The sequence below is a fragment of the Lycium ferocissimum genome, chromosome 11 (genome assembly GCF_029784015.1).
Source record: "Lycium ferocissimum isolate CSIRO_LF1 chromosome 11, AGI_CSIRO_Lferr_CH_V1, whole genome shotgun sequence".
NCBI classification, from domain to species: domain Eukaryota; kingdom Viridiplantae; phylum Streptophyta; class Magnoliopsida; order Solanales; family Solanaceae; genus Lycium; species Lycium ferocissimum.
In genome coordinates, this window is record NC_081352.1 from 49,349,582 (window position 1) to 49,414,909 (window position 65,328).

General features: G+C 34.8%; 4 protein-coding genes across 9 annotated transcripts; 2 read left to right on the top strand and 2 right to left on the bottom strand.

Moving 5' to 3' along the window:
- Positions 1-1,812: 1,812 nt before the first annotated feature.
- On the bottom strand, positions 1,813-7,669 carry LOC132036720 (pentatricopeptide repeat-containing protein At1g05600). 2 transcript variants are annotated; one of them, XM_059427099.1, is made up of 3 exons: positions 7,537-7,669; positions 5,038-6,626; positions 1,813-2,058 (listed from the first exon to the last, which is right to left on the bottom strand). In XM_059427099.1, exon 2 carries the CDS (start codon positions 6,599-6,601, stop codon positions 5,078-5,080), a length of 1,524 nt encoding a protein of 507 aa, XP_059283082.1. In that variant the 5' UTR covers positions 6,602-6,626; positions 7,537-7,669; the 3' UTR covers positions 1,813-2,058; positions 5,038-5,077. The 2 variants fall into 2 exon arrangements, with proteins under 2 accessions (XP_059283082.1, XP_059283081.1); XM_059427098.1 differs by lacking the exon at positions 1,813-2,058 and having other exon boundaries at positions 4,919-6,626.
- Positions 7,670-12,151: 4,482 nt separating this feature from the next.
- Positions 12,152-34,142, top strand: LOC132036264 (uncharacterized). 2 transcript variants are annotated; one of them, XM_059426560.1, is made up of 12 exons: positions 12,155-12,866; positions 12,902-12,973; positions 13,780-13,840; positions 14,928-15,091; positions 15,193-15,284; positions 15,431-15,502; positions 16,123-16,229; positions 16,545-16,600; positions 18,486-18,645; positions 30,902-30,982; positions 31,940-32,239; positions 32,996-34,142. In XM_059426560.1, exons 1-12 carry the CDS (start codon positions 12,801-12,803, stop codon positions 33,871-33,873), a joined length of 2,109 nt encoding a protein of 702 aa, XP_059282543.1. In that variant the 5' UTR covers positions 12,155-12,800; the 3' UTR covers positions 33,874-34,142. The 2 variants fall into 2 exon arrangements, with proteins under 2 accessions (XP_059282544.1, XP_059282543.1); XM_059426561.1 differs by lacking the exon at positions 30,902-30,982 and having other exon boundaries at positions 12,152-12,866.
- Positions 34,143-34,469: 327 nt separating this feature from the next.
- LOC132036478 (zinc finger BED domain-containing protein RICESLEEPER 1-like) lies at positions 34,470-39,282 on the bottom strand. The gene is made up of 2 exons (XM_059426833.1): positions 37,324-39,282; positions 34,470-34,912 (listed from the first exon to the last, which is right to left on the bottom strand). Exons 1-2 carry the CDS (start codon positions 39,064-39,066, stop codon positions 34,886-34,888), a joined length of 1,770 nt encoding a protein of 589 aa, XP_059282816.1. The 5' UTR covers positions 39,067-39,282; the 3' UTR covers positions 34,470-34,885.
- A 4,934-nt stretch (positions 39,283-44,216) lies between these two features.
- Positions 44,217-58,278, top strand: LOC132036268 (acetyl-CoA acetyltransferase 2). 4 transcript variants are annotated; one of them, XM_059426567.1, is made up of 15 exons: positions 44,217-44,224; positions 52,176-52,239; positions 53,220-53,318; positions 53,424-53,597; positions 53,712-53,817; positions 54,331-54,469; positions 54,904-54,981; positions 55,090-55,155; positions 55,561-55,646; positions 56,297-56,396; positions 56,545-56,655; positions 56,735-56,776; positions 57,031-57,117; positions 57,283-57,388; positions 58,092-58,278. In XM_059426567.1, the coding sequence occupies exons 2-14, from the start codon at positions 52,203-52,205 to the stop codon at positions 57,370-57,372; spliced, it is 1,215 nt and encodes a 404-aa protein (XP_059282550.1). In that variant the 5' UTR covers positions 44,217-44,224; positions 52,176-52,202; the 3' UTR covers positions 57,373-57,388; positions 58,092-58,278. The 4 variants fall into 4 exon arrangements, with proteins under 4 accessions (XP_059282550.1, XP_059282548.1, XP_059282547.1 ...); XM_059426565.1 differs by lacking the exon at positions 44,217-44,224 and adding an exon at positions 51,191-51,324 and having other exon boundaries at positions 52,178-52,239; positions 57,283-57,385; positions 58,091-58,278; XM_059426564.1 differs by lacking the exon at positions 44,217-44,224 and adding an exon at positions 51,192-51,324 and having other exon boundaries at positions 52,178-52,239.
- Positions 58,279-65,328: the final 7,050 nt, after the last annotated feature.

Sequence of the window (65,328 nt, forward strand, 5' to 3'; positions counted from 1 at the left end):
GTATGTGGATGTCGTATTTGGTGTGAAACTGTGTCTAATACTCTCTCACTTCTTAGATGCTAAGGCTTAGTGTGAGTCTCCTCCTAGGGTATAGAGGTCATTCTGTTTACTAACCTTTACCAGTGTGTTCCCTATTTTCTTATTCTTAACGATAGATTCTTGTTTAGAATTCAAGTTAACGTTCATTATTTTCACAAGTTTGCTAATCGATATGAGATTTTTCTTTAAATCAAGTACAACAAAGACATCCCTTAAGTGCAATTTCCCATCAATGTTTTTGTCCCCTCATGTGTAATCTTGAGTTTATCACCATTTCTTACCATTACCAAATCATGTCCTTTAAAGGGTGAAGGATTGGTAAGTATACCTGCGAATCCTACCACGTGATGGCTAGTCCCCGAATAAATGTGAAGTTTGTTGTCAGGTTGGTTACTCGGAGAAACTACATCTAAAGCTTGGGGTGCTTCTTGTTATGCCTGATACGAATAATCACATCTATAAATACATGAGAGGGTAATATGGTTGTTTCTTCCACATATCTGACAAGGGTTAGAATGGTGTTGCTCTTTTTGTTGATTTGCGCGTGAACCACCGAAATATTATCTTGATTCAATGAGTTTGGAGGTCTAGCACCTCTTCCTTTTGAATGTCCTCTTCCTTTAGAGAATTCTCACTCCCTCTTTAGGATCTTTGAGCAACAAATTTTATTGTGGCGTCCAATTTGTTCATCATCCTTTCTCATCTGAAAGCCTCTGTGAGGGGTAATAAATTGATTAAAAGTAGGATAAAGTGGTTTAACATTACTATTCTAAGAATCTTGCACTTGCTCCCGACTCCTCTAGCAAAGTCTATAACTTTGTTGTCTTCATCTAAGGACTTGTGTATAGTGTGAGGCAATCACAAATTTCTTTGAACTCCTTTAAGCATTCATCCACAATTTTCGAGGCTAATTTAATATATACTTTGAAGTTTGTGTTTCAATTGAAACTTGTTTTCTTTGTTTGCAGGTAGTTGTCTTCAAGGCATTGCCACTCTTGTTTGGCTAGGATCCAATGATGAAGTACATTAATTCCTTTGTCATTGTTCTAGAGAATCTAATTCTGACAAGGACATAATTTCCTTCCACCCTATGAATTTTGGATCAGGGTGTTCTTCCACTTTCTCATTTTCATGAGTGATTGATATTGGTTCAGAATCAATAAATTGATTGATTTTTAAAGTTTGCATTAACGGCAGAACTTGTGTCCTCCATACAAGATAGTTGAAGGCGTTGAGTTTCATAGCGAAGTTGTCTTCAAGGCATTGCCACACTTGTTTGGCTATGGAGGATCCAATGATCAAGAACATTAATTCCTTTGTCATTGTTCTAGAGAATCAACTTCTAACAAGGACATAATTTCCTTCCACTCTATGAATTTTGGATCAGGGTGTTCTTCCACTTTCTCATTTTCATGAGTGATTGATATTGGTTCAGAATCAATAAATTGATTGATTTTTAAAGTTTGCATTAACGGCAGAACTTGTATCCTCCATACAAGATAGTTGAAGGCGTTGAGTTTGATGGGGAAAATTGTTATCAATTGGTGGAGAGAAGAGGGAGAAAATGAGAGACTCGAGAAAAAGGCCACTGGAGCTTGAAAACAAAATTGTCGGATACCATAAAGATATCAATAAACGGTTTTAAATAAATTCAAGACCTAATGCTCGATACCATAAAGATATCAGTGTTTGGTAGAAGGATAAACGTTTTATCATGGACAAAAAACGGGATATCCCAAACTTATACTTCTTTCCAAGACCTAAGAGTTAAAGTCTCACTTCATACTTGTCATGTACAACAAAATAGTGTACTTTTACACACACACACAACAATAGAAACCTATACAAACACATAACTATTATTAATGATAACTCTTTGTTTTTGCTCTCATCTGAAACTATTCAACATTTATTATCTTCTACGCCATTTATACCTCTAACAAAACATGTTACCTTCCTCAGTTCATTCCAACCCCAAGTCTGTTACTTCCCATCCCATTGATCAATCTGGTAGATATTCTGCAAACAAATATAATCCAAGTGAAGATAATAAACCATTTCATTGGTTCCCCTTAGAACATTGGAGACTCTAAAATTGCGAAATCACTAGAATCGGAATGATAGGTTGTAAAACTAGAATGTTCCTAATAGCTACTTTGAGCTGTGTATTTTTAATTTATTTTTTTGTTCTTCTTTGGTTGTAGGTTGTTTTGAGTTGTGCTAGATTTGAGATCTTCTCTTTTCTTGATGGTAAGATATTGTGCTTAGTTTGAAGATGCTTTTGGTGGGATAGATTTTGAACAATGTTTCCTGCATTTTGTAGCTAGAACAACTTAACACGACAGGATCCCTAAAAAGGAAGTAATGTCAATCCGGTTAAATATTCAGAACATATTAATGTTTCATAATATAGAGGAACAAACTTTGTAAGGAATTCAGAAGATTCGGTAATATTAACTAACTTTATGTCTCAACTATAGTCAACGTAAATTCAGATTAAAACGAGAAACTGATTTTTAATTACATAATGGAGATGCCTTTCTACTTAAAGCAATAGAACGTTCTATAATGTCCGAGGTTAGGGAAAAGTTTAGCATACTTAAACAATCAAACCATTTAAAGTGTTGGCAGTGCATATGGTTGTCCTAAAGCTTTGAAAAATAAAAAATAAAAAGAGAACTATCAGTAGCATCAATTTGCAGCTACCAAAATATTCAAAAATCTGCAGTTACCTTTCCAGTAAAGAATATAACACTTTCACTAGTCAACAGTCAAGTTATTTTTTCTATAATAAATGAAAATCCCTTGCCTTTTTGTTACACTATGTCATATTGCTATTAGACTTCACTTGCACTTGCTTTGTTTTCTGCACAAATTTTAAGAACAACGTATCCAAAATTCACTTTGAAGAACAACTTCAGTTGATTTAAAAGTATCAGAATATAGATTCTAGACCGCCATTCTTAGTTCTATTTAATGATATCATGGAGAAGTTTTTTTTTCCCCCCTTACTTCTTAAGAGGGTTCCAAGTTTTTAGCAGGAAAATGAAACCAGAGTTTATCTTTCATAATTTTTAAATCAGCACTCCAAGGAAAGTAAAACATGTGGATCTGTGTTGCTCTTTTTCTAGATTGGATTAATACACGAAGTAAGACATGAATACGGCAAAAAAAAATGTCCATAGAATTAAGCCTACGTTCAGGAGGACTAAATAAGCCAGGCAACTATTGGTCCTTCATTTATTTGCTAAAACTATCGCTTATTCTAACTAATCCAATGTCAATCAAGGCTCATTATATCTCCTCTCAGCCATGCACTTCAACAACAACAAACCCAGTGTACGCAGACCATACCCCTACCTTGGGAGGTAGAGAGGATGCTTCCAAAAGACCCTCGGCTCAAGAGAAAGCATGACCAAAAAGGGCCATACACTTCCATAACACAATATTAATTTAATATTTTCTGATGCCACTGCTCACAGTAACCTTGTCCTACAGCAGAGGAGTGCATCTCTGGTACAAGGACTCCATACTTGAGCTCCCTCTTAAGGGCCAAGGACTCTTTTTAGTTTCTTTTGGACACACCTGACACCTCACACACACAGAGTAGTTCAGAAAGATCATGATATATTTGTTTTCTAGATCTCATTTCACTGTTTCTGAATCTTAAGAACTATTACTTAATCTTTCTCTTAAATCTCTGTTATAGAAAATTGCATGTGTATCCAATCGCAAAAAGAATAGAGGGAAATTGAACCAATTAAACTAGGCACAAAGCACCTAGGAAGATTATCAATAGAAATGCAAGAATGAACTTTTTCCAATTGTAGAAAGAAAAGAAGCGAAACTGATAATAGGCAATCGATCAAAAAGAAGGAAGAAGACACTTGAAGTCTCAGTCACTGTAGTTGCTAAGGTTCTATCCAACGTTAACAACCATAACATAAAAATCTCAGTAGGATCGCATTATGTAGCTGGCACTCTTGTTTGCCTTTTATTATTTACCGTCTTGTTTTCTCAATTTACACATGTATGGACATTTTTTTGTTTCAATCCGCTTTTCCTCCCTACATTTCTACCATCTTTTTTAGGTCACACACATGCTAGATATGTACATTTTCATAAGGTTCAGACAATTTCTATTAGCCATGGTACATACTACACCATCCTCTCTTTACCTCCTATTCTTATCTGTCCACTTACTTTAAGAGTATTTCCATGTTCATTACAGCCTAAATTCAACATCATAAATTGAATATACTGCCTTTGATTTTTCAAGTCTCAAAAGCTGGACAGCTTTGGATAAATATCAACTATCTTAATTCATCTGCATCTGCAGATAATTAACACCCCTCTTGTAGACATTTATAGCAATTTAGAGGTTGACATCATTTTTTTGGAACCTTCATGCTAAAACCATAAGCCAGTTCAATATCTTCTCAAGCACTATATGCACCTGGGTTCTTGCATCTAGATTTCAAAAATAGATATTCTATCCTTCATTAATCCCATAACCATCTCCTATGTTAAGAAGTGTTTGAACACATAGGATGCCCTTTTAGCAATTTCTGTTTTGTTTTTCTGCTAACCTCATTGTTAGCTAATGGAATTGGCTTCCTATTGAGCTTCTTTTCCACTTACCTCACAGAAACCTAGTAGTAAACTCTAGTTTATGTCCAGCCAGGAATAGAACATTACATTTTACATTATAGAGTAATTCCTTCAACTTATAACTTTTATTTGGTTAGTTAAAAGTACAGAAACTATGTTGTATACATAAGAAACCAGCTATATAAGCTTTGCTAGATATTTATCCCTCTTTGGTGAATGTACAGCTTGAATATGCAACGACTTGAATCTACTAAACGAAGCACGGACATTGAGGTCAACATATCATAGTTATATTACCAATTGAATCAAGGCTGATAACTAAAATTCAGAGCTAGGGAAAAGGGAAAATAGAAACGGAAGGCTTGTTAAGCAGAAAAAGCTTATTACCAGAAAAGAAAAAGGGGGAAATCCAGCAATTGTGTTGTAGTTATAGACTATGATAAGGTGTCTGTAGCTGCTCTAGTGTCTTGAAAGAAGCCTCATTCATACTATTTTCACAACAGATTGCATCTACTAATGACTGCCACACATGGATATCTGGAGTCAAGGCAAGAGAGATCATGTCTTCCAAACACATCATTGCACTGTGTATATCACCTACTTGGCAAAGACCTTGGATAAGAGAATTCAAAGTTCCAACTCTAGGCCAAAAGGAATTGATTGACATTTGCTCCATTATCTTGCTTGCTTCAATATATTTACCATCTTTACATAACCCATCTACCAAAGTTTCATAAGTCTCATAGTTTGGCACGCAACCTACTTGTCTAGACATCCTTTCCAAATACTTAACAGCAGAAGTAGATTTTCTTTCATGGCATAGGCCTTTTATAACTGCATTATACAATCTAATATTTGGAACACAGTTTTTTTGCACCATCTCACAATCAATGACCATAATTGCCTCGTCAACCTGGCCATCCCTGAACAAAGCAGCTACCTTTGCTTCATAAATCGCCGCTGACGGGTTGAAGCCTCTGTCATGCATTTCCTTGAGCACTTTGTCACCTTCATCAATCTTGCCTTCGGCATAAAAGTCAACAGCCATTGCTCTGTAGCTATCTGAACTGGGAATCATGCCTTTTATCAGAGCTTCATTAATCAAAACTTTCATAGCTTCTGTATCTGCACCATTCTGGCAATGAATAAGGTCAATCTGCTTGTAGCATCTTTTAGGAGCTTTAAGTCCTTTTCTCAATACCTTACCAAGAATTTGTATGGCCTCCTCCCCTTCTTCATTATCACACAATGCTTCCAATAGAGTTCGATATACAACAACATCTTCACCACTTCCCTTCTGAGATATCCTCCAGAACATTGAGTACAGCAGATGAGTAGCCTCATTGAGCTGCTTTTCCTCACACAGGCCCCTCATCAAGATCTTATAACTCTCTTTGTTTGGATAGCAATTCTGGTAACTCATCTCTTGGAAAATATGCAATGCAAGATCTGAACGTTTCAATCTACAAAGAACATTCATCAACAAATTCAAGAAATGAGGCCGAGACTTCACTTCCCATCCACAAGAGTACTCAAGGAATAGCTGATAAACATATTCTAGCTTAGATTCTTTGACCAATATCTCCAAAAGAGTATTCAAAGATCTTGTCCATTCTATACAATTGAACTCCGGAAGAGACTTAAAAAGAAAAATGGCTTCGTTTGTTAATCCAGCTTGTGCATAGCTTCTAATGGCGTTCACAAATATTGTGTCATGACACTCACACGAGTCCTCTTTCATCTGATTAATTATTCTCTTCATCTCAGTTGTTCTACCTGATCTGCCTAAAATATTAATCATAGTTCCATAGACAGGACCATTGTGACGGTAAGTTGGATACTTGCATTTTGCTTCTTCAAAAATTTGAAGCGCTTTTAGTGGGTTCTTCTGGCTCTGTATTATTTGTGAGAGCTGCTTCGGCGTTAGAATCCTTGGCCATCTTATGCCCATAAGCACCAGCAAACTTGATATGATTCTGAAACAATATATCAGAGATATTATTAGCCATATATAAAGGACGGCAATTTCATATTCCGAGAACTCCATCAAGAACTGACATTATGGTGTGTAGTAAATTCTTGAACTTAATTCATGTGTCAACTTACTTCATTCATAATTCCTCACCCATCATTCGAACTTAAAATGAACTGGACAGTCGTGCAGGGAATTAATTATTTAGTGAAATGGCTACACAATACTTAGGGTGTGTTTGGTATGGAGGAAAACATTTTCTGAAAAATATTTTTCAATTTTCCCATGTTTGGTTGGTCAAAATTTTTGGAAAACATTTCACAACTAAACAAGTTCCATAAGTGATATCCAAGTTCATTGTCTCTTCCCCACTAACCCAACCACCCCCAACCCCCGCCCACCCCAACCCACAATCCTCACCCCATCCCACCCATGGTGTTTTGCTAGATTACACATAAATGCTCTTGGATAATATTTTCTTGCTTAACCAAACACTAGAAAATAAGTAAGAATCCCACTTGCTTTCCAAGAAAACATTTTCCTTCATACCAAACACACCCTTAAACACAACTACCCTTTCGACACCAAAGACTCAATCACAGTCACGACAAGTTCCAGCTAGAGTGGTCCACGATCTACCAAACTACCCCACACTCGGTTACTCAGACTTCACCAACAAGCTCGTTTCCCTCTCAAGCGATGTATCGAACACGTGGTGTGCATTAAGTTCACTTCTTTTTCAACAGTTGGGTAATGGAATTACCATCCCAGAAATGGTGGGAATTATAGTTCACAGACCAAGAATCAGCAATAAGTAACAAGGAAATCAAACCCAACTCCAAAAGAATGCTTTCCTAAGCTCATGAAACTATTCAAAAACGCAAACTTAAAGAAAAGAAAGAGAGAGAGCTTACTTGATTTGCTCCTTTGCCGGCTGTATTATGGCTCTGTGTATATCAGCTTAGTCCCAACGACTTATTTAGTTGTTTTCGCAATGCCTTTTAACTGCTAATTGAGTCCTAGGATTTTCACCTTTTCATCAAGGGTCTGTTTGGAAAGCCACGCGGTAATTCGAATTGGTGTAATTACACAGTATACACAGTATTATAATTACAACGATCTATTTATTTGTCAGAATATAATTACGTTATAATAATGACGTATGTTGTTTGTTCATGAGTATAATTACAGAGGCATCGAAAAATTAGGTCGCTTTGTGGCTTCCTTGGCTTCGTTCGGCAGGTAGGGTTGGGCTGAGGTTTTTCAGGCCCCTTTAGAAGTGAGAGTTTTGGCCCAACCCCATTTGCCCATGCTTGGCCTCAAGGGGTGAGTCGAGGCGGCAGTGAGGCTAAAGTAAATAGGACAAATACTGATTTTTCTAGTTTCAAATTCTTCAAACTGAAATAGATTTGCTTTTGTTAGCTGAAAATTAGTATTGACAGGATTCAATTGGAAAGGATTGCATCAAATCACAAAGATAACTACCTCAATGTCATTATGGAGTACTAATAATAGTTGAGATTAAACTATTTGGCTGTAGTTTAACTAACTTTCTTCTATTTGGTTACGTTTTAGATTAATTTTTTCTACTCTCATCATGAGTTTAGTTATCATGAGAGAAAATTGTATAAATTTATATACTAAATCAATCATTTTAAATTAATAATTGAATAATTAGAATCAGTTCCTAATTAAAATCAAACATGTTTCAAACTAATCTTGTGAAAGTGAAAGGTCGAACCTAATCTGTATATGACAACTGAAATTTCATCATAGTTCTTAAATTTCATAGTAGTTTCATGTCAAACAATATACAAAGTTATAAACTATGGGACAGAACTAAAAAAGGCACATACTAGTTGAATGAGAAGTTTCTGCAATATCGCCGGCTAATATATTTATTATATGTATATTATTTTTATGTATCCGACTCTCCTAATATTAGATCGTAATAGTTTAAAAATTTGCTGGCTGTCACGCGACACTGCTTAAGGGCGGGTTGGGCTAGCATTGTGAAGGCCTCGGAGAAAAGGTCGGCCGTCCATAGCCTTTTAAATCTAAAGCCCTTTAGGGTTGGGTTGGGTTTTAAAAATTGCCGTTTTAATTCTAATTACGCGTTAGTTTAATTTAAAAATAAAATTTAATTATAAAAAATTAAAATTAATATTTAAAAACATGTGCCTTTATAAATGATATTAAATTAGTTATTTAATAACACATTTTTTCTTGAAAATTTTCTTAATAATAATCATATATTTGTAACTAATATTGTAAAAAAATAATTGATATCTATTTTTCAAATTAATAATATTTTAATTAATTATAAAACTTAAAAGCAGAGTTTTTTTTTGTGAGAACATCATGGATTGGATGTTTGACCCAAAAAAAAAAATATTTACAAATATAATGCCATAACATAATTCAAATGTCTGACAAAAAAAAAATCAATTGTAAGTGAAAAAACAGCATGCAATGTGAAATAAAAAGTCAATAGTACTAAAGCAAATAAATAAAAATAAAAATAATAACCTAAATTCAAAATCTAAAAGAAAAAGTTCAAAATAAAACTCTTATGTCAAATTCCAACATTACAAAGTAAGTTCCAACATAACTTAAGTAAATATAATTTATTTATTTTTAAAAAAGGGAAAATATAAGTCTATAACCTCATTCACAATGAAATTGTACTTTAATAACATCGCTCATTATAGGCTAAGTTTGTTAATGACTAATTCTTTGTAATATTAATAGGTGTAGTTTTAAAAAGTAGAATAATAACACAATTATGCTAAATGAATAAAATAATTAAAAAAATACGAGCAATTGCATGGAACTACGAGATGTTAAGGTTAGGAATGAGAAGAAAGGAAATGAAAGATAAATAATATGAAAAAATATGTTAAAAAATAAAAAATAATTAAAAAGGAAAAATAAAAAAAAGAAATTAAAATAATAGAAAAAATAAATTAATTAAAAAGTAAAAATAAAAAAAGAAATTAAAATAAAACAAATAAAGAAAAAAACTAAAATGTAACCCTGTAATTACAGGGTGTAATTATACCCAATTCTACGACCCCTTGAGAATTGGAGAGTGTAATTACACTCTTTCAATTACGCTCAATTTTCACCTAGCGTAATTATGCGGTCAAATAAAAAAGCTAACCGTGTAATTACACCCAATTATACCTAATTTCAATTACCTTGTGGTTTTCCAAACGAGGCCTAAGAAATAATGGTAAAAAAAAAATAGGGATTTTAATAGCTCGGTTGATTGGCCACTTCGAACTTTCTTTGGTGTATGTAATAAAAAAAAAAAAAAAAAAAAAGGTAAAATGGTATATCGCAACTATTACGTTTTTCGCGAGTTTTGCACCTATATATTTAAGGAGTTTTTGATTGTCAACTTTTTCATTAAATCATCTGGAACTTTACTAATGGTACCAACACAAGTGCATCCCAACACTTTCTTTCTCCTTTTGACCGCATTGAAAAGTGGCAACGCGTGAAAAAGAAGAAGGTAAAAACAAAAATATACAACGAACATAAATAAAAGAATAGGAGAAAAGAAAAAACTGAATTAGCTAGGGAAGCAATTAAAAAAGGCTTGGATTGCCTCCCAAGATGCACCGTATTCATAGTCGTGGCGCGACTATATCACTTTCCAAGAGTCCGGCAACATTATGATAGTTTTATGACGATCCACATCACCTCCCCAATAATGTTTCACCGTTTGCCTATTTACAAAAAAAAAAAAAAAATCTCTACATTCGGTGCTTTCAATTTAGTAGCTCCAGGTGCCGCCACAAGCACTATCTCAAATGGTCTAGACCACCTCGACTTCAGTTTTTCAGGAAATAACTTCAACCTAGAACCGAATAGCAACACCAATTGTATCGACTAAAAATGGCAATGTTGAATGTTCTTGTCATTCCATCTATTGGTCTTCTCTTAGTATACTAACTTGGCATTATCATATGCATTTAGCCTAAAATCATCTAGCTCGTTGAGCTGAAACAACCTTTTTTCCACGCCAACTCCATATCTATATTTTAACTTTTTGATAGCCTAGTAGGTTTTGTGTTCTAGTTCAACTGATAAGTGACATGCTTTATCATAAACTAGTTTGTACGGCGAGGTCCCAATGGGTCCCATGCGCCTATATTGTTGGGGAATCCCTCCTATTTGCGTTGGCAATTTTCTCTGAAATTGTTTCACCTCTTTGCTCGACACCTCAGCTTGCCCACTTATCGGGGGTGATAGGCAATGACAACTTATGCTTGACCCATATTTAGCTAGGAAGTTGTCAACAAGAACGTTCTTACATATTTTGGGACCCTTTGAGCCTAGATAAGTGATGAAGCTATGCATTTTTTAAATTTATGGATCAAGTTTTACATTTTACAAAAGTTGAAATCACAGTTTGGAATTTGAAATCCTAATTTTTTTAAAATTTGATATTTAAGTTGAAGTTTCGTTCACATTCATAAAAAAAAATACTGATTTCAAATCAAAACTTCAAATTTGAAGTCCAAATCCCAGGCCAAACTGATTTTGAAATAAAGTAAAGTTACACATTTGGCCGGTCGGTAAAAAAATAATTACATTCGATAGCCAAATATTGACAAAAATATATATTACTATGTGTATAATGTGTATATTTTATATATTATACATTAATTAATATCCAAAAAATATTCATATATACATAAATACGGAGTATTTTGTTGACTATTATTTTGGTGGACCGCCATTTATGTCAATTATAAAAAATTATTTGGGAAAAAGTAAATCAACTCTCATGGGAAACGGCTCAATTTTAAAACCAAAGAGGGGATATATAGACCTAAGAAGCCGCAGCTCCTTGTTCCTGTTCAAATTTTGGTTGGCCTTCTCTTCTCTGTGTACCAATTTAACTCTCTTCATTCCCTGATTATATTTGTTTGGTTTCATGTTTTTTTCTCTGTTCTTACAAAAACCTGTGCTTGATTTAATAGTGATTAATTTACACTTAAAAGTTTAATTTTATTGCTCTTGTTAAGAAAGCGTCCGGCGATATAGGGTTCTAGTTTACAACACTTTCATCTACTCTCTCTCTTCTACTTACCAGTATTAATAATATTACTATTCTACCATTACCATTTTTTCTTCAACAACAGTAGTACTACTCTTGTTTCTTTTACGTTGTTTATCCTTACTATTTCCGAGGGTCTATCGAAACCGTCTCTCTACCCCCACAAAGGTAAGTATAAGCAGAGGCGAATCTAGAATTTCTAGGACATGGGTGCACCACTAAAATGGGAGAAAAAAGAAAGTACTAAGCGGGGGTCGATCCCTGATCCTTTAGCTAAATAACTTAGCATTCAAACCAAGTGCACCATTCATCCCTTTTGGAGCATTGGTATCAGCCACCAGGTGATAATACTAGATCAATTCTAGAAAATATTTACCTAAAATAATTACTTTTCCGGAATGACCATGGGTTCATGTGCCCCATCTTTTTAACCTAAATTCGCCCTAGGAATAAGGTCTACGTACACCCTACCCTCCTCAGACCCCACTCGTGGGATCACACTGGGTATGTTGTTGTTGCTCTTGTTAAGAAAGTAGGATTTTAATTTACTGTTAGATTTGAGTGAAAGTCTTGAGAAAATTGTTGGGCTTAATCAGGTGTTGAACATCTGTTTTATGATTGGTAAGATACAACACTAGTTTAATTTTCAGGAAAATATAGTGAGTGACTGTTGGGTTGTTGATTCGGATTAGCTGTCTAAATAGAAATGGCTGATAATATTTTTCAAGTAATGGTCAAAACAAGAGCCTTTCCTCTAAATGATTAAAAGAAGGCTTGGTGATTCTTGCTATTGATGTTCTTGTATGTTCAATGCTCCTTCATGTGATAGTTCATGTCTATATGGGGCTTTGATTTCCTTGATATTATAATATGAAGCTGTTTAGATTTCTCGTGGGCGTAACGAGTTCTAGTCTATTTTTAAATTTAGAGGAAAATTAGTATTACAGTCATTGTTATTTGCCTGCCTAAGTTAAATCATTGTCCTAAAGCAAATGAAGAAATTGATCATTTTGGTAGAATGAGCAGTTCATGGAGGGTATGCACTTGGTTGATTTACATTGAGAACCAACTAAATGAACTTTTGTGGGTTACGGTTGAATCAAAAGTATGTTAAAACCAAAAATAAAATGGATGACGTCAGTCAATAAAGCCGGTCTAGGAACGGTAGAGACCGATCACCGGGCCATCTATATATACTCCTCTTCCCTGTGATTTTCACATTGCACTTTCACTCGCTTTCTTTGTGCTCTGCTCCATCGAGATATCCTTCAACTTTAGAGGTATTTCACTTGCTAATCACACTCTACGGAGTCAACGTTTCTCTGTTTCCATCTCATGTTTCTTCTTCATTTTTTTTTTCTTGTTTATTCCTGTTCCTTGGCGTAACTGGTAAAGTTGCTGCCATGTGACCAGGAGGTCACGGGTTCAAGCCGTGGAAACAGCCTCTTGCAAAAATGCAAGGTAAGGCTGCGTACAATAGACCCTTGTGGTCCGGCCCTTCCCCGAACCCCGCGCATAGCGGGAGCTTAGTGCACCGGGCTACCCTATTCCTGTTATTTGGATTTTACTCTCCAACTTTATACTAATTAGATGCAAGTTAATGCTAGAATTTTGGATTTTTTGCTTTTCTAGTTTAGATCTGTGAGCGAATCAGGTGAAACGTTTATGGATTTACAGTATTCAGTGAATCATTTGAGCATTTTCTAGATGCGATGTCTGTTTCCTCTTTTTTTCCTTGGTCATTTGTTTGATCAACGCTATTTCTAAGTCTCATTAGTATCAAGGATATAGAAAAAGGAAAAAAAATATTTCAACACCAATTTCACAATTTTTTTTTTGTTAGTCTCTGTTCACAAAATTGTTTTACATCTATGTTTTCTTTCTCATTGGAATGACTTGATGGTTCTCATTAATCTAAGAAAAATAGTGGTAGATGCGTCGTAGTTAAGGCTAGGTCTTCCATTTCTCATGCTTATACTATAATTTGATGTAATAATCTGAAATTTCGGACTAATTTGGGTCATAAAATTTTTGTGTGTTGGTGGTATTGTGATAAGAGACCCCTGATTGGTTTTCAATGAAACAGGCGTCCATTTCATACATATTCACCATGGCTCCAGCAACAGCAGATGCCATCGAGCCTAGAGGTAAAAAAGTTTGCTCTCTTAGCACCTAAGCTAGACTCTTTATTTAATGTAAGATAGCAAATCTATTTGGTGATGCTTTGACTCTTGTATGAGCCAGCACTATGATATCTGCAAAAATAATGTTCATGGTGACCTTTTGTTCAAAGCAGGGCTGTTCTTTGGTCCTAAAGCAATTCGCATGCAAAGAACAGCTCTTTTATGCTCTACCAAGAACTTAGCATTTTGTCCTTTTTTGTGTTTGATTTCTTCATTAAATTTTTTAATTAGAAAAAACTTAAAAATTATTAAATTACCTTTTTGTAGACTGCCATTAGGAAATAATCAATTGCTTTCTGTTTGGAGGAAATTGTCTTCTTTGGATAAAAGAGGAAAAATAATTTTCTTTTCTGTCTCGTTATTTTCAACATTCCCAACAAACTGAAACTATTAGCAAGTCTTCATTTTATATGGTCAGTTGGATATTTGTTCAAATGCACATTGCAATGTTAACTTGTAGTTTCAGTTACTTAAAACAAAACTTTGTTATAATGTCTAGTTGAAACCTTTAGTGTTCAATGCTCTTATTACTGTAATTTATGTAAAAGGACAGTCCAAAACTGGCAGTAATTTTTCTCCTTTTCAAGACCATATATTTTCTGCTGGAATTACCATTACAGAGGACTCAGACAGCCTGTTTAGGTCTAGATGATTTATCCTATCATTTTAAAGTAGGATAAAAGGAAGGTATGGTAGATACAATTAGCATGAATAGAAATTTTGTCTTTAGTATAAATTGGGCTAACTCATAAATCTAGAGATGTCTGTCTAAATAGTTTCTTTAGTTTAAACAGCTCACTTTGCTTCATACAAGCCAATTTCAAAAAAGTAACTATCGCTGTGTGTGTGCTCAATATTGATAAACTTAAGGACTAAAACTATTTATATCTAAAAAACTATCTTAAATCAACCCCTAAACAATTTACTTTTCCTACTATTCCTCAAATATTCGCTGCAACTGAACTGCTCCTGAGAACTGTCCTCTAGTCCGGCCCTGGCTGTCTCTTCTGTTAAACCCTTAAACCTTGTTCTAACTTCCCTACCTCTACAGTGGAGTCTCTTTTAGGGTTTATCGAACCACCAGCCGACGACACCGTGGAAGGCAACTCTCTAAGTCTCAAGTTGGTGCCATGGATAAGTTGGGATGAATGGAACTCTATTCGAGATTCCCTTTTCTCTTCTTCTCCTCCATCTGTTGCTTTTGCTCTTCAAAGGGTAACAACCAAAAGAAAATCTTTATTCTTTTTTTCCATATTTTTTTTCCTTCCAATAAAATTGAATGGAATACTTTTTTTTTTTTTTTTTTTGGATATTAGATATCGACCTGGAGGAGCAGAGGATGCCTTCCTGTCGCAGTGGATGTTACAGCTTCAATTATAGAAATTCAACAGAAAGATCCCTTTTTCAGGTGATCCTTTATTGATTTTTTTATCACCATTTTTTTGTGGATAATCAAAGGGGTATTCAATTATTTATTAATTTGCTATGTTGATTTATCCTCTATGTTTGCTTGGAACTCTTAAAATGAACCTTTTTCTTGCCAATATTTTGCAGGAAGGACCTAGGCGGAAATGCTCTGCAGTCAGAAGAAATGCTTTCTATGCTATATTGCATGGCAATTATGAGGTACATCAATAAGTTGTGATGTTATTTACACTTTATTTCTTTGTACTTGTATAAGTCAAAGACATTTATTTTATTCTTACACATAAGTTGGGATGTTATTTACACTTTATTTCTTTGTACTTGTATAAGTCAAAGACATTTATTTTATTCATACACACCAAGATGGTCTCAAAAAGTATATATACAAGATTAAGTGTACGGCTCAGCTACATTCATCTATCAAATTTGCCAAACTATCTATTGACATCATTCTCATAGTTATGAAAAATCTTCTATTCTTTCATTCTGTACAGTACAAAAAAGACACAATTTGCAATTTTTTCTACAGCCTCCTTGTTGCGGCTGATCTGCTTTAATTTTGAGCATGTGATGCTTCTCCCAATGTCCGTGGTAGCGTTATTTAATTTAAGATGAAACACAATTGGATGAACACTGAGACTGTTGGTTGAGATTCGCTTCTTTACACTTCAGTTTATTCATTTTCGACATTTCATCTTTTTCCTCTTATTTGTGAGGGTACTGTGATTTAAATGGTGAAACTTTAGGATAACAGCTGTGGGTGGGTGAGTTTGCGTTTTTAGCAAGCAAAATCAGCATGATAATGGTAACTACTTTTCCAGGCTTGTAAATGGCATTGTTGAGAAGACCCGAAAGAAGGCAGTAATCTCAATTGCTGAGGCAGCAAATGCTATTGGCATTCCACGTATGCTCATTGATGTTCGCCATGGTGAGTGTTTATGCATATTTGCAACTTTGATATGGCAGCTGTTGATTGTTTAATGTAAGTAGCTATAGATAGTATTGACCAGAGTAAATTTCTGTTACAACCTTTGTGAGCGAGTAATCAAGTAACATAGCTATCGAGATGTCGCTTTATGTTATGAATTTTCTGTAGGCTTAAAGAAACCGAGAAGCTTATACCATGTGTTGCCTAATCTTTGCATCAGTTAGCAATGTTTGTTTTGCTATGGCTTATGATTTTCTGACTGAATGCTAATGTGAAAAAGCTGATTTCTTAACATTGGTTAATTTTTCTATGTAGAGGGCTCTCATCGTGATCTTCCTTCACTGCAGTTGGTCCGTCTTGCCTCTACCAAGGTTGATGTCTCCCTTAGGCTCTATGATTTTTTTGCTTAATGTGTATATCTCTTAAATTTTACTTAAAGTTGAAGACTTGAAGCTGTGACTCCTCTTGAACTTCCATTCCTTTTTAAGATTAATGGTTGTATTCATAATGAATTTTCTGGTATGAATACTGAGATTCATTATGGTTAATAGTGGTAAAACTAGTTGGAGGAGTCACAAATTTATATTTTCTTAGCAAGAAGGCCTAGAAATGTCAGTGACAGGTGATAACAAGCATGTGGCAGATCTTCTGCTTCAACAGTAGATTTTTCTCATTCTATAGTTACCAAAAAATGATTGATTTCCGGAATCTGTAGATGTATCTAATGAGGCATCCATCCAGAAAAGAAAAAGAGATGTAGCTGTGAGGCTTATGCCACTCTTGATGGTCTCTTTTCAGCCTGAGCTTTACTAAATAAACAGACATCACAAACCTGGTAGGAATTGTGTTGCTATGGAGATCCTTTTGAATAGTGCCCATTAATTTCCATTTAATATTGTGGTTTCTATAATGATCTACGGATTATGCAGTGATGTAATTTGGACTAGGAGCTGATAGAGTGAACTATTTGGTTAAAGAGTTGGACCACTTTTTGTTAATCACTTCAGCTGAATAAACCACTTTTCAGTGGTATACTTTTTCGGTCTGTTCTAGAATGGGAAGCTTCCAGTGATGTCTTAGAGCTCTCAGTTCTTAGACATCACCTACATATAACAGAGACCTAATTTAGCCTTGTTTAGGTTGATTTTGCCAGTCAACTACATGTGAAGGAATATAAAATTGGAGGAAACTTCTTATTCATTTGAACCAAAAGAAGATGATGGAAATAGCACCCAATGGTGTGGCCTAGTGGTCAATGAAGTGGGTTGAGAACCATGAGTCTCATGTTCAAATTAAAAAAAAAAAAAAACTAGGTGATTTCTTTTCATCTATCCGGGCCTTGGTGGACAGAGCTTCGATATCTGTGCTGGTGGAAGGTAGTAGGTACCCAGTGGAATTAGTTAAGGTGCACATAAGTTAGCCCGGGCACCACAAGTACTTTAAAAAGATGAAGGATATATGATCTTGCATCAGATTTGTGGTACGCCTGTACCTAAATAGCAGCGGGCATCATGGAGTAGTGTTGGAATGCTAGAATAACTAGGTCAAAGGTAATTTTTTTTTTTTTTTTTTTTTTCTGACGAAGTAAGATAGTTTCATAGATCAAAGGTAAATCTTTCTAATCCCTCCTTGCAATTGATTGCAATGTATTAGTAAGTTAGTAACCATGCGACCTTAGGCCTGTCCATGACCCAGGCTAGGTCTTGAGCCTTCTACAATCTTTTTGGATCATTGAAAGGCCTCTAGCTAGCAATTATTAATTTTGTTTCATACAACCTTTATACATTAACATGGACCAAATTGCAGCTACATGAGTATCTATCGAACAAAAGAGAGAATAAGTAATAAACCAAAGGAAGGAAATGAAGACTAGTTATAGTACGCGATCAAATTTAGTATCAGAGTGACCAAAGGCACTAATTCATAATTTTTCTGTTCTATTTGATTGATTTAAAAATCTCATTTTAATTTTTTCTATGGGCTCATTTTTTTTTTTTTGTCCAAGCCCGGTCCATATGGTTGAACATATAGTCCAAAACATTTTTTCACAGGTGAATTTGATGGGGATTGCAGGTCCCCCAGGTCCATGAATAGGCCTAATGTTATCTGATTCACGTGCTGGTAATTAAAGAAAGGACGATGTGTATTGCTCAAAAAATGTTATTAAATGCTTAATCTTCTTGTCATGCTCATATCTGAAATGTGAAAAACAGAAGGTTTTAGTTGGATTATATTCTAAAATGATAATAATTTCAGGCGCTTGACTGGTTGAAATCATATTATTGGGAACCTCAAAAGAATGCGATCCGAAGGGATTCGACTGCCAATCTGAGGAACGAAATTAAACATAAACTGCTAGAGATGGCTTTCTGTTTGAAAGTGAAGCAGACTAACAGTTTGCATACTTCAGGAAAACGTGAGTGAATTTTCCTTACTCCTGTTGTATTGTGGTGTTTTTGCCAACTGATGTTACTCGTTAATCAATTTTCTTGCATCTGATTGCAAATCTGCTAGATTTCAATTACATTATAGTGTTCTGTTATCACCCGTAGGTATGACAAATAAATTGTGTTTGGTGCAAAAATTTCCCTGTAAGAATGCAGCATTGCAGCAATTCAAAGAATTAAGTTGCCATAACTCATGTTAACTTTAAATTATTTTTTTCTGGTCTAAAATTAACTTTAAATATATATTGTGGTATAGATGGCTGTGTTGTGGGATTTGAGCTTTGGTCCTTTTCACTTCAAAAGACTGTTGGTAGACAATGTAAGGCATCATGTTTGCTAAGAAGCTGAGATGGTTGACTCTTTTAAACAGATTGCTGAATTTTATAAACTGTTCTTAGCTATACAGGGGTGTATAATGTGAAACACCTAATTTTTGCACCGTTCTAGTTTTTCCTAAAGTTGACAAAGTTTAGCTTAATTTTAGTTTATTTGAATTGATTTCCCAATTTTGGTACATTTTAATTGCATATCTCTCATTTACAAAATATCAAAAAAAAAAAAAATCCTATTTACCAAGAGAAGTTTGTACAACTCAAGGGGAAACAAAATAGACATCAGAATAGGAGGACTACGCAACAAGCTTCAGTCCACACTACACCTACTTACTCCTATTACATCATACTACCACGTCAACTAAGGATAGAAATTCATGCTATCTAGTCATCAAAAAAAGAAATTCATGCTATCTAACTTCCTTTTCAATCTCATCCTCATAGCACCTCGACAGTGAATATCTTGGACAATTTGTTTCACCACAACTTCAATGCTCCTCTGCTTTTGCTGAAAGACTCTTGCATTTCTTTCCTGCCAGATATGATAAATGGTAACTGCTAGGCATATTCTATAAACCTCAGCTGTCGAGCTTCTTCCTCTACACTAGGTGATGGCGCAGGTCAATTCATGTTACCATTCCACGGGATGCCTTGTAGAATACTCTTCCATATAGCTGAAGAGACCTCATAGTAAAAAACAATACTTACCTCCTCTCTGTTACACAATGGACATACTATATACTATGGTCAAACCTCTCTATAATTGCCATTCGTTATAGCAGCATTTCACTATAACGGTCTGATTTTCTTCGGAACCGATTTTTTATGTTATATTTTACTTCTCTATAACAGCATTCTGCCTATAACAGCAATGACATTCATTATAGCGGTACACTCTTTGTAAAATTACTTCTCTATAACAACCACACTCAAATATTGTGTAATAATATTTTGTAAGAAATATATTATCTATAAAACAAAATATTAAAATATTTATGATAATCATCACTAATGTCATTTACATAGTAAATTTCAAGTACGAATATCTAAAGATCTTCAATTATACTATTAAGCTCTTAGACACAGCCTTCAAGGGAAAGCTATTGAATCCCCTTTTGCTGAAAGTTTGAACAAAAATCTTCGTCAGATCAAAAGTTATATTATTACTAAGAGACTGGAATTTATGAAAAAATCTACAATTTTAGAATTCTTACATCAAACTTGAAAATTTAAATTTTCAATTAATTTTAAATGCATATGTTCCTTAGATTTTAATTCTTTATCGGTATGGTATAACTAGTTATGGATTTCTTAGTAATTTATTAGTCTTTTCAATTTTTAATTAATGAAATATTAAATCAATTGGGATTTTAAAACTAACAAGTATTTTTGGTTTCGTTTATACTAGCATAAAAAGTAAAAACAATAAATAATATTTTTGCGTACTTTTGTTTATAAAAGCTAAATGAAATCTAAACATCAAATGTCAGTATACATACATAGCAGCACCTCACTATAGCAGCCATGAAATTTTCGGACAAACGCTGCCATTAGAGAGAGTTTTGACTGTATATCTTCATTAATCCCCAACTTAGCTAGTCTATCCCTTGCCAACAGTTTCCCGTAGATGATCAGCCCCAGGATGAAGATCCATTTTGTTGAACCATAGTTATTGCACACCACTCTCCTCCAAGGTACTTTTTGAAATGAACCCCTTAGTTGCATAGATGTCTTCTTGATAGAGAAGGTCTCCATCTGCATAATGTTATGTTCCTGATGTGAACACCTAAGTCTTTACCGAACTTGAGTTTTACATTGTTTTTAGTGTTTAAATATTTCTTTTAGGTCTAATCTTGAATGTTAGCTTTTATTTCTTTTTTAAGTAGGTTATTTGATAAATTGAAAACAACAAAAATATTCACATTGTTTTTATTTTATTTACAAAAGAAAGAAAATTTCCAAAAAGATTACGTTCTATCTATTTTTAGTTTGATTTCTTAGTTAATGTTTTTAATAAATAAATATTGAGTAATTAACATTTTCATCTCGCTATTTTAATTTGGTAGGAGTATTATTTATCAACAACAAAAAAAGAACCAATAGCATATTGACACATGACAAAAATCAGCCCTATCCATATTAAAAACACATTCCATTTGGGAAAGAAATATTCTGTTCTTCCTTCCCAAGATATCTTTTTTTTTTTTTTCTAAACTGGTAATGTATTCTTCAACGTTAAGGTATGCTAGCAAAATCCAAAAAGTTAGTAACCTAGAGAAAAGAAAAAACTTACAGAGAACCTAGTAACTCTACAATTTGATCTGTATCCTCTATCTAAATGCTTCTACGGAAGTTAAAAAAGAATCTTTTTAAGAAAAATGACTACATTTGTTTATTTTGTCGTTGTATGCGATCGTTCTTTGTCAAGACGAGCTAAATTCTTTTACTGAAGTTAACATGGGTTGTTTTCACAAAGAATATGACCACTTTATCCTCCAAGTATACCTCGTTTTTTCACATGCATGAAGTCTTTTTCGGTTTGAGTCTAACTTTGGCATCTTTATTTATTCTCAAGTCTTCCCGAAGGATCGGGAATTTTGTGTCAACCAAGTCGAAATAAGTCTAAATCTCGAGTTCTTTTCCTAAGTAGGGAAAAATGATGCCAATGGGAGAGATGTGATAAGAGGCCGAGAGTTAAAAAAGTTGATGAACCCCCATAGTTTATAATCACAGATACTGTTGTACTGGGCTTTGTGGAACGATGTGGGTCATTATAATTAGACTGAGATATTCAAACATTTGGCATTCTTCACAAATATTATGAGAATCAACCCTGACTAAGATTTCATTGAGGCTTTAATTCCGTTTTGGGACTCAATGTCTTCCGATTTAACGATTTCGAGTTGAATCCTACATTGGAAGAATTAGGTGGTTTCACGGGATTAGGCAAGAACCTCCGTAGTAAAACACTTCTAGCTCCGAGGAATGTCAGCGGAAACAAATTCTTAGAGAAAATGCACAACTCATCCTCTTATGGCATGTTTGGATAATGGATGAGTTCATCTAGAGTTCTTGTATGAGAGATATGGAAAGACAAAAGGATATTTGAATTATGGGAAGCTACTAAAAAATGGACAAACACCGAAGCTACATGGGAAAAGCATAGGCGAGAAACATTCATGGTAGCATTCATGGGAATTATGGTTTTTCCAAGACGAGATAGAAAGATCAACTTCGTTTGACTGGAATAGTCATAGTACTGTTGAAAAGGAAGAATTTCACCATCTTCCCGGTGATCTAGCTGATATCTATCGTGCCTTGACCAAATGTCGAGAGGGTGAAGACTAATTTGAAGGTTGTAGCATTCTGTTACAAATATGGTTCCCAGAACACCTATATCGTCATCATTTTATGGCAAGATTCAAATCCAATTGAAAGAGCTATATTGCAAGTCATCAGGACAAGATGCTGAATGTTACACCCCGGATTTTCGCACGTTAAAGTCGCATCATGAGTTAGTCGACGCAAGTTCAAAAGAAATTATCTTGAAGTTAAAAGGGATTGAGCTTATTAATATAAATGGTTATAAGAGTCTATAAATAAGATTAGTAAGTGGCGGAAGGTTTGGACGGTGAATGAATCGAAGAAGCATGAGTTTCGTCAAAAGTCGGCAAGTTGGGAATACGATAACTTGTACTTTTGGGTGAGATTAGGAGTGCTTCACATGTTAAGCAAGTAATGATATGAATTATTTGGATCGTATAATGGTCTCTTGTTAAGTTTGGAAGTCAAATGAGTTGTAATACGAAAGTCGACAAAGGGCATCGCAAGTTAAGTTTGTAAATTTCACTGAAATTTGGGTCATATGTCTCGGAGCTTTTCTCTCAATCTACTTGGAGTTACGGGGTGATTCACCTATGAAATTGAAGGTTTACGAGTCTAGTTTTCACAACATTTTACCGTTCGTCGATATGACGTTGGAGTAGAGAGATATTTGCTTTTCCATCCAAGGATGCAAACTGCCGCGAGAACAGTGAGCATAGTCGGTGGCTTAATTTTTGCCCTTGAATATATATCACCGTTTTCACGATTTTATCTCCATTTCTTCATCTTCAAAGACCAAGGAAACCCTAATATACTCTCCAAATAAATCCCCCATGAATCCTAACCAATCCAAGTGCAAATCAATCAACTTTAACATGAAGAACAACATGGCGATTACGGAATCGTGATTTCTTCACTATTTTGCTTCTCGGATGAAAACTTCGCCTTGAAGTAATTTATAGTTTGAAGTGTTCTAAATCACTTGAGGCATGTTTTAACCTTCTTTGCATCTCCTTGAACTTCGCAAACGTTTAGACTTAGAAATTGGGCAGGAAATCCCCATGAATACCACTCTTATGAACTCATATAAATTCTTATGGATGAACTTGATTGTTTGGGCTGTTTCTTATGGTTTAAATGCATTTCTTGGAATTATGGAAATGATAACGAGGAATAGGAGTAAGGGAGAAGAAAATGGTAGTTTTATAGGGAGGAATTGAACTACAAATGACCCTACGAACTTACGCCTACAAGTTGTTCGACGAAATGCCTCAATGAGTATTTCCATAAGCTATGAACTTGGAATTGATCCCAAATTGGTCGTATGATGTAGGTTATCCTTCGTAAGGTATTCGAGGACTCGTGGAACGTAGAAAACTTCGTCGTTAAGGTATGTAGGGCTTTTCTCTCCTTTTCTTGGCATGACTAGAATTCAAATGCGTTTTTTTCCTTGGCCGACAAAACACATCAACACTAAATGATAGTCTGTAAGCCTCTAAGAGTACTAAATTGCAACAACTAGTTGGGACAGGGCCCCGCCATACCCAACCCCATCTAGATATATGTATATACATGCATGCATCCTATTTAATGACTGCGACCGGAACTTCGGAGAATGGAGTGCGAACATCCGATGAACTGCGGTACCCCTTTGTGAAAAGGTACGCGATTCGTCACACATGCTGTGGGCGTGATCACGAGACAAAAGTGAGCGTCGATGCGAAATATGTACGAATATGTGGGGGCGGTAAGCATAAACATAACATAAGCATAAGAGATACAGATAACGTGGGAAGAGATGTAGAGACAACCTGAAACTCTGAACGAAGCCACTGAGGGCAACCATAACCACGACATAAATGTAAATGTATGCTCGCAGAATCATCCCTCACTGTGGAGGCACATCGTATCATATAATAATAAATCCCTCTGTGGGGTGAGCTCATCATCATAGCATCATCTCTGCCCAACTGATTAGTGACAATGCACAGCTATGTGCCTACCCGGCCGCCTTCAACACGGCTCGGTAAAGAAAGAAATTCGTCTATATATATGCAATGTAAGACTGACCTCAGAGGGGACATCATAGAAAGAGTCGGAGTGATCATTAGCCCCCGACTATCGTTATTGTCGCTACGTTCTTTATCTTTTCAATTCAAGAGACAACACATGTAGAGAATAGGAGATATACTTCAATAAGGATTATATAAGTGATAAAGATCGGCTCAACTGAATAAAATACCATTGGCTCAACTTCAACATGAAGAATAACATAGTGAACAACCTTTTTCCAATCGACAAGAAAGATACGAGGTGCGGGAAAGTACTACAACACAAGCCATATATAAATCAACGAAATAACCTTCACCATTAGGGATCGAAATCAACTCAACTTTAACGGGAAAAGTACCACGATGAACGTTATACTTCTCTCGGTAAACAAGAAGGGTAAACAAGAAGGATAAGGAATGTGAGAAAGTATTTCAATGTGTACTATTCATGAGAATTAAGGTTACTCATTTTGGAACACCCTCGATACATGTTTAATTGAAGACCTTTCAAATGACAACCAAACGGAATATGGAAGCATAGAGAGTTCTTTTATACAAGTCATATAGGAAGTAGAGATTAGCTCGTTCATTCTTGGATATGACCGACACAAGTTAACGGGATAACGTCTCAAAAAAGCGCATTTGAAAGGAGAGAAAAGTCCTACATACCTTAACGACGAAGTTTTTCATGTTCCACGAGTGCTCGAATACCTTACGAACGATAACCTACATCATACGACCAATTTGAGATCAATTCCAAGTTCATAGCTTATAGAAATACTCATTGAGGCATTTCGCCGAACAACTTGCAGGCGTAAGTTCTTAGTGTCATTTGTAGTTCAATTCCTCCATACAAAACTACCATTTTCTTCTCCCTTACTCCTATTCCAACAAATGCATTTAAACCACAAGAAACAGCCCAAATAATCAAGTTCATCCATAAGAATTTATATGAGTTCATAAGAGTGGTATTCATGGGATTTTCTCCCCAATTTCCAAGTGTAAACGTTTGTGAAGTTATGCAAAAATTAAGCCACCGACTATGCTCACTGTTCCCGCGGCAGTTTGCATCCTTGGACGGAAATGCAAATATCTCTCTACTCCGACGTCATATCGACGAACGGTAAAATGTTGTGGAAACTAGACTCGTAGACCTTCAATTTGATAGGTGGATCACCCCGTAACTCCAAGTAGATTGAGAGAAAAGCTCCGAGACATCTGACCCAAATTTCAGTGAAATTTACAAACTTAACTTGTGATGCCCTTTATCGACTTTCGTATTACAACTCATTTGACTTCCAAACTTAACAAGAGACCATTATACGACAAATAATTCATATCATTACTTGCTTAGCATGTGAAGCACTCCTAATCTCACCCAAAAGTACAAGTTACTGTCTTGCCGACTTTTGACGAAACTCATGCTTCTTCGATTCATTCACCGTCCAAACCTTCCGCCACTTACTAATCTTATTTATAGACTCTTATAACCATTTATATTAATAATCTCAATCCCTTTTAGCCTCAAGATAATTTCTTTTGAACTTGCGTCGACTAACTCATGATGCGACTTTAACGTGCGAAAATTCGAGGTGTAACATCCTTCCCCCCTTAAGAACATTCGTCCTCGAATGTTGAGGGATATTCTAACTCTTGGAATTTCCAAAAATTTCGGCAGAGTTTCCTCTGTAAATAGGACTATCCAAAACCTGTCAAATGGCCCAAGCCATACAGGGCCACACAACAGCATAGCAATATCAATTTGGCCCCTCACGACCGTCTATTTATACAAAAATCATAATAGATCAGCCATAACTTACCTCAGCCGTCCTTTGCTGAAGTCTGCAACATACTGGCCATATCTTTCTCAACAATAAAATCTAACAAGATATATAAAAATTCAATATATATAACTGGAAAGGAGGTATCTTATCACACGTGTGTCGGTATAAATCTGAGGTCTGAAACAGATTTGGGTTTTGGGGGGGGGGAGGGGGGGGGGGGGGGGGTATCCGGCCTTCATCTTCCCTTGTCTCTGTCGGTTCCTCCACATTATCCTATTGGCAACGCATTTTTTTCGTTCAACTTTGCAGCTTGTAAATGATGATTTCCAGGATCAGGGGTAGTAATGGGGTACTTATGATATTTAGATGTTCAGAATACCGAATAAACTACTTTAAATTCCTTAAGCACATCAAACTTATCAACTACTTAGCCGGTCCCGGCTGCGCAAGATAAGTCTACCTTTCTCGACGAGTCTCGATAGGCCTTTCGTGGGTGGTGATTCCGGTGAAATTCCAAAGTCGGGATGCCGGTTACCGAATAAATTCCGTCGCTTTGAGAAACTTGTCAATATCGTTAAGATGTCTAAAGGAGACAGGGATGTTTAGTTCTTCACCCTTTTTCATTCCTTATTACTATTTGCTGTACCAAATCATGACTCCATCTCGTAGGATTCTAGTCATTATCCTATTGGCAACACATTTTTTTCTTTCAACTTTGCAGCTTGTAAATGATGATTTTGAGGATCAGGGGTAGTGATGGGGTACTTATGATATTTAGATGTGCAGAACACCGGATAAACTACTTTAAATTCCTTAAGTAGTTTGCAGCTTGTAAATGATGATTTCCAGGATCAGGGGTAGTAATGGGGTACTTATGATATTTAGATGTTCAGAACACCGAATAAACTACTTTAAATTCCTTAAGCACATCAAACTTATCAACTAATTAGCCGGTCCCACTGCAAGATAAGTCTACCTTTCTCGACGAGTCTCAATAGGCCTTTCATGGGTGGTGATTCCAGTGAAATTCCAAAGTCGGGATCTTGGGTTACCGAATAGAATTCTGTCGACTTTGAGAAACTTGTCAATATCGTTAAGATGTCTAAAGGAGGAGGATGTTTAGTTCTTCACCTTTTTTTCATTCCTTATTACTATTTGTCAGATCAAATCAGCGACTCCATCTCGTAGGATTCTAGTCATTGTCCTAGCCAACACATTTTTTTTCTTTCAACTTTCGGTCGTAAATGATGATTTTGAGGATCGGGGGTAGTGATGGGGTACTTATGATATTTAGATGTACGAACACGGATAAACTACTTTAAATTACGAAGCACATCAAACTTATCAACTACTTAGCCGGTCCCACCGCATAAGTCTACCTTCTCTCGACGAGTCTCAATGCATATGGGTGGTGATTGAAATTCCAAAGTGGACCGAATAATTCTGTCGCTTTGAGAAACTTGTCAATATTTCAAGATGTCTAAAGGAGACGGGGATGTTTAGTCCTTCACCCTTTTTCATTCCTTATTACTATTTGCTGTACCAAATCATGACTCCATCTCGTAGGATTCCAGTCATGCATATATATGTTAGTGGACCTTGTCAGCTTATGATTTATATTAAAGAGTTCAGTTATCACGATTGGTTCGCTCGGGCCTTCGGGTGCCGGCCACACACCCCCCCCCCCCCCCCCCCAGGTAGGGGTGTGACACTGAAATTGAAAGGCAATTTACCAAAGGGTGTTGGGGCTTGGAGAGAGTATCTTTTTTACTTTGACTGCATCAGATAATGTGGAACTACCATTGGTCTCCTTGGGGAGAGGTGATCCACATGGCTTCCTATCGCTCACGAGTCGAAACTAACTCCAGATCCTCTCGCAACCTTCCCCTCTCACAGATCCATTAGGGTCTCTCCTGATCAAAATCTGCTTGAATGCTTTTGTCATATTCTTGTTGCTGACGAGATACGACGAGCTCTACTGTCTGCGGTCCTCTAGTTGTTGCCAGTTAAACCTGTCCCCGAAGCGTAGCTTCTATATGCGGTAGATTCGACTCTTTCTTCGCCAATTTCTATTTCTTGCTCTTCAATTCTTTCTCTAGCTTGTTAAAGTCTGCGTTTGAAGGTTTGAATGGTGGACAAATTATTTCTTTTGAGCTGGGCTTCATCTCGCCTCCGCTTCTCTGTCTATTGCTTTCTTACGGATACTTCGGGCCTGATCTTGAGGAGGGGGCCTTGATTACAGAGGTATAAGGGGTCCACTTCTTCCTGATCACGATCCTCTAACATAGTATTCAACCCTAGAATTCGATTACCACCCCAAATTTTTTGGGCTTCTGATTCTCAATATGGATCTTCTAATGTCACCTCCATACGAACCCCGCGTGTCCTCGGCCACAGGCACGATTTGTCTCTGGCCTAGCTGGCATAGCATATATGGCTGAAACAGTCTTAAGTCCTATTAAAATAAAAAATGGACGATAAGAAGACATGTGGATCACCTTCTGAAGGAGATCAATGATAGTTCAATTGCATGTAATTTGAAATGCAGTCAAAGTAAAAAGATACTCTCTCTAAGCCCCAAACACCCTTGGGTAAAATTGCCTTTAAATTTCAGCATCATATGTCTTGATGACTTGCAATATAGATCTTCCAATCAGATTCGAATCTTGCCATAAAATGATGGCAATATAGTTGCTCTAGAAATCACATTTGTAACAGAATGCTACAACCTTCAAAATAGTCTTCACCCTCTTGGCATTTGGTCAAGGCACAATAGATATCAGCCAGAATCATCGGTAAGATGGTTGAACTTTTCCTCTCCAACAGTAATGTGACTATTCAAGACAAACAGATGTTGATCTTTCTGTCTCGTCTGGGGAAAACCATAGTTCCCAAGAAAGATACCATGAATGCTTCTTGCCTATGATTTTCCATGTAGGGAGGTGTTGTTCAATTTTGAGTAGCTTCCCATAATTCAAAAATCCTTCTTTCTTTCCATATCTCTCATACAAGAACTCTAAATGAACCCATCCATTATCCAAACATGCCATACGAGGATGGATGATGTGCATTTGCTCCAAGAATTTGTTTCCTTCTGACATTCGTTGGAGCTAGAAGTGTTTTACTATGGAGGTTCTTGCCTAATCCCATGGAACCACCTAATTCTTCCAATGTAGGAGTCAACTCGAAATCTTTGAAGTGGAAGACATTGAGTCCCAAAACAGAATTAAAGCCTCAATTAAATCTCTGTCAGGGTTGATTCTCATAATATTTGTGAGGAATGCCAGATGTTCGAATATCTCAATCTGATTATAATGACCCATGTCGTTCTACCAAGCCCGGAGCAACGGTGTCTGTGATCATAAATTGTGAGGGTTCATCAACTCTTGGCTTCTTATCACATCTCTCTCCCATTGGCATCATTTTTACCTATTTAGGAAAAGAAGAATCGAGATTAAGACTTTTTTTTTTTTTTTAGAAACAAAAAATCGAGATTAAGACTTCTTTCGACTTGGTTGATGCAAAATTCTCGATCATAAGACTTAAAGAATAAATAAAAATGCCAAAGTTAGACTCAAATGGAAAAAGACTTCATGCATGTTTAAAAAAAATGAGGTTTACTTGGAGAGGATAAAGTGGTCATTTTTTTTGCAAAAATGACCCTTGTTAACTTCCGTAAAAGAAATGCATATAACGACAAAATTATGAAAGGTATTCAATTTGTTTTTGCAAAAACGTCCTTCCGCGGAAGAATTTAGGTTGTCCTGGCAAAGGATGATCAGATAAAAGGGTTCAGTTTTGCAAAACGACCTTGTTAATTTCCGTAGAAGAATTTAGATTGTCTTGGCAAACAAAGGATGATCAGACAAAAGTGGTCATTTTGCGAAACAACCACTGTTTGCTTCCTTGGAAGAATTTAGGATGTCTTGGCAAAGAATAACCGGACAAAATAAACCAAAGTGGTCATTTTTGGAAGAATTTAGGCTGTATCGGCAAAGAATATCCAGACACGGACCATTATAGGACTAGACACTATTCTTTTTTTAAAAGGTGGGCCCGAGCCCGATGAGGATTGCCTGTGTATCACACTAGATGGTGAGAATCAGACCCGCGTAGTTCAGGAAGACTACTAAAAGAAAAGGTTTTTTGAAAGCCTCATTCTTGTTTTGGGACATTTTTTGTTAAGCTGGACCCTTTCAGGTAGTTTATTAAATAATGGGCATATAAATTGGTGTGAAGTTCAAAAAAAAGAAAGCATGCCTATTACATCAAGTCGTCAAACAACAACATACCCAGTGTAATTCCACAAGTGGGGTCTAGGGACATCAAGTCATCAAAGTTGACAGGAATGTCAGGCACCATAAGTAAATTAATGTGAAATTCAAAAATAGATTTAAATTAATGTGAAATTCAAAAAAGATTTGAAGGCTAATTTAATGACAGGCTTATCCAGAAAAAGCTGCATTTCATAATATCCATCCCTTCAAAATGGTGATAATGTAATCAGTACATGACAACCAAAGGATATAATTGCAGGACAAGAATAAAGAAAGGGAGTGGAAGTATTTTCTGTACGAAATTATGACATCCAATACCACCTTTTGGTGGGATTATTTTTTCTTTTTAATCCAATTTTGAAAAAATAACTAGTGCAAATTTTCTGGCTTTCTTCTCTGTCATACAACATTTACTATTTTCTGATTTTTTTCAACTTTTTTTTGTTCTCTTATACAGGAATAAGACTTGGGCAACTTTGTGCTAGAAATAAGTTTCTCCCTTTCATTTCTGGGAAGCTACCATATTCTAAAACTTCTGGTAATTATTCAGTCTCAGATCTGTAACCCCATGGTTCATTGGCAGAGTTGCTGCATCTGCTTTATGAAGTTTTCTTAAGGACTTTCTTTGCTTGACAGTGATTTGTTACATCCACCTTTAGGACCTGTAACAATTTACTGAAAGATGAACATTAAAACATTGCAACTATTAAAGCATCGGCACAATGTCAAATCTATGCACTGATAGCATTATCATGTTAGTTCAATGAAGACAAGAGTGAGGTGAACTAGTGTATCCTTTGAGATTTATGTGTTCATCCTCGCACAGCATATTTCAGGGCTGCCCAGTCAGTGGGTATGTTGTTGTTGTTGTTGTAAGGTCTGCGTACATTTTACCCTCCCCAGACCCCACACTTGTGGGATTTCACTGGGTATGTTGCTGTTGTTGCCCAGTCAGTCATCAGTCACCACCATTTGGGATCTTTTTAAGGTTTCATAAACTGTACTCCCTCCGTCCCAATTTATATGACACTCTTTCCTTTTTAGTCGGTTCCAAAGAATGACACATTTCTATATTTAGTAACAATTCAACTTTAAATTTACCTTTTTACCCTTACTGAGATGATTTCTAGCCACACAAATTTCTATGGTTTGTTTTAGACCACAAGTTTAAAGTCTTCCTTTATTTCTTAAACTTCGTGTCCAGTCAAACACCCTCATATAAAATGGGACGGAGGGAGTAGTATTTAGCATCTTTTCTGTTGTTTGTTAATAGCTTCATAATTCTGTCTAGCGTGTAGACATTGACATGGTAATTAGGATATAGAGGTACTTTCTGCAAAGTTGTGTATGATTTCTTAATTCATGAAGGTGCTTAACACTGGATTTTGCTTTTTGAAGGGTATATGTTGTCTGTGATACTGTTCCGAAGTGCTTTACTATCAGCATATCTGGAATGCTGAATGTCCTAAGTTTTTCCAGAATAAATTTGTCTCAGGTTCTAAGAAACAGATTACTAGAGCTATGAAGGCCATTCTTCGATTATATAATTCCTCATCTTCAGAAGTTGCATCTGTACTTTTGGAGCTCATGCTGCAGACAGTAGATTCCTCAAATTTGCCAGGGGACTCGGAGAATGCTCTAACAATCAATGAAACTATAGACTTGCATGGTGCATATGATGACTGGAAACCAATCCTGAAGAAATTATCAAATAGAGAACCGGATTTGCTTCTGACTCTTCTCAGGGCAGCCCTAGACAAGATTGAGACTATGGAAGCCACAAAGCATGAGCTTGGTAAGTGATGTATTCTGGCAAAAAAAAAAACTCAACACAACAACAACTTTCCTTCACTTCGATGATTTTTGTGCTTGGTGTTGTTGCCTTGTCGTATCATGAATGCCTCTGTTTTAAGATCCACTTGTTAATATATGAGACTAGAAACACACAGATAGTGATTATTCCTGATCTAGTAGGCAATTAGTTAATTAGGGACACTGGTCAAATAGCTACCAGGAGCGATATAAGAGATACTTTTGACTGGATATTCCTTTTAGAATTTTGTGCCATGGATGCTGAAAAGTTCAACTGACTTTAATGTTTTATTGAGCACAGAGTGCTCTGAATTGAATCCTAATTTGTGGGGAATTCTTGCTTTCATTGATACTGGAAATGCAAGCTTGCGGATTATCATTTATCGCATACTATTATGCTTGCAATTGTTTCTACTAGTGATAGTCTGTGTCATATTACAGTATTTGAATGTCCGGTCCATCTAACAATGGAAGGCACAAAAACATGAAAATATTCTCTAGCTTCACTTACTGGGAGGATTTGCTCAATCTAAAGCAGTGTAAACTGTTCTTTCAAATCCTGCTGTTTCCTTGTACATGTCTTTTATCTTATTCTTTTTTTTTTCAATCCACACCTGTATGCTATCTGCCATGAGATTTCTCTCAGTTTTATGATTTTCATTTGCTTCATGTAGTGGAATGGATTTTAGCTTAATTTCCTGTTCATCGTTGACTCATTTCTTTTACGGATCATTGTCAGGTGCAAATGCCCTCTCAGGAAATGCAAATGAATCTCTTTTGATTGGACAATTATCTTACCTGTGTGAACAGATAGTTGCAAACCTGAAGACACTAAAGCCTCTTAACCATAATGATCTTGGTGCTGATGGGGAAGACGACTCAAGAAAATTTTGTCTTCCAGAAGCCACACTACAAGAACTATTACGTAAATGTTTATTCTTGTCCTCTCACGACAATAATCAGCTGATGAAGTCTGCTCTTGTCATTGCTCAGATGATGGGAAGGAACTCTTTCATCCATAAGTTAAATAAGCTCTGTTCACTGAGTGTGTTTGATTCAGAGATTATTCACTCAGATCCTTCCACCAATAGTTCAGAAAGCTTCCTACTATCCAGAGAAGAAGATTCTCTTGGCCAAGCTGCACAGAAGCTTGAACTGATTATGCGTCGAGTTGTAAAGGGCAATAACAGGGACACAACAGATACTGGGAGCCAATGGGTAGTTGCAAAAACATGGAAAGCATGCCCCATTGGTATGCTGCCCCATGCATTTGGTTCTACTGGCCGTCTTCCGATTCTTGATTTTGTTGATGATTCAGCAGAAGGTGCAAAATCATCAGACAATGAAATCCCAGAAACCCATAATTGTGGATGCAAGCGTGCGATCGAATGCTTGGACGATCCTAATATGAAGAAAATGAGGAAGACACTGGAGCCTGGTGATAATCAGTGGGCGGAGAATATGGAGATTGAAAACGATTTTCTCTCGGACGAAAATGGTCATAACGACGTGCCTCTGGAAGGTTCAAAAGGCCACCTGATGATTGATGGAGTGTGGAAGAAGGTTTCAACGGAGGAGCTGTGTGATATTGCAGCAGCTGTGAAGATTTTGATTTAAACAAAGCCTTGTGAGATGGCCTCACTTTCCGGGGGCCGGGGGCGTTCTTAGGGAGCAAAATGAAAAGGGTTTTCTGTTGTACATCTACCACCAGTTTTGCAGCTTATAGATTATTGGGCTACAGATTTTGCTCGTAATTCCAGATATTTAACATTGCCTTCCCTGCTTAATGGTGCTGTTAGATTTTGTGGTTAATGATATAATTTTGGTCATGCTACAATTGACATTGTTTCATACTAAATTCAATGAAGTATTACGTGTATTTATACATTTATACATCATATAAATGAGGGAAAACGTGCTTTAAGCTAGTATTACTTTCTTTTGTTATTCACGCCTTTCTTGTTATCTATAGCTTGTTTCTAATGTTATTTATTGTTGCAATTGGTTCGAAATAAAATTTGACCTTTGGAAGAGGATGTCTAATTTTTAACTTCTTTTATCCCATGCGGTAAAAAAATCAAAACTACATTGGATAAAGTGAGTTATATGAGCCAATGGTATTGCTAGAACAAAAGCTTGCATGATAACAAGGACGGAAAAAAGCTCAGGTAAATCTTCTAATATATCACTTTTGCAGTACAAACTCAAAGGGCTAGGACATTTTTGCCCATAGCAGTGAGTAAGCAGCTTCAGTCATGAAATCCAACAGAATTTCAGAAGTTTAAGATAAACATTAACCTAAGCCAGCCACTAGAGGAAGATAAGTTCATATTTATCCTTCAGATTATCGGATATTCTCCATATGAATACTACTCACTCAACGTTTGGAGAAACAAAGATTCTATGGCTATTTAAATATCCTGGTAAAGAAGTAAACAGCCAAAAGAAGTAGCTACGCTAGGATAACATAGTATGAGTAGGTAGCATAGCAGGATCACAGTAGACTAGGTAGTTTCTAATATATATATGTACATCCCATTATCCATAAAAGCTTCTGGCTATTGGTGATCCTGATGATGGCTTCTTAGAATCTCAAACTTCCAGCAAAAAGAAAAAGTTACTCTCAAAATCAATTATTCTGCACCTCAGGTTTCATCTGCATGACAGCCCGAGTTGAGTCAGTACAACACCCATGAGAGTGAAGGGAAGAAAATAGATGTTAGCAAAGACCTCAATGGAAAATCTAAATGAGAGTGAAGCAAACATGGAGTTGTAAGGCAACGCACATATTCCAGTAAACCAAATGTCAGACTTTTAGTTATAACTAACAGTCAAGAAGTAGGAGCATCCACCACTGCAACATGCGATTCACTTCTGCCTTTGATGTGAAGCAGAAAGGCAGAAGGGCATCACCCAGGTTTGACACTTCGACTCTTCCACACCCACATGCTATTGAAGAGCCAGATTAATCGACCAAACAACTATTGAAGAGCTTTTTTTTTTATGACATGGGAACCCGCAGCCACTACCCTTCGGGTGCGCACAGAGTAAACGCAGCTCCTGTGCAATAGCTCACAAACCACACAGAAGAGGTAACCCGCACTAAGCAAGCCCCGTGCGACGAGCTCTACCCAGAAGGCAAAGGCAAATCCCTTGTTGTCGTAGGAAGGGGGTTTCGGACTTGAGACCTCCATTATGAAAGCCCCGTGCTCAACCAACTGAGCCACCCTTGCAGGTACTATTGAAGAGCTTTTTCACTTTTAAGTTTCTATTTTAGCCAATGAAATATTGTCTCTTTGCATGCTCTTAGGTGATGGCATGTTCAGTTCAATGATAAAGTTGGCAAGGCCACCAACCACTCTGTATAAGTTATTGGATACTCCCGGCCTCTAGCTTAAGAGCTCTTTTCACGCACTTCCAGTCACCTAACAAGTAACAGTTAGTCTCTGTCCTCAAACTTTGTACTTATGTATTAGTCATTGCTATGTGATTCAACACAGTTTTGCTTATATTCTGTATCAAATGAAAGGATGATTGATGCAACTTAATACTCCCTCCAGATCAAAAAGAGTGTCCACTTAGCCATGTGCACACCCCTTAAGAAAATACTAACTCCTGAGCAAAAATAAGTAATTTAACTAAATTGCCCCTAATTAAATAAGTATTGGAATTTGATCACATAACACTTAATAAGGGAAAATCCGGAAAGAGAAGGTTAATTCTTTCTTGATTTGATAAGTGGACACTCTTTTTGACCCAAGAAAAAAATGATGGTGGACACTCTTTTTGATCTGGAGGGAGTACTAAACTGTAAGCAGCTAAGCCTGAATGAGAGGAAGATAGAAAGGGGTTAACACTTGGTTTGGGCCAGTTCAAATAACAAAAAGATGCCAACAATTTATTCCAGTAATTGATACATGTATGACTTCAAACCTTTGAACCCTATTCATACAAGTCTGGTCCTTAATTCCGCCTACTAATAAGAAAGAATATTAGGAAAGTTACCAGTTTCAAAAAATAAGAAAGAATATTAGGAGATGTAGTTCCTTAACTTGATAAATGGGTTAGCACAAATCGAGGTATGGAAAAGAACACAACCCAGCAGGGAAGATTGAAGCTCACGTTCAAGCAACCATCCCGACCCTATCTAGAATAAAGAGCAGGAGCACAAGCAGCATCCTAAACCACCATTTCAAAGACCCTTGCATGCAGTCCACATGACAGAGGTAATAATATTGTTCTCATGCCATCCCAAGTCTCATCAACGTCAACTATCAGTATCACGAGTTGAAGGATTGATTGCCTATACACCCGTTGTCTCCGTTAAGGGTCAACCCATAAATCCAGCTATAAAAATTGTTAGACTTAGACCTACCAAAAGCAACCACTCTATAGCTACAAAAACCATATAGAGGACCCAGACACATAATTGATATAAACATCGGGGTCTAATCCTCTAGCTCGAGTAGACCTCTATTCAGTCGTATTCCTAGTCTTTCTTTTTTTTTTTTTTTTTTTTTTTTGGATAAGGAATCATATTCCTTGTACTTTGCTCATCCCTTTTGCTTTGGAGTTAACTGTCCCCACGAGGATTGAGGACCACTGGACCGCAAGCAGGTGGGGAGCTCATTGGGCCATTTCTAGTTCAACAACAACAAGAACATCATCATTCATCAGTCAATTCTGAAGGAGAAGAGAGACTCAAAGGGCTTCACATCGATAATCAGCCCCTTTTTCCTGTCAGCAACTAGGACTGAGTTAGATCTCATCAACAAAAAGTGCTAAGCTAATTCAACATTTTCTCTTTCACCTGTTGCTTGGTTGCAATTTGAGAAAATGCTTTCCTTCTTAAAATATGATATATAGCATAACTTCCTTACTAGTAACTGCACAAAGTTCTAATCTCAATCCACTCACTTGCACAAGAGCGTAAAGAAGAAAACCCAAATTTTTGAGAGAGAGAGAGAGAGAGAGAGAGAGAGAGAGAGAGAGAGAGAGAGCACTCAATTACCAAGAATTAAATAATGAAAGAAATGAATGTCACAGAGCAGAAGAATCAGTGATTACCGCATTGCGACGCTGTTTATCAAACCAGCTTTTAGTAGACATCAAGGCATTCACTAAATCTGACACCACGGATGTCATATCTCTATTAGGTTCACGCAAATCAGTGTAATAACCATCATAGCCTGTAACAAGAGACAGTTGTTTTGACAAAAGATCACGAGCGAAATTTGACAGGACAGGATATCGGGGACTTGCAGCTTTCCACCAACTCAACACACCAAAGTTCTTGGTCCAAGGCACAATAGGTTCTTCCAGATAGCAGTCAAGTTCTGACTTTGATGGCTGACTAGTTGTTTCGATAAATTTGCTAAACTCATCTGAACAGTCAAATCCAAAACTAGGATCATGAAGAATTTCCATTGGTTCAAGGAGATCTTCACCCGTATCAGAATCGTCAGAACCTGAATAGCTCATAAGATACTCCATTGAGGACCTGTGCACCACATAGTCATCGAGAAGGCTTTGGATGGCCTCCAAAATAGATGGTAGCGGTGAATGATCATTACCTTCATACTTCAAGAAACAGAACTCTAAGTACTTCACTTTGTAGCGTGGATCCATAATAGTAGCTAGAGCCAACACCAAATACCTATTCTTCCAATACTTGTCAAACTGTTCCAGCATAATATTGGCTAAATTTCTAGCAAATTCATCTGAACTCACGGAATCTTTCATCAGATTAAATCGAAGCTTATTAAGATTGTGGAAGTAGAGGCCTGCAGTGGGACGTTTTTCCATAAATAACACTTGTGTTGCAGTATAGACATGTCCAACAAGTTTGCATACTCCCTTAACTTTCTCCCACTCTTGGGAAGAAGGTATATCATAATCCTTATAATCATCTTCTTTCAAGTATTCTCCTTTAGCCTCTAACTCCAATGCTTCCTGTAGTTTAAGAAATGTTAAATTCCACACTGGTAGTGATTTACCCCAACATACTATGAGGCGAATGTCACTGATTAAATCCTCTATCATCCCAAATGCTTTTTTCACCATTGAACTAAACATGTCTGCATAACAAGATACACGAAACAATTGTCCATCTAGCTGGAGTCTTTTCTTTTCAACAAGTTTATTTTTAATGACATCAACAATCTCATCAAAGTCCAGACAGCTATGCACAGTGACAGCACATATTTTATCTTCAATACCAAAATCTGAAAGACACTGAATCGTCTCGCCAACATAATCGCCATACGCATTAAGAGACCTAAAACTAACCCAACTTCTTAGCTTCCAGTCTTCATCAATGAAATGAACTCTTAAGCAAATGAAATCACGACAACTTTCCCCAAAATCTGAGGTAGTCCAGTGGCCAAAGTTAATGAATTTATAATATGCTAGCCTCTCAACTGAGACGCTAACTCGTCCATTCAAGCTTCTCAAAAATTCTTTAACTTTTGCTTTCTCTTCCTCATACAATTTCAAGCAATACCGTGAGAGAATGGCAGATGAAGGACGGAATTTTGGATTAAGACAGGCAATTAATTGTTTGAAAGCAACATCATCTACTGACTTTGGAGGTGTACCGGATTGACAGAAAAACTTTGCCATAAGACGATAAGCTGTTTCTTCATTGATAACATGCTCCTTCACAACATTACTACTGCTCACATCCCTGAGATTTGCATTTCTTGGTCCACATTCATGATTTTTCCCCTTCCTTGATACATCTAGAAAACGAAATAAAGTACTACTTACAGGCCATTTGGTTGGAGGGATTACGAAATATACTGCCAACATAAAGTTCCATATAAATAATAGTGTTTGGGTGGAAGATTAGGAAAATAATCTCTGAATAACTTATGCAGCTGTTGGTTGGCTGTATAAGAAAAAAATAATCCCTGCATTACTAATGTAATGGTTGATGATATTAAATAATAATCGCACTAAGTTACGCAGGAATTGATATATTAATTTATAAAGGATAGAATGTGAAAAACAAACTTGTATTAGCAATACAAAGATAAAAGTATTTAAAGACGAAATGTACTTAAAAGTAAGTAATCCCTACATTCTATTCCATGTATTTACTATTCACCACATAGTAACTCATAGACTATTTGCTGAATAATAATCACTTATATTCTTATTCACGACAGACTAAATCTTGGATTATTTATTCGCATAACTAGTATGTGCACCAAATGACATGTTATATTATGACACTGGAAGACAAATAAATCAAGAAAAAGAATGGAACCAGGGAGTGCTTTCCGTTTTGCGTTGGTCATTTCCAGTTCATAAACTGCACTTGAGATAAATCAAATTAGAAGGTTGAAGCATAAATGATGTCACATTTTCATATGTACGTACAATATCAAAATTTGCCCAAATTATAAGCTCATTTCAATTATACAAATTAGCTACTCCTAATTCAAAGCTAGTTTGGGCTTAGTTATATGAATCCATTGTATCCTTCAATTTAGAGGATTCATTTTTGGTTAATCACTCAACCTACCAAAACTCTTCTTTATACCAGCTACAATTTGGCAAAGTTTACATTATTTGATAATATCAGTTAAAACTTTCAAAAAAAAATTGAAAATAGAAACCTATGTTGCTCGACTCTCCAAAAATGTTGCTGCACCCGCGTCAGATCCTCCAAAATGTACTTTTTTTCTCCAAAATGTAATATTTTTTTAAGGATTTGACACACACCCAGCGGTAATTTTAAGATTCCGTGCAACATAGATAGAAACACAAAAATTATAATCAAATGGGTTTAACTCAACGAAAAAAACAAGTACGTCACACTATTTTGTTTTTGTTTTTACACTTAAAATAAGTTTTAAAAAAAAAAAAAAAAAAAAAAAAAAAGAAGTTGATAGTTAAAGTGCTAATCAAAATTCAAATGATGACTTAGAGGTGTAGATTTATCAACTGTGTTGTCATTCCCCAGTGGAAAAGAATATTACTACAACCCAAATTTAGCCCTTTTATTTTAAGTGTAGAACCCTAGGAAAACAGCAATAATTTCATGCAAGATGATTGATAATAAACGAGTTGGAGATTTTAGTACAATGCCGAACTAAGAACAAGTTATGGTGATAGTAGACTCATATTTATCTGTCCATTTTTGCCCGCGAAAGAGCTGTGAGCCCATAAAAAACTACATTGGATATCCTTAAAGCACTGGTCTTTAATTTTTGGCCCTCAAATCGTTGGTCTTTAATTTTTGTCCTTCCCCTAATATCCCCAGGTTCTGGGTTCGAATCTCGGCTCAGTCAATAAAAAAGAATTTCACAATGCAGAGATTTGTAGCAAAATTAAGCCTATTCGGATAAAAGTCAAGCCTTAAGGCAAACTACTTTTGTCCAAATTTTGCCTTATGAGGTGCAAACTCTACCTTTAAGGTAGAGTTTGAATCCAAAACTCTGCCTGGCGAATCCAAAATTTTGCCTTGTGATTTTTATTTTTTATTTTTTATTGAACGTGAGTGCGAACCCGGAACCCATAAATTTTTAGGCGAAGGCTAAAAATTAAAGACCAACAATTTAAGGGACAAAAATTAAAGACCAATGCCTTTAAAGGACATTCCGCTCAAAAAAAATGAACTACATTATTCATTGGGCCTGAGGGGTGGGTGGGTCAACGCACAAGGGCAATTTGCACGATTGTCCTTATTCGGGGGTGGTCTTTAATTTTTTCCCCTCAAATGATTGGTCTTTAATTTTTGCCCTTCACTAAAACTCCTTGGTTTCGGGTTCGAATCCCTACTCAGAAAAAAATTAAAAAAAAATCACAAGGTAGAGTTTAGATTCGCAAGGCAGAGTTGTGCTACCTTCAGGCATAGTTTTAAACTCTGGTTTAAGTAGAGCTTGACTGCAAACTCTACCTTAAGGCAGAGTTTTGCTTTCAAGCATAAGCCAAACTCTCCCTTAAGACAGAGTTTTGCCTTTAGGCATAAGACAAAACTCTACCTTAAGGTAGAGGTTTGCATTAAGGCAAAAAAAAAAAAAAAAAAAATCTCAGTTAAAATTTTGCAAAACTCTACCTTAAGACCTAACTTTCCTACGAAACTCTGCCTTGTGATTTCTTTTTTTTAACTGAGCCGGGGTTTGAAAGGCAAAAATTAAAGACCAGTGCATTTGAAGGGCAATCCGCACAAAAAAAATGCCCTATTTTGGGTGGTCTTTAATTTTTGTCCAATGGCACTTCTAGCGAGGCAGAAGTTTAAATTTCATTCTGAAAAGTTTATATTTAGATCGCCACAATATGTATCATAACATCCTATAAGTTATGTCGGACACGACAAAACTTTCAACACTCAACATACATAATCTAAAAAACACTACACAACTTATGTTGCATAACGTAATTCCTTCAAAACTTGTATCAAGCAAGGTAAAAATTCAGTTTCCGAAGATAAAAATATTACAGAACTTATGCTAAGGGAAGCAAATCGGGATATTTTCATTAAATGAGCAGCAAGAGCAGAAAATTAAAGACCACATTTATGAGAGACAAAAATTAAAAACCAGTGCGTTTGAAGGTCAATCTGTGCAAAAACTTCATTTTGATGACATGCTTCTTTGGGCTATGCTCGAGTTGACCCATTACAAATTGGGGGAATGACATATATATACATAAGAATAGGGTATATTTACAAAATATGACGATACTTTACAGTTTACAAAACATAACAATAGATTTCTTACAAAATATTTACGAAAAGTTTCTCAAGGCTTAAAAATTTCGCTCAAAATTTTGTGTATGAAAACTGTATGAAATATGTATATCTCGCTCAAGGCTTAAAAAATCCGCTCAAAATTTTATGTATGAAAACTGTATGAAATGTGTTTATCTTGCTCAAGGCTTAGGTTTCTCACATTTTACGTGTATGAAAACTGTATAAAAATAGTATGAAATATGTATTTAACTATATAAAATTTGTATAAAGTTTAGGATAAGTTTTTGGAAATTTAATACAACTACAACAACATGGTATACAACTTTCATACAAATTAGAATCTCACTTTGAAATTCGAATGAAATTAATACAATTGAAACAACATTCTATACAACTTTCATATAATACGGCAACAAACAAGGTGGAGTCAATCGATGTTTGGTAACAGAATTCGTCATAATCAACCGTTACCGTCTTCAGATCTACGCACATTCTCGAATTACCATAATTTTACAAAAAGATGGATGCCTTCCCCATAGCTGGGAAGGTACGAAAGTAGAAAGAAACTATTTTTTCCAAATCAGTATTCTGATGCTAAGAGACATAACCAAAGCTTAGCATCAATTATCAACAACACACATGCCAGAAAATCTAATGGATGGTGGTGGCCATAGAATTCATTATCCCTCCCGTCGTTCCTGAATTCACCCATTAAACCCACTTCCAAAAGCCGGATCTGACTCCTGCAAGTGGGTGTTGCAATGCTCAATTAGTGTGATGAAAGGAGGAAGAGAAGTGATAAATGGGTCAGATTGGGGAAAGGAATGATGGGGCGGCTATGTTATTAGAGGAAAGAGATTGGGGAGAAGGGGGAGGGAGGGTGGGACGGCTCTGTTCTGGAGGAAGAAGAGAACAATGAGAAGGGAAAGGGAAGGGTGGGTTTTAATTTTTTCAGATCTGGTATGTTTTGTAATTAAATTATTATGTTATGTAAATAAGGAAAAATATTCTTATATTTTGTAATATAAAGTCTTAAGTAGTATTATTAGGTTATTTTCCTTTACAAATTAGCAGCCCAAATGAACCATGAATCAGCTCAACCTTGACCCATGAAAATACTCAATTTTAAGCCTTAAAGTTCCACACTAATTTTTTTCAATAAGTCATTATTTAAAAAAAAAAAAAAAAAACTTTCATTAATACTGATTGCTACCTTTATTGATAAATTATTATTGGCTAAATATTATTATCTACTCATGCAATTGTGAGAGAACTTAAAAATACGATTAAACACAAATGTTATAATTTTTATGATTTTTTTGTTTGTTTATGTTATAATATTGATTCTACCTCTGTTATGTTTTTCTAACATCATATATAAAGTCTTTTAATAAACAGAAAACGTCTAAAATATACCCCTAACGTGTGAAAAATGACAAAAAAAATACCTTGCTTCCACCTTTTGGTCTAAAAATACCCTCTATCGAAAGTTAAAGTGAACTTCTAAATTTATGCTGGCTAAATATATCATAATAAAGATTAAAGGATATATGCTCTCTACCGTAAAAGTTTATAATTTTGCATAATTATGCATATAGAACTACTGCAACATAAATTAGTAACATACCTTCAGCTTAGTGTTGTTAATTGTTCAAAAATCATTAATGTGACATAAAAAATAATTTTATGATTTTACAATTAAAGTTTATAAAATTTAGTGGTTATTCGTGAATTTTACTGTCTAAATCACGTTGTCGCTTCTCCATGATACACATTGAGATAATGGTGTATGCTCTCCTCTATAATTGCATCCATGTTTCTCAAATTAAAAATAATTACGCCTAGCTAGAGAATTGGAGCAATTGGTATGCTTTAAAAAAGATGCTAAGATAAAAATTATTGCAAAAGGATTAGATTATTGATTGAACTACATATATGTTGGCTTGACTGAGTACGCCACATTTTGTTCAAAGGAAAAGTGAATTCCAAAAAGCAGAATGAGGAGGTTGGGGCAACGATAATCATACGGTATCCGAAAACTCATTATCCCGATTAATTTAGATTCGAGCTGCGTAAGATCCATTGAACAAGAAAGCGCTCCTAGCCAGTGTTCTGTCCATTCTTAAGGCACAAATTTGAGATTTTTAATTAATGTCAAAAGAATCTCATTCATCCTACCACTCTCTTTAGCATGATAACGACTAAGGAATTTTGTTCATAGACAAAGTTTATTTTAACAAACTTAAAACCTCAGCATTCAACTTTAAATATTTAGGACATTGAGAGGAAATAATTTGTATTGGAAACATTCATCGTGTGATTCTTGCGGCACCATACCATTTCAGTCCATCTTTTTTTTGTGTCATTTGTGTTTTGATTGTGTTTATTTTATTTATTAAAATTGGAGATTTATAGATGAAACTGAGAATTAAGAACTCAATTATAGAAAAGAATATTTTTTTCACCTATTGATTATTTAGTTGTACTCCCTTTGATTTAATTTATGTGTTTTACTTTTTTTATTTTTTAGATTGTTTCGAAAAGAAAAACAAAAGTTGAGGATATTTTTAGATCAAAATGTGGAAAGAGGGAATTGGTGAGTCATTTTCCATGCGTTAAGGGTATTTTTAGCCATTTTCCATTTAATAAATAAAGTATGTGAGAAATATATAGATTCGAAATGAAATAACCCAACTACAATCATTTTATGGGCATTTGAACAAGAAAAATAGGAAACTATATAAAAATAAAAACTACAAACTGAAAAGGGAAAAAATAGAAAAATAAATAAATGAAAAAAAAAAAAAAAAGTATCTTTCATTCCTTTGTATATATATATCCCTTTTTTTCCTCTTCCAATGTCACAAACTATCTCTTATTTGAACACTTAAAACGCCAAACAAAATCAACACATCAAAATCATTTTTTTTTCTTAGTTCAAATGCTAGTATGTTGTACTTATAGCAGCCCATTTGGACTGATTGAAGTCAACAAGGCTCCTCTAACTGACCTTTCAATTGATTCTCTTCAAGTGTTGTGGGTTTGGCAGTAGCACATAACAATATTTGACATGTGAAAGAAGCATATAAAACATTATCAAAACCATAGTTTATTTGTATGTTGTCAAATTCCAACACCTTTAGGTAATATTTTATTTAATAATAAAAGAAAGAGTATTTAAAACTAAGCAGACATCTCCCCAGATTGGTTGGTACATCTATCACTTTCCAATTCGATATTTTCTATGTGAGTCACCAGACACCACTTCTGAATTTATAAACGCCGCCTGGGACCCACTTCTTACCTATTCTTTTAAACAGATAAATTTAAGCATTCGAGTTCGAGCCTTACTGGATACGGAGTCGTCTTTGTTAGGGAGGATTTTGAGACTTCCTGGCGCGAATCCAAATTTAGTCGACCACAATATGAATACACCAAATGAAAGATTAAAAAAAAAAAAAAGGAAGATAAATTTAAGTAGCATTAAAAGTGTTGAGCGAAGCATTCCGCATTTATATTGGGTCCCAAAAAAAACCCTATTCTAAGATAGTACTCCCATCTATTCATATTATAGGGTGTTTTTAACATTTTATTAGTTTAAAATAAATATTTAATCAAGAAGATATTAATTGATTTTCTTAAAAAAAATCCCTTATTTAGATACGTGATTTTTACATAACCGAAAAATCATATTAAGTAGGTACTATTTAACTAAGAATAATAAGTAAAAATTCTAGGCACTATTTAACTAAGAATAATAAGTAAAAATTCTAGGCACTATTTAACTAAGAATAATAAGTAAAAATTCTTTTTATTATTTTAAGGGTGATTGAATTTCTTAAGGGGTGCGTCCAAGCTAAAACACCATATAATATGGATTTGAAGGAGTACAATATAAACCATCTACTAGTACCTTATTGTAAATATTAGTTACTGATTTCATAACTATAACCCCCGACATGCAGTTCATAAATTTAAGTAAGCATTGCATAAAAAGTTTATTCGTATCTGATATTACATTAAATTATATTATTTTAATTTAATTATATGATACAAAATATAGTATATGATAATCATGCTTAAGTGATACCGAATTTCTGTACAAATACATATTATGTGCATTTTGATGTTCGGTGGAAAGTGAAAATATCATAATACAGATTTCTGATTCCATCAGGAATTGACGGATATTTCTATGATGAAAATACCATTTTTTGTACACTTGTAGCTTTATTTATGAAAAGTAAAAAAAAGAGGTTAAGTCAAAATAAGCACGATTTGTTTGTATTTACAATTGATAAATATACTTATTTACTTTGACCAAAGTAATAATACCTCACCTTAGCCTTCAAACAGTTTGATTTTAATTTAATATTATTTTGCTTTTTTGTTTTTGTTTCAATGAGCATGTCGAATTGGTTTTCTTTTAGTATTAATGTGAGAAAAGGTTTTTTGTATTTTAATTCGTTCACTATTTTCAATCTTATCTTATAATCTAGGTTAAATAAACTTCTCAAAAATAAGTTTGTATCTAAGAAGATACAAAAAAAAAAAATTAAAAAAATGTATGTATAAATTAGAGTTTTATCCTTTTCTGATGACATATTACATCTAAAATGATCAAGGCAAAATTAAGGCTATCAAACAAAATGCTACAGGCTCTGAATTCTTGTATAAAATTTACTCTAAAAATTATATTCATTCAAACTAAACCAAGGCATTCGATTTAAAATACCTGATGACTATTCTTTAAGTAATTTCTTACTCAACTTAGAGACTACAATATCGTCATGCTAAATATTTATTGATATCAGTGTTTACACCGAATCATAACAACTTAGTATAGAAAGGTGTATTTTTTGTACTGACTAAAAAGGAAGAAGTATCATATATAATGAGACAGATGGAGTAATAGATTTTTAATAGTTGTATCAGAGCTGGTGAGTTGAGCGTGCTCTTTATTTTGGAATGAATCTTGGTCACAATATTCTTTTCAATATAGTCGCCTGATTGCTAATTGATGATTCATTTTTCAACTCTATCTAATGATCAGCCATGTCATGCTTCCTTGATTTACTCAATTTGAATGAAATCATGATATTGATATAATATTATTCCTTAATTTGCTAATATTTGAACTGCACATATTCTAATTTCTTAGTAACACACAACTGTCATATGCAATTCTAATTATTAAAGAATTTCAATTAATAAAAAATTCAAAATTAGTATAAATGGAATCCAACAAATAGGTCTCATGATAGTGTCAACAGCGTGTTCTCAACACGCCACTTGATTTAATAATAAGTCAAACTATTCAACTCTTAATATATAACATATTTTTCTAATAATGGTATTAGAGCTGGTGAGTTGAGCGTGCTCTTTACTTTCGATTGACTCTTGATCACAATATTTTTTTTCCAAATATGTCTCTTGATTGCTAATTGATTATTTAGCTTTCAACTTTATTTCTCGATTAGCCTTGTCATGCTTCCTTGATTTACTCAAATTAAATGAAATTGTAAATATTCTGTCATATAATATTATTCCTATGATAATTTTTTAATTTCTTAGTAACACAACTATTGTGTTTATGCAATCCTAATTATTAAAAAATGTCAATTAATATTTTTTTCAAAATTAGTATAAATGGAATCCAACAAAAGATTCCCTAATACTTCCAAGTTCCTTACTTTCGATACATCACTTGGCATAATAATAAGCAACCTACTCATCTTTTAATATAGAGGAACTTACGTAAACAACTATAGTTTGGACGCTTCTAACAAGTCATAGCTATAGTTTAGCCAATTACGACTCGTAGCTACTAATTCTTTACCATATGATGTATTTTGCTGTATTTAATTCGGATGTATTCAAACAAAAAAAAATCCAAAAATACAAGGATATTTGGGTGTATTCGATTCACTGTATTCATTCGTAGCTACTTTTACACTGTATTCAAACAATAAAAATACATGAGAAGATACAAAAACAACTCCTTTGAAATACAAAAATATTGGTGGAAATACAAAAAAATACATTGTATTTACAATTCAAAAATGACGAATACACTCAAATACGGGTAGATATGAGAAATACAAGAAATGAAATTGCTTCACTCCCTAAGGTTTGCGTTTGGTAGAAGAGAAGAGAGCAGGAGCTCGTGAACCTGTGTTTTTGCTGGTACTCATTCTTTTTTTCCTTCTCCATTCTGCTTGAACTCATTTTTTTTTTCTAGTGCTTGAACTTATTGAGCGGCACCATACTTATATCTTTGCTAAAATTCAAATAATCCTAGAATTTTACAAGTTAGTAAACTTTCTTAGGACCCCTTTGGCCATGAAAAATTTTCACTGTTTTCTGGGGAAAAAAGTCCAAGTTGTAATTGAAATTTACTCGGATCTGAGAAAATTCGGTCGGTTGGTCATGGATTCCAACCAGAGATGACGACGACGGTGGAGGTGATGCCGAAGCCGATCTGAAAATTGAGTTGGTCATGCCGATGCCGAAGCCAATTAATATTTTTTTTTAAAAAAATTAGAATACATAGAATCTGACGAATAGACTCCCGTATATTAGGGGTGCACATCGATCGGTTAGGTTCAATTTTGTATATTGCCGATTCGATTTATCAATTTTCAATTTGTAAACATGCTAAACCGATAAGCAACTAATAAGATATTTTTTTTTTGGTTTTCGAATTATCGATTAGGGGTCCTTACTAGTTCGGTTTCGATTTAACCGATAACAAAATGCTCCTCTAATTTGTTTTCATTTCTCTTGTTTTAATCTCTTCATATATACACTCGAAATATTCAGTTTTTTTTAATTTACATTCGGTATAAACCCTATTCAGTGTTCATGCATAATAGGGCTGAAGGCAACCAAGAATCATATGATAATAAGAGGCAAAGTCTTCAAACACAACTAGTTTGGCCTCCCACATCTTTCACGAAAACAATAGTGAAAGGTGACAAAGAAATAAATTTTTAAAAGTATTTTTTATAGGACCTTATTGAGTTATCGCTTTAACCGTTAATAATAACTAAAAAACTGGAAATCAAACCGGTAGTTCAATAAAAAAATTATAAGACAGTTTAAAGATCATTAACTCGATAATTTGATACCGATAAATTAATAACATTTTCTCGGTTCGGTTTATCGGTTAAATCGAGTTTTGTATACCCCTAATCAATACATTTAATAATAAGCCGATTACAGATCTATTTTGTGTGTGTGTGTTTTTTTGGTTGGGCGCCGGGGGGGGGGGGGGGGGGTGGAGGGGTAGTCGAAGAAATACAACAAATTGGTTACTAAATGTATATTTCAATTCTTTCTTTTGCGTTTAGTACCAAAAAATTGAGGTAAAAATTCAGAATTTATTTTACTTAAAGAAAAAAAATTAATTTATCTAGAAATCTGTATTTCTTTTTTGTTTCCTTCAAAATTTTACTTTTTCCTCCTTCCGTTTATTTGTCTCCAAGGTAAACGATAGATATAATTTCACAGATTTTATCCTCGTTATGTTATGTTTTGTTTTTCTCTTTTGACATCATTTATATTTACTCCTAGCATTTATTCATCCCATTCCAATGCCATGGCACTTTTTCTAATTTGAACATCACAAAGTATTGACATGATTTCACTAACAACCTTAATTTTATATCATCCTCACAAGTTTTAAGAATTTAGAACTTGACTAATTAAATTAAACATTACCATGTCATTGTTTTCGTCAAATTTGTCTTTTCAAATATTACTCTAATAACATATGTTTTCGTTGCTCCATATGTAATGTTGGAATGGAATGAGTGGTAGACGTGTGCAAACTGCAAGGAATTCTACATAAAAATTTGCAGGGATAAAAAAAAAAAAAAAAAAAAAAAGAAACAAAAATCCTTTTCTTTGTCTTTTGGGAAGTATTTTGGTTTTGGGATCAGGATTTGGGGTAGGGAAAAAACAATATTTGGTCAATCATGGCGGAGTGCCTTTCAAAGTTCACATGCCACACTATTGTAGCATAAAATTTGTACTATGCACTTAAATTACACATAGGAAGAGGACATTAGAAAGTATTTCTCTTAGATTCCCTAAAAGAAATCTTTATGAAAAAGTAAAAAAAAAAAAAAAAAAAAAAAAGAATCTTTCATTTTGTTGTAAATAGAGAAATTAAACAATTTGGCAGAGATAATTTTTCTTTTGATTTTCTAGGAATAGAAATAAATTTCTTAAAAATAAAACAAATGACTTTGCTGATAGAAATAGAAAAAACAAGTTCCATAAATGACGCTTTACACTGGTTGTCTCCACCCACCTCCGATACCCTCACCCCCAACAAGCCGCCACCTCCCTCAAACCACTCACCCCAACCCCCACCGACCAACTCCCTACCACTACCACCTTACCTCATAGTGTTTGCCTATATATATAGGCCTTACGAATAACAATTTTTGTTTACCTACCAAATATTGGATAACAAAGTAAGAATATTAGTTTAATAAATAGATTATTGGTGTAACAAATATTTTGTTATAGAGATTCATAGTGCAAATAATTACTCCCTCTGTTCAATTTAAATGAAAATTTTCACTTGTTGAGATTCATATTATATAACCTTTGACCAATATTGTAACATACTTTTAAAGTTGTATCGACATGAAAAGAATTGCAACTTATAGTGCTTTTTGTATAGATTTTGAATATCTAAAACATTAACTTTAAAATTTCGAGTTGATTTGATACTCCCTCTGGATCAAAAAGAGTGTCCACTTAGCCTTTTTTCTTGGGTCAAAAAGAGTGTTCACTTATCAAATCAAGAATGAATAAATTTTATTTTTTCACATTTGTCCCTGTTAAGTGTTATATGATCAAAACTCGGGTAAAAAGAGTGTTCACTTATCAAATCAAGAATGAATAAATTTTATTTTTTCACATTTGTCCCTGTTAAGTGTTATATGATCAAATCTCAACACCTATTTAACTAGAAACAGTTTAGTTAAATTGCCTATTTTTCTCTCTCTAGGATTTAATATTTTCTTAAGGAGTATGGAAATGACTAAGTGGATACTCTTGATTCGGAGGGAGTATAATTTAGCTCGAAAAACAGAAAGTGACACATAAATTGGAATAGAGAGTACAAAGAGTCCTATAATTAATCAATATATGATTTATTACTTCCTTTAACGTTTAAGCATATTTTAAAACCAAAAAATGAAATAGATGACGTTGGTCAATAAAGCCGGTTTAGGAACTAAACACAGCGGTCATCAGACCATCTATATATAGTCCTCTTCCCATTATTCCACTTTCACTCACTTTCTTTCTTTGTGCTCTGCTCCATCTAATTCTCCCTTCAACTTTAATAGGTACCATTTCACTTTATAATCATTAATAATCAAACTCTACAATATCAACATTTCTCTCCAAATTTATATTAATTCCATGCAAGTACATGCTAGAATTTTGAATTTTCTTTTTCTAGTTTAGATCTGCAATCAAATCAGGTGAAACGTTTATGGATTTACAGTATTTAGTGAATCATTTGAGCATTTTTGTAGATCCATTATTGTCACTATTTCTGTTTCCTCTTATTTTCTTGGTCATTTGTTTGATGAGCTCTATTTCTCAGTTTCATTTAGTATCAAGGTAATACAAGAAACAAAAATAAAGAATTGTTTTAAGAATTTTTTTATAATTTCTTTCTTTGCTCTTTGTTCACTAGCTACTTGAGCTTAGGCCAAACATTATTATAGGCCGGTCCAGGATTTAAACTTTATGGGTTCAATCTTTAAGGTTCTTAGCACAGATCACATCTCTTTTTTTTTTTTTTTAAATAAAATAAAATTGTGGGTTCAAACCTATTATTTGTTGCAATTTTGTGAAGTTTTACACATAAATTTATACTCCGCGTCGAAAGTATTGGGATCATCACAGTGCCAGCATGCTGCATCCGCACCTGAATTTATCCTTTTTTTTTTCCCTCATTGAAATGACCTGATGGTACTCATTAATCTACGAAAATATCTATGGGAAGGATAGTATAGTAGATGTGTTGTAGTTGAGGCTAATTTTAGATATAGCTCATGCTTATGCTGTGATTTGATGTAATAATCTGAAATTTCGGCGATATTTGGGTCATACAATTTTTTGTGTGTTGGTGGTATTGTGATTTCTTTTGTTGATAGAAAGAGACCCCTGATTGGTTTTTGAATGAAACAGACATCCTTTTTCGTACATATTCACGATGGCTCCAGCAGCAGCAGATACAATCAAACCTAGAGGTAACAACGTTTGCTCTCTTAGTGTCGAATCTAGACTCTTTTTTTAATGTAAAGATAGCAAATCGATTTGTTGATGTTTGACTCCAGTATGAGCCAGCACTATGATCTCTGCAAAAATGATTTTCATGGTGACAATTTATTAGGAGCAGGGCTGTTATTTGGTCCTTAAGCAATTTTGCATGCAAAGAACAAATCTTTTATGCTTAAGCAAGAACTTAGCATTTTGTCCATTTTTGTGTTTGGTTTCTTCATTAAAATTTTCAATCAGACAAAAAAATAATCAATGAAAATTAGCTTTCTGTAGACAGCCATTGGGAAATAACCAATTGCTTTCTATTTGGAGGGTATTGACTTCTTTCTTTAAAGAAAAGAGATATTTTTAATCTGTCTCGTTATTCTCAACATTACTGTGAGCACTGCTGTAAGTCAGTCTTACCATGAGACATCGATGAATCTGACTTTAGTTTTTTCTCCTACATGTGGATTTGATTTGGAAAATCTTGATTTTGTATGGTCAGTTGGATATTTGTTCATGAAATGCAGAAGCTTCAAATGCACATTGCAATGTTAACTTGTAATTTCAGTTACTTAAAACAAAACCTTTTTTTATAGTCTGTAGTTGAAACCTTTACTGTAGAATTATCTTATTACTGTAGTTTTATGTAAAATGGAGTCCAAAACTGGCAGTGATCTTTCTCCTTATCAAGGTCATGAATTTTCTACTGCAATTCTCAATCCCATTACAGAGGTCTCAGACAGCCTATTGAGGCTTAGATGATTGATTGATATTGTATGCATTGTCAAAGAATAGTATTTTCATTAAGTTCGATGTCATCCTTTTGATGTTCTTTTATCAGATAAATTGGTGCAGAGGATAGTGGAATTTGGCTTTACTAGGTTTTGGTTTGCTATGTCATGAAAAACTTTTCCAAACTGTGCTTTCTGATAATTGCTCATTATTTGTTCTTTAATGTGAACAGATGTTTGTGTTGTTGGTGTCGCCCGTACTCCGATGGGGAGCTTCCTTGGTTCTCTTTCATCGCTGCCGGCAACTAAACTTGGATCAACAGCCATTGAGGGTAGGACTCTAGCTATTGTCACATAGTGTTTTCATTATACCTCGATTGGCTTGCAACTATAATTTCTTTGACTTTCAACTGATCTCTCTATTGGTTGAACTTCAGGTGCTCTTAAGAAAGCAAACGTTGATCCATCACTAGTAGAAGAAGTCTTCTTTGGAAATGTCCTCAGTGCAAATCTGGGGCAGGCTCCAGCTAGACAAGCTGCATTGGGTGCAGGAATACCCAATACTGTAATTTGCACGACTGTGAACAAAGTTTGTGCATCTGGGTTGAAAGGTATGCACCTTCTTGTTGTATTCATTTCCTAGAGACTTCTCCACCCTTTTATAACTGTTATGAGAGTGAAAGAGGTTTTAGTTTTGACGAGATATAATTTATATGGCTTTGCAGCAACTATGCTTGCAGCTCAAAGTATCCAGTTGGGCATTAACGAAATTGTTGTGGCTGGTGGAATGGAAAGCATGTCCAATGTTCCCAAATACATTGCAGAAGCAAGGTTTGCATTCTTCAAAAGTAGAACCACTGCTCTAGTACAATTTGTTTGAACTATGAAGCCCCCAGTCTCCCTTAACAAAGAAGCATAGTGATATAAGATAGTAATATATTTTGCGACATTCCCAAGGCACATTTTATAATATGTGTACATCTTCTTACCATTCTCAAAAAAAAAAAAAAAAAAAAAATGTGTGTACAACTTCGGACCTACCCTTTCTGTGCTTCAACAGTGTACACGTGTTGTTCCAAAATCTAACAAGTTTAATCAACAATCACAAAGTCAGCTCATATTGCTGTTAACCATCTTTCCTCACTTCTTATTTTTCATGGTTCCACCTAAACAAGTTTATGATCTGTTCCTCGTCAGCCATAACTTTTTAGATCTCTCTCCACTGAGTTTTATAAGGTTTATGTATTGTTCGGAATACGGTAGACTTGTTGCGCTGGTCACTTCTATTTTGGTCTTCAATTCTATGTTATCAATACCCTTCATTGATCAATACCATAATCACAGGAAGGGATCTCGTCTTGGACATGATAGTCTTGTTGACGGAATGCTTAAAGATGGGTTGACTGATGTTTACAAGGATTGTGGTATGGGAGTTTGTGCAGAAATATGTGCTGAAAATCATAAAGTCACAAGAGAGGAGCAGGTTTGTCTTTATATAGGTCTTTGTTTCTATGCAATTTGCAAGTTTGGCTCTGACTTTAATTCCACATACCAAAGCTTTGTCTACTCTTGATTTATCTAATTTAGACTTACACACCAATTCCCCGTTGTCTTTCTTTTTGGTTGATTTGATTTTTAATAATGGATACCACCATTTGAGGAAGCTTCCATGAGAAACAATTAAAGATTGGGATACATGCCGTCCCCTCTTTTCTAATGCTTTGTCACTATTTCTATGTGAAGTTGAACCTTTTTTATTTTCTATTCTCTGCTCTACTTGTTTACTACACTCATATCTGAAACCAAGTGAATCACCATTCTGTTTTCTCTTTGTTTTCAGCTATATGCTGTGAAAATTTGCTGAAGTCTTTTATTTTCTGAAGGAGTCAAGCACTTATGTCTTTCTGGTATATGCAGGATGACTATGCAGTTCAAAGTTTTGAACGTGGAATTGCTGCTCAGGAAGCTGGTGCTTTCACATGGGAGATTGTACCGGTACACATGATTAGCACTTGGTCTCTAGATATTGCTGCATACTCAAAGAATGCAAGTTCTTCGCAGTTTGTTTATTTGGCTGCTCTAATGAATTCTGACAATGTGCAGGTTGAGGTGCCTGGAGGAAGAGGAAAACCATCCATTATTGTTGATAAGGATGACGGTCTAGGAAAGGTGAGTACGTTAAGATGATTTTTAATTAGTCAAAGCAAAACTAACATTACCATCTATGACTTAGCTCCCCTTCTACATCTTCTCTTGAAGTGCTCTTGGAGACTTAATTTAACCACTCTCAGACATATTCCTCATATGGGAAGCGAAGTAGAATAGCTAGAAAATGAAGTTAAATGCAACTTTTAAATCATTATATTTTCTTATTGAAGGGGATGAAGAGAATATTCTAAGTTCTAACTAGTTATATAGAACTCCATATTTGTGCCTTCAAGTACTAAAAGGATCAGAAATATGAATTTACTTTTTTTGGCACTTAAAAGATGTTACTCGATATAGGCACGTGCATTTATAGAGCCTATCATCTCCTGCCTTAGTCACTCACAATTTCTTTGTTTATCTTGCCAGTTTGATGCTGCAAAATTGAGAAAACTCCGACCAAGTTTCAAGGACAAAGATGGTACTGTTACTGCTGGTAACGCTTCTAGCATAAGGTTCGTGGACTTAATTTTCTACCATGTTCTCCTTTGGTTGTTCTCACATGTTTAACAAGAACATTTTGTTAACATAACAAATAAATGCATCGCCTACTTTTTTAATCTTGGTTTACTACTATGAAATTTACTTGCACTAACTCCTCTCTCTGGAGGTACCGCATCCCAAAAAATAGCTCAAATTTTTTCGCTGACTACAGTAACAATGATATCTTTACATTTCTGGTTCATTTTTAAAAGTGATTTCTTTACACTTTGCATCTATAGCACTTTGCATCTATAGCGGGAGCCAAGTTAGTTAGGTCATTTATTACACTGACTTAAGAAAAATTTTCACCTGAAATGTAAATAATTCTGCTTGTCCTTATGCCGAGGGTCTACCGGAAACAGCCTCTCTACCTCCCGAGGTAGAGGTAAGGTCTGCGTACGCTCTACCCTCCCCAGACCCCACTTTGTGGGATTCAACTGGATATGTTGTAGCTGTTGAAATGTGAATAATTCAGTGAAACATGATAAGAACTGGCTATAGAAGTTGCTCCTTCCATTTTTCCCAGTTGAAAAATTTAAAACAGGAAATCAGAAATATGATAACTTCAAAAGACACTTGGTTTTTCTTTTAATTTATTGACGAGAAATTTTTCATTTTTCAGTGATGGTGCTGCTGCACTGGTCTTAGTAAGTGGAGAGAAGGCTATAAAACTTGGACTAAATGTTATTGCAAAGATCTCAGGCTACGCAGATGCTGCTCAGGTAATTCATATCTACGAATTTGAGAAAACACTTTAGGCACTCCAAATGAAAGATTCTGGAGAACTAATGGATAATAAGCTTTTTTGTTTCGTTACTGGTGGATCAACATACACTCTTGATGTTCAAATTCTAAAATTAAATCTTGCAGGAACCTGAATTATTCACAACTGCACCTGCTCTAGCAATTCCCAAAGCTATCAAAAGTGCTAGCTTAGAGGCTTCTCAAATTGATTACTATGAAATTAATGAAGCCTTTGCTGTATGCACTCTTACCTAGTTCTTTTAGACTGCGCTTCTTTATTTATGTGAGTGCTTTCCTTAACAGACCCTGCTTGCAGGTGGTATCCCTTGCAAATCAAAAGCTGCTTGGTCTTAATCCAGTAAGTTCACTATCTCTCCTATATGTTGTATTAATCTTGAGGTTCAAAATTTGTTAATCTCTTCAAATCTAACACTCTCAGTCGGGATCTATTATCTTAAGCGAATTATTTTTGATTATATGATTTTATATGAAAATGGAACAAGGATAAGATACATAAAGTTATAACTTATTTGGTCTGCAGTAGTTCATTTAGTGTAGAACAAGCACGGAATGATCCTGACAATGCAGTAACCTTTTGGTTTATTCAATCAGGAAAAAGTTAATGTACACGGTGGAGCTGTATCTTTGGGGCACCCTCTTGGATGCAGTGGAGCTCGTATATTGGTTACACTTATCGGGGTATGTGTTACTACTGCTATACATAACCATATTTTGGGGTTTTAAGTTAAAGGATTGTTTTTCTTAGAGTGTTAATGTGATCTTGTTTTCTGTTCATGAATATTGAGAATCTATCGTCCTTTTATATGTTTGTTTCACATCTATTTCCCAATGCAATGTTTGCAGGTGTTGAGACAGAAAAATGGTAAATATGGAGCTGCTGGTGTTTGCAATGGAGGAGGAGGTGCCTCAGCCCTTGTCCTAGAGCTTGTGTAATCCTTTTTTGTTTTTGGTAAGTTTGAAGATCGGAAACTCATTTGAGAATTAAGTCTTACCAATGTGATATTACATATGTCTGTCCTTGCATTTGCTTCCATGGATTTCAAAGGTGCTCTTGGTATATAAATAACTGGACAACAATGGTAAATTAGAACTGGAATATACTATATAAAGGATGTTCAATGGGATGACCACAAAAGATGATATATTCCATTTAAATCTCATTTGTTCTTCTTCCGAGGGTTTTAAAAGCTCATATTCTATTCATCAATTAGTATTTCCGCACCAGCAGTGAACTGCTCAAGTGTGTTACTTTACATTTCTTTAGTTGACATAATATATGACAAGCCAAATGAAGAAACGTTTTTGCGTCCAAAGCTGCTTGTACAAATAAGAGTACTCCAAAATCAAGCTAGTCCATTTGCTATTAAATTAGTTATTGTCTCTTTTGTTCTTCACATGAAATGACTCATGAAGTTGCATGTTAAACATTGAAAAACAATTACATGTCATTGACTCAATACTTAAATCGCCAGAAGAGTGCTGATTGGGCATAGTGATTGGATTGAATTGCCATCCCTTTCTCCGTTCCTCTCGCCCCCCCTCCCTTGACTTTTTGCAAAGGGATACTGCAGTTGAAAGCTCTTAATTTTAAGTTCTCACTTGCATCGAGATCATTTCCAGTTACCTTAGTGTGTATTGCTGGCCTTTTGCAGGTTAGTGTTTTGGGCTATTTATGATACACCGTACTTGCAACGGATTAGATCTGAGAGGGCGTCTTCAGCCAGAGATGACTGTGCAACTTCTGCTCCTTGGTTTTCTTTTTCTCCTTTCCTTTGTAATGTTCTTTTAAGAAGTTGTATTCTTAAAAAATAAATGAAAGCTGGTCAGATTCTTCGCGAAGTAGTGACAGATTTCCCCTCCCCCGATCTCAACATTTCCATTGAATTCCTTCGAGCACTTCACTATTTTCATATGTCCAAAGGGAATAGGAAGATTGGGATAGTAACTTTGAGATCACTGGCTCTGTCAACCACAATAGCGCTGCAAGCATATGAGCTATTAAAGTGGGATGGATAAGTGAAGTTGATTAGCTAAAATAACCTAAAATTTAACAGTATGCCATCTTATGCCTTGCGATCATGCTATGTTGCTTTGTTCAACTGAACCCACTACCACTAGGTGGAAAGAAGAGTTTTTAAACTTCTTATAATGTTGAGGCGAACAAGGAGATACTTTATTATATCATTAGCTAAATCGTTATTGCTCACAATTTGTGTGAGCTGAGTCAATGTGGGGTTATATTCAAAATCGTTATGCCTATAAACAAGGAAAATTCATAGAATTTACAAGTCAAACACAATTATAAGATCCATGAATAAAGAGAACAAAATATGATTATATTTACCTATCACTGTCCAATTCACTTGGACCTGGATGTGAAGGGTGTCGTACATTACAATTCAAATTATGCAACTGCGTAGTAGCATTACTCGGTCCCCTCGTCTCATGATTCTGCCCACTCTAATCAAAGTTATGATAGTGCGTTAAAGCAACACCATCATCATGTTGTGTACCATAATTAGTTGTATCATTTGACTGACTACTAAATCCTACCATTGTTTGTTGTTGAACTACACCCCTTGGAAAATCAATATTAAAACTTGGGAGATAGGTAGTACTTCCGAAATCGAACTCATTGTCGGTAGGTACTTCAACCTGGGTGGAGTGTTCAACAGTAGAATACTTGTCAAGCGCTGCTATGCATATGTGATTTTTAAAAATCTCAGGACTACGAAGAAATAACTATAGAGATTCATCTTTCACCATAAATTGGTAAACCATCAGCTGTAAATGAACTTGGACATTGTTCGGTGATAATCACCGAAAGTTCAGGATCATTTACGAACATTTTACTCCTAAGACGCGTTGCAGGCGATCATATTTTAGGAAAATTGGAAACCTTTGCCTTATTTCAGGGCCTCGGCTGTATCTAACCAAACCTGCTTCATACACAACTTCATCACCCCAAAATAAATGCACTTTAACATGAGTTTCCGTCATCTTTTACGAAATAGATGAGAGAAAAAATGAAAGTTGAAGGATATGAAGCAAATAAGAGAAAAACAATAGATATGAAATGGATAAAAAAAATTGAAAGATGAAGGATATAACATAGGTAAAGATAGGACAATATTTATTAATGGAGAAAAGTAAAATATTTCGCAAATTGAGTCACGAACTACAAAAGAAATTATTTTGATGTGACCAATCAATGCTCGTCTGAAATTTAAATTTGCAAGTTTATTTTCTTTTAAGTCACGAGAGTCACAATATAAACGAATGTACAAAAAAACAAAAAAAAAAAACACACTCAGCGAAGTGCCAAAAAAAAAAAAAATCAATCCAATTTCGCTACATGCCCAGCGAAAAACACAAAAAAAAAAAAAAAAAACTAAATTTGTTTTTCGCTAGGATTCTGGAAAAATGTGAAAAAAAAATTAATTGGCATTTCTCTAGACCTGTAGTGAAACACAATTTAATTTTTTTTTTTCTGACGGAAAGTTAATTTTTTTCTAACATTTCGTTGGATAGTGAACGAAAAACCCATTATGATATAAAAAAAAAGGACATGCCATTTTTGTCTTTAAACTTCAAAAAAGTGCCATTTTGACGCTGGGCTCAGGATTCTGGAGAGTAGAGTGTACGCAGACTTACCCCTACCTTGGAAGGTAGAGATGTTTTTGATACACCCAAAGGCATTGAAGAGTGATATTGAATAAGCAATTCTCCGATTAGTGTATCAATAATGTGTTTGATTTTCTCTTGAACATAAAATTCAAAGTTTGGCAAAGTCTTAAATATTTACGACTTCTTTAACTTTTAATTATGTTAACCAAGTGTGGATTGGCTGTTGATTTTTTATAATGATAGAATAATACTATTTTTTTCTCTCCATTATTCTTGTTTTGAGGTTGGAATTACTTGAGGTATATAGATTTTAATTCTTGATGAGACTAGTCCACTTTACCTATCGATCGAAAGTTGTATTCTTTAATCTTTTAAAATGTTTCTTTTCTGCCTTATAAATCTTGATGATTTAGTCCACTTTATTTTCGAATTAACACTTCTACTTTATTTAAAATTTTCTAGTTTTATACACGACAATTCAAAAAGAGAATGTTATCAAGCCAATCGGTGTCATTCTTTTCAACAATTAAAGGAAATCAGAAAGGATATTGAAAAACTATTCGTCAATATAGTGAAATTCATCATTTTAATGAAGCATGATCCCTCACTTCACTTGAAGAAAATAGAGCTCGCCTAAATAATTACATATATCAAAGGTTCTCTTCATTTGATTGGACGTGTTAGAAATTTGAAAATATAAAGGAAGAACATCAATAAAGCCTTATTACAAAGAGTTAGGTTATTTCTTTTAATTTTCAAAAATGCCATCTTTTTATCTGATTTACTCACATGTATTTATTCTTTCCTTTCTCATTAAGAAAAAACTCAAATTGAAATAATGGGAGAGCTACTTTGTCACTATAATGAGTTGTTATTGATATGTTGAGTCTTTAAATGTACTGTTATCTTACACTATGACACTTTTAGGCATTGAGCACGCTTGGAGAGTTCCTATTTTTTATTATACATGTTATTAGATTTTACATGTTCTCATATTTTGTTTCAGTTTCTCAAAACGAGAGAGATCAGTGTGACAATGAGGAGGCCATGCACATAGTTTTATCCAAAAAAAAAGGAGTCGATCCGAATTTAGGAGGACTTAGAAATTTGTTATGAAATTATAGTAGAAATAAAAAATTACTCGACTTCATAGCAAGAGCAATTCAATATAATTAGGGGACTAAAATCAAACTTTAATAAGAGGTCTTAAACACGCCAATATGCAACAAGATAGTGTTGCCTCTTTTTCTTTTTCTTCGAACTTCTTGTTTATGATGTAATATATTCTTACAAGACATAAAATTTTAAGTTCACAGCAAACATTTTATAGTAATATTATTATTTATATTGGTAGTGGATAATTCAAGGTAATAAGATGTTAGCCACGTATTTGCAATACACTATTTTTGGATTTGTTGTAAAAAAGTATATTTATTAGTATGAAAAAAAGAGTAGTTTAATTCAAAATTTTAAAATATTTCTACTGTTAAAAAGTAGACAATCATTTATATATATATAAAGATTTTGTACATATTTCTTTTTGCTAATTCGGTATTGTCTAATTGAAAATAAAATTATTTGGGCCCCCAATACTTTTAGGGGTGTAAGGCAAAGGCTTTATTACCCCATGTCCTTTGAGACGCCTCTGCTTCTTAACTATGTATGAAAAATGAACTCCTCGCTTTAATTCGTTTTTTCTTTCTTTAGGCTCAGCTCGATAGTGGACATGGTAGTCACGCCCCGAACCCCAACTTTGTTCAACATCTTTCAATTTTTTTGCTAATAATCCTGTCTACTGCTTTCCTTCTTGATTCTAATTATTACTTTGAAATTCTAAATTCTTTGGTCGTATAAATAAAAAGATCTAAGTTGGTGATTTGTCATTTGCAGATATGTTGATTCTTTTGATGTGCTCAGGGAAGGAGCTAGCATCGGTCACAAGTTTGATCGAACCCAATAACTTTAGTCCAAATTTTGTATTTATATAAAAAATCTATTGAATTTGTACATAATTTAGGACATAGTAACTTTAAAAAACTAAAATTCTGAACCCATAAACTTTAAATCCTGACTCCGCCTTGCACCCCACCCACGCCACCCTCGACCCTCCGCTTCCCACCCCACCCCACCCTACTCCATAGTGTTTTCCAAGATTACGTTAAAATACTCTTGATGTAATATTTTTTTCGCTTACTTATCAAGTACAAGAAAATAAGTAAGAAATTACTTATTTTTCAGAAAAAAACATTTTACATGAAGACATTTTTGTAGAAATTATTTTCTTTCGTACCAAACACACCCTAAATCCACTTTAAATGGACAAACCAACCTAGTCGCCATAAATTAATCTTTCTATATTTTTCTTTGGTCGTTGAAATTTGAGAACAAAAAATAAACTTAAAGCGATTGTAGGAAATGTTTGTTTAGTTATTATACATACCATGTTAGAAATTCGAAACATGAACAAGAATTGTGTACTTGTGAACAGCAGCGGAAAATTCACAGAGCCCTTATTGAAGAATTGCTCTAAACCAATTCTACTTCACTAGGAAATAAAACACTAATAACCACAAATTAAATGCCCTTTTTATTGGTTTGTGTTTGTATTCTTTCTAAGAACACCAGATGAATGATTTTCTCTCTTGCCAAGAGAAAGCGTTCTAGTTTCTTTTAAAAGCAAAAGAAGGAAAAGCAATTTCAAAGAAAAAACCGTTCCAACAATTTCACGTTTTAACGTTCAGAGTAGTGTAATCTCTTTGTAGAAAACTGCTCATTATTACTCTACTAACTGGATCGGATCAGCCCACATGGAGTGACCCGCAACCCATTATCCGACATACCTCATACCTATTAAAGTATTAGTTAACTATGAATTTCAATCTGAATTTGTCGCACACTTTTTCCCTAGTCGTTTAGGCAAGTGTAAATAGAGAAATATAGTTAAATTTATATAGTCAAATTAATTTAGGGCCCGTTTGGACGAGCTTATAGCTTTTGATTTATAATTAGTCATAAGTTAGGAATCCTAACTTATGACTTTTGGCTTCTTTTTATTATTTTGGCTTAAAAATAAGTGCTTAAAAACACTTTTTGATTTACTCAAACACTACAAAAATGCTTAAAAAATATTTTGACTTAAAAATACCTAAAATAAGTCAATCTAAGCAGGCTCTTATTCGAGACCGAGACATATTGTTGGCAATTTTAAATCATCATTATTGTCTGTATTTCTTATTCCTAAATGGTAATTAATCATGATCCACTCACAAGATACGATTTCTACTGCCATGATGTTATCATATTGCAATAAATTGAGGATTTTCAAAGAGTTGCATATCATTGATTACAATTCTATGTGAGATACAACTACGTATGTCCACTTACCAGCCCCTTTTGGTCTCCCAAAAGTACATGTGATTACCCTTTTTGCGATTTTGCTGTAAAATTGCTGAGGCTCTTTTACAGAGAAGACACTTGAACAAATTAACATTTATCAACAAATGTAAGGGCCATTAATTACTACTTCCTCCGGATAAAAAAGAGTGTCCACTTAGCCTTTTTTTCTTGAGTAAAAAAGAGAGAATTAACCATCTTTTTCCATATTTGCCCCTATTAAAAGTTATGTGATCAAATCCCAATACCTATTTAATGAGGGGCAGTTTAGTCAAATTATTTATTTTTATCTAAGAGTTAGTATTTTCTTAAAGGGTGTGCAAATGGCTAAGTGGACACTTTTTTTTTTATCCGGAGGGAGTATGACTTGTTAACTATGAGACGAGCTTAAATATAATTTGATGTTCATAATTGCCTACTGTATGATCAGAAAATTGAGTCTGACATCTTGTTGACGAATATAAATAACAAAGCTATTTTTACACTCTATGCCAATTAGGGCAAAGCAATTATCTGGTTTAACCCATGTTTATTTTTTTTACTCGAGCTAGCCACAAAGTTGGATTGGCGGTAGCGATGGAGGTGAAGGAAGCGATGAGGTAATTGAGTACGGTGAGGAGGAGCGATGGAGACCAAGGCGAAGCACATGTGATTGCTGACGAGGAGGACAAGAACACCGGCAGGGCGTGATACTATACCAAAAATCGATTTAGAGCAAAACCCTAATCGCGAAAAGCTCCGTTTCAGTAGATCGGAATTCGGGTCAACGATGTTTATTGGGCTACCCCAGCGAACCAGATATAGGGTTTCGGTAAAGTGTGTATAAACACCTCTTATACATTATTATACACTTTTATACGGTGTAGAACTGTGTATAAACACCTCTTATACATTATGTAAAAACCCCTCTTATGTATAAACACCTCTTGTATAAATTTGTATAATATTGTATATCAATGTAAAAGTGTGTATATACATCTCTTATACATTATTATACACTTTTATACAAGGATGCATTGTCTACAGTATGTGTATAAAGTTGTATATTGATGTATAATATTATATATCGTGAAAAAATGACTATGCGGATGTAAATTAAAAATATAGCTACGTAAATATAATTTCTTATGCTGGATTGTACATTATTGAAATTTTCAGATATCAAATCTACCGGCTTTTCTCAAGACGTTTGTTAATGACTTACAACTCCAACAAGCCCATAGAGAATTTATTTCAATGAACAAATGAACAATATTCTAAGGACCTAGCACATTAATTTGGAATTATCGATGAAAATAGCGGCTAAAACCACAGGAAAAACCATAATTTTAGCCAGCTAAGGATGAGATGTCCATAGAAAAACACAAGCATCATATATATGGTCATGACACAGAATTGCAGACATAATATAATAATATCCTTAAATAACAAAGTCCTATGTCATTGAAGTAACAAATCAAAGTGTTACTCCAAGAAAGTGGTAACAAAACAAGAGGATCCAGTTGTAAAGAGAACAATTCCATAAATTATAATGACCTATCAACTTGTACTATATATTGAGGCACACTGGCTTAGCCTCGACCCTTGTGTTCCAGCTATGCAATCTTTCTGGGATTTCCAACACATTTTGTACCATGCATTAGTGATTCATATGACATTATAATATCCACGGAGTTTTAGATTAACGGTGAACTTATCTTGAGAAAATTTAACTATAGGTGACTAATAAATCTTGTAATTACCATAGGTAACACATTTGACCAGCTTAAGTTAAAGTCCAATTAAAAATATGATAAAGTTAATGAGGGTCTGAGATATAATTTTTAAAAACTTGTTAAATTTTTGCAAAATATAAAAAAAAACCCAACT

What these genes read in the sequence shown, in the direction of transcription:
- LOC132036268 (XM_059426567.1), top strand. Translation starts at nt 52,203, where the DNA reads ATGGCTCCAGCAGCAGCAGATACAATCAAACCTAGAG. An exon ending in AGATACAATCAAACCTAGAG is followed by an intron (nt 52,240 to 53,219) that starts GTAACAACGTTT and finishes TAATGTGAACAG; the next exon opens with ATGTTTGTGTTGTTGGTGTC. An exon ending in GCTACGCAGATGCTGCTCAG is followed by an intron (nt 56,397 to 56,544) that starts GTAATTCATATC and finishes TAAATCTTGCAG; the next exon opens with GAACCTGAATTATTCACAAC.
- LOC132036478 (XM_059426833.1), bottom strand. Translation starts at nt 39,066, where the DNA reads ATGTTGGCAGTATATTTCGTAATCCCTCCAACCAAATGGCCTGTAAGT. An exon ending in ATAAACAGCGTCGCAATGCG is followed by an intron (nt 34,913 to 37,323) that starts GTAATCACTGAT and finishes GCTGTCATGCAG; the next exon opens with ATGAAACCTGAGGTGCAGAA.
- LOC132036264 (XM_059426560.1), top strand. Translation starts at nt 12,801, where the DNA reads ATGTTAAAACCAAAAATAAAATGGATGACGTCAGTCAATAAAGCCGGT. An exon ending in GTCTAGGAACGGTAGAGACC is followed by an intron (nt 12,867 to 12,901) that starts GATCACCGGGCC and finishes CTCCTCTTCCCT; the next exon opens with GTGATTTTCACATTGCACTT. An exon ending in GCTCATTGATGTTCGCCATG is followed by an intron (nt 16,230 to 16,544) that starts GTGAGTGTTTAT and finishes TTTTCTATGTAG; the next exon opens with AGGGCTCTCATCGTGATCTT.
- LOC132036720 (XM_059427099.1), bottom strand. Translation starts at nt 6,601, where the DNA reads ATGGGCATAAGATGGCCAAGGATTCTAACGCCGAAGCAGCTCTCACAA.